Genomic DNA, 67,820 nt, shown 5'->3' on the forward strand with positions numbered 1-67,820 from the left:
TCATCTCGCGTGGACCACCCAGTGCGCGTCAGGAGTAGGTGTGTCCCAGCAGGAGCCCCTAGGAACAGCCCTGCCCTACCAGCTCTTAGCACAGGGAGTCCTGGTCTGCACATGCATGAGCCAGGGAGCCAGACAGCCAGAGGAGGACGCTGCCGTGGGCTCTAACTGTCCTCAGAGAATGTTGGTATGACCCGGGGATCCAAGGGAGGTGGGGGGAACCTCGGAGGCGCCCAGGAACGCAGGAGGGCCCAGACTGCGGCCCTGCCGGCCCTCGGAGAGGGCCCACGCGTGTCTGCTCGGGCTCAGGAGGCCACGGTGGGACAGCCAGTACCCCAGCACCGAGCTCATCTCGCGTGGACCACCCAGTGCGCGTCAGGAGTAGGTGTGTCCCAGCAGGAGCCCCTAGGAACAGCCCTGCCCTACCAGCTCTTAGCACAGGGAGTCCTGGTCTGCACATGCATGAGCCAGGGAGCCAGACAGCCAGAGGAGGACGCTGCCGTGGCCTCTAACTGTCCTCAGAGAATGTTTGTATGACCCGGGGATCCAAGGGAGGTGGGGGGAACCTCGGAGGCGCCCAGGAACGCAGGAGGGCCCAGACTCCGGCCCTGCCGGCCCTCGGAGAGGGCCCACGCGTGTCTGCTCGGGCTCAGGAGGCCACGGTGGGACAGCCCGTACCCCAGCACCGAGCTCATCTCGCGTGGACCACCCAGTGGGCGTCAGGAGTAGGTGTGTCCCAGCAGCAGCCGCCCCCCACCCCGGGAACGGCCCCTCCCTAGACAAGCCTTTCCTGTGAGGAGTCCTGGACTTTTCACGCGGGAGCCGGCGAGCCCGCCAGCCAGAGGGAGATGATGCCTGGGGCTCCTCTTACCTCAGAGAATGCTTGTGCGGCCTGGGGGCGCCCGCAGGTGTGCTCCGAGGCCTGCCGCGGCCTCTAGCTAGCACCTGGGGCCAGTTGGCAGTGCCGGCTGGCCAGCCTCCTAGAGCCAGGGCTGGCTGCAGCAGGCTCCGCGGGCGGGCGGGCGGGCGGTCCGGCGGGCGAAGGGCAGACGGAAGCCGAAGGGGACCCGCCCGCCCGCTCCACTGCGAAGCGCGCCCGCCCTGGAGGCCAGGACCCCAGGGGGCAGAAGTGGGTCTGGCTTTGCATTGGCCGACCAGCGGGAGGGAGCCAGCCAGGGGCAGCCAGTTGCATCCTCCCGGGAACTGCCAGCGGAGGCTTTTGGGGAGCGCGCTGCCAACTCTTGGCTTGGCCGGGGGAGACCTGCCGTCTCTGTGGCTCCAGCCGGCCAGCAGGCTGCAGGGTCGGGCGCAGCGGCCGTGGGGCTCTGGAGCTTGCTGCCCTGCCCGTGGGCGGGGCCTCCACGGGCCAGCCAGGTGGCACAGGGTTCCTGGGGCTGCGCCTCGTCCCGGCCCGGCCCGGCCCGGCCCAAGGGAGGTGGGGGGAACCTCGGAGGCGCCCAGGAAAGCAAGAGGGCCCAGACTGTGGCCCTGCCGGCCCTCGGAGAGGGCCCACGCGTGTCTGCTCGGGCTCAGGAGGCCACGGTGGGACAGCCAGTACCCCAGCACCGAGCTCATCTCGCGTGGACCACCCAGTGCGCGTCAGGAGTAGGTGTGTCCCAGCAGGAGCCCCTAGGAACAGCCCTGCCCTACCAGCTCTTAGCACAGGGAGTCCTGGTCTGCACATGCATGAGCCAGGGAGCCAGGGAGCCAGAGGAGGACGCTGCCGTGGGCTCTAACTGTCCTCAGAGAATGTTGGTATGACCCGGGGATCCAAGGGAGGTGGGGGGAACCTCGGAGGCGCCCAGGAACGCAGGAGGGCCCAGACTCCGGCCCTGCCGGCCCTCGGAGAGGGCCCACGCGTGTCTGCTCGGGCTCAGGAGGCCACGGTGGGACAGCCAGTACCCCAGCACCGAGCTCATCTCGCGTGGACCACCCAGTGGGCGTCAGGAGTAGGTGTGTCCCAGCAGCAGCTGCCCCCCACCCCGGGAACGGCCCCTCCCTAGACAAGCCTTTCCTGTGAGGAGTCCTGGACTGCGCACGCGCGAGCCGGCGAGCCCGCCAGCCAGAGGGAGATGATGCCTGGGGCTCCTCTTGCCTCAGAGAATGCTTGTGCGGCCTGGGGGCGCCCGCAGGTGTGCTCCGAGGCCTGCCGCTGCCTCTAGCTAGCACCTGGGGCCAGTTGGCAGTGCCGGCTGGCCAGCCTCCTAGAGCCAGGGCTGGCTGCAGCAGGCTCCGCGAGCGGGCGGGCGGGCGGTCCGGCGGGCGAAGGGCAGACGGAAGCCGAAGGGGGCCCACCCGCCCGCTCCACTGCGAAGCGCGCCCGCCCTGGAGGCCAGGACCCCAGGGGGCAGAAGTGGGTCTGGCTTTGCATTGGCCGACCAGCGGGAGGGAGCCAGCCAGGGGCAGCCAGTTGCATCCTCCCGGGAACTGCCAGCGGAGGCTTTTGGGGAGCGCGCTGCCAACTCTTGGCTTGGCCGGGGGAGACCTGCCGTCTCTGTGGCTCCAGCCGGCCAGCAGGCTGCAGGGTCGGGCGCAGCGGCCGTGGGGCTCTGGAGCTTGCTGCCCTGCCCGTGGGCGGGGCCTCCACTGGCCAGCCAGGTGGCACAGGGTTCCTGGGGCTGCGCCTCGTCCCGGCCCAGCCCAAGGGAGGTGGGGGGAACCTCGGAGGCGCCCAGGAACGCAGGAGGGCCCAGACTCCGGCCCTGCCGGCCCTCAGAGAGGGCCCACGCGTGTCTGCTCGGGCTCAGGAGGCCACGGTGGGACAGCCAGTACCCCAGCACCGAGCTCATCTCGCGTGGACCACCCAGTGCGCGTCAGGAGTAGGTGTGTCCCAGCAGGAGCCCCTAGGAACAGCCCTGCCCTACCAGCTCTTAGCACAGGGAGTCCTGGTCTGCACATGCATGAGCCAGGGAGCCAGGGAGCCAGAGGAGGACGCTGCCGTGGGCTCTAACTGTCCTCAGAGAATGTTGGTATGACCCGGGGATCCAAGGGAGGTGGGGGGAACCTCGGAGGCGCCCAGGAACGCAGGAGGGCCCAGACTCCGGCCCTGCCGGCCCTCGGAGAGGGCCCACGCGTGTCCGCTCGGGCTCAGGAGGCCACGGTGGGACAGCCAGTACCCCAGCACCGAGCTCATCTCGCGTGGACCACCCAGTGCGCGTCAGGAGTAGGTGTGTCCCAGCAGGAGCCCCTAGGAACAGCCCTGCCCTACCAGCTCTTAGCACAGGGAGTCCTGGTCTGCACATGCATGAGCCAGGGAGCCAGACAGCCAGAGGAGGACGCTGCCGTGGGCTCTAACTGTCCTCAGAGAATGTTGGTATGACCCGGGGATCCAAGGGAGGTGGGGGGAACCTCGGAGGCGCCCAGGAACGCAGGAGGGCCCAGACTGCGGCCCTGCCGGCCCTCGGAGAGGGCCCACGCGTGTCTGCTCGGGCTCAGGAGGCCACGGTGGGACAGCCAGTACCCCAGCACCGAGCTCATCTCGCGTGGACCACCCAGTGCGCGTCAGGAGTAGGTGTGTCCCAGCAGCAGCCGCCCCCCACCCCGGGAACGGCCCCTCCCTAGACAAGCCTTTCCTGTGAGGAGTCCTGGACTGCGCACGCGCGAGCCGGCGAGCCCGCCAGCCAGAGGGAGATGATGCCTGGGGCTCCTCTTGCCTCAGAGAATGCTTGTGCGGCCTGGGGGCGCCCGCAGGTGTGCTCTGAGGCCTGCCGCTGCCTCTAGCTAGCACCTGGGGCCAGTTGGCAGTGCCGGCTGGCCAGCCTCCTAGAGCCAGGGCTGGCTGCAGCAGGCTCCGCGAGCGGGCGGGCGGGCGGTCCGGTGGGCGAAGGGCAGACGGAAGCCGAAGGGGGCCCGCCCGCCCGCTCCACTGCGAAGCGCGCCCGCCCTGGAGGCCAGGACCCCAGGGGGCAGAAGTGGGTCTGGCTTTGCATTGCCCGACCAGCGGGAGGGAGCCAGCCAGGGGCAGCCAGTTGCATCCTCCCGGGAACTGCCAGCGGAGGCTTTTGGGGAGCGCGCTGCCAACTCTTGGCTTGGCCGGGGGAGACCTGCCGTCTCTGTGGCTCCAGCCGGCCAGCAGGCTGCAGGGTCGGGCGCAGCGGCCGTGGGGCTCTGGAGCTTGCTGCCCTGCCCGTGGGCGGGGCCTCCACTGGCCAGCCAGGTGGCACAGGGTTCCTGGGGCTGCGCCTCGTCCCGGCCCGGCCCAAGGGAGGTGGGGGGAACCTCGGAGGCGCCCAGGAACGCAGGAGGGCCCAGACTGCGGCCCTGCCGGCCCTCGGAGAGGGCCCACGCGTGTCTGCTCGGGCTCAGGAGGCCACGGTGGGACAGCCAGTACCCCAGCACCGAGCTCATCTCGCGTGGACCACCCAGTGCGCGTCAGGAGTAGGTGTGTCCCAGCAGGAGCCCCTAGGAACAGCCCTGCCCTACCAGCTCTTAGCACAGGGAGTCCTGGTCTGCACATGCATGAGCCAGGGAGCCAGACAGCCAGAGGAGGACGCTGCCGTGGGCTCTAACTGTCCTCAGAGAATGTTGGTATGACCCGGGGATCCAAGGGAGGTGGGGGGAACCTCGGAGGCGCCCAGGAACGCAGGAGGGCCCAGACTGCGGCCCTGCCGGCCCTCGGAGAGGGCCCACGCGTGTCTGCTCGGGCTCAGGAGGCCACGGTGGGACAGCCAGTACCCCAGCACCGAGCTCATCTCGCGTGGACCACCCAGTGCGCGTCAGGAGTAGGTGTGTCCCAGCAGGAGCCCCTAGGAACAGCCCTGCCCTACCAGCTCTTAGCACAGGGAGTCCTGGTCTGCATATGCATGAGCCAGGGAGCCAGACAGCCAGAGGAGGACGCTGCCGTGGGCTCTAACTGTCCTCAGAGAATGTTGGTATGACCCGGGGATCCAAGGGAGGTGGGGGGAACCTCGGAGGCGCCCAGGAACGCAGGAGGGCCCAGACTCCGGCCCTGCCGGCCCTCGGAGAGGGCCCACGCGTGTCTGCTCGGGCTCAGGAGGCCACGGTGGGACAGCCAGTACCCCAGCACCGAGCTCATCTCGCGTGGACCACCCAGTGCGCGTCAGGAGTAGGTGTGTCCCAGCAGGAGCCCCTAGGAACAGCCCTGCCCTACCAGCTCTTAGCACAGGGAGTCCTGGTCTGCACATGCATGAGCCAGGGAGCCAGACAGCCAGAGGAGGACGCTGCCGTGGGCTCTAACTGTCCTCAGAGAATGTTGGTATGACCCGGGGATCCAAGGGAGGTGGGGGGAACCTCGGAGGCGCCCAGGAACGCAGGAGGGCCCAGACTCCGGCCCTGCCGGCCCTCGGAGAGGGCCCACGCGTGTCTGCTCGGGCTCAGGAGGCCACGGTGGGACAGCCAGTACCCCAGCACCGAGCTCATCTCGCGTGGACCACCCAGTGCGCGTCAGGAGTAGGTGTGTCCCAGCAGGAGCCCCTAGGAACAGCCCTGCCCTACCAGCTCTTAGCACAGGGAGTCCTGGTCTGCACATGCATGAGCCAGGGAGCCAGACAGCCAGAGGAGGACGCTGCCGTGGGCTCTAACTGTCCTCAGAGAATGTTGGTATGACCCGGGGATCCAAGGGAGGTGGGGGGAACCTCGGAGGCGCCCAGGAACGCAGGAGGGCCCAGACTCCGGCCCTGCCGGCCCTCGGAGAGGGCCCACGCGTGTCTGCTCGGGCTCAGGAGGCCACGGTGGGACAGCCAGTACCCCAGCACCGAGCTCATCTCGCGTGGACCACCCAGTGGGCGTCAGGAGTAGGTGTGTCCCAGCAGCAGCCGCCCCCCACCCCGGGAACGGCCGCTCCCTAGACAAGCCTTTCCTGTGAGGAGTCCTGGACTGCGCACGCGCGAGCCGGCGAGCCCGCCAGCCAGAGGGAGATGATGCCTGGGGCTCCTCTTGCCTCAGAGAATGCTTGTGCGGCCTGGGGGCGCCCGCAGGTGTGCTCCGAGGCCTGCCGCTGCCTCTAGCTAGCACCTGGGGCCAGTTGGCAGTGCCGGCTGGCCAGCCTCCTAGAGCCAGGGCTGGCTGCAGCAGGCTCCGCGAGCGGGCGGGCGGGCGGTCCGGCGGGCGAAGGGCAGACGGAAGCCGAAGGGGGCCCGCCCGCCCGCTCCACTGCGAAGCGCGCCCGCCCTGGAGGCCAGGACCCCAGGGGGCAGAAGTGGGTCTGGCTTTGCATTGGCCGACCAGCGGGAGGGAGCCAGCCAGGGGCAGCCAGTTGCATCCTCCCGGGAACTGCCAGCGGAGGCTTTTGGGGAGCGCGCTGCCAACTCTTGGCTTGGCCGGGGGAGACCTGCCGTCTCTGTGGCTCCAGCCGGCCAGCAGGCTGCAGGGTCGGGCGCAGCGGCCGTGGGGCTCTGGAGCTTGCTGCCCTGCCCGTGGGCGGGGCCTCCACTGGCCAGCCAGGTGGCACAGGGTTCCTGGGGCTGCGCCTCGTCCCGGCCCGGCCCAAGGGAGGTGGGGGGAACCTCGGAGGCGCCCAGGAACGCAGGAGGGCCCAGACTGCGGCCCTGCCGGCCCTCGGAGAGGGCCCACGCGTGTCTGCTCGGGCTCAGGAGGCCACGGTGGGACAGCCAGTACCCCAGCACCGAGCTCATCTCGCGTGGACCACCCAGTGCGCGTCAGGAGTAGGTGTGTCCCAGCAGGAGCCCCTAGGAACAGCCCTGCCCTACCAGCTCTTAGCACAGGGAGTCCTGGTCTGCACATGCATGAGCCAGGGAGCCAGACAGCCAGAGGAGGACGCTGCCGTGGGCTCTAACTGTCCTCAGAGAATGTTGGTATGACCCGGGGATCCAAGGGAGGTGGGGGGAACCTCGGAGGCGCCCAGGAACGCAGGAGGGCCCAGACTGCAGCCCTGCCGGCCCTCGGAGAGGGCCCACGCGTGTCTGCTCGGGCTCAGGAGGCCACGGTGGGACAGCCAGTACCCCAGCACCGAGCTCATCTCGCGTGGACCACCCAGTGCGCGTCAGGAGTAGGTGTGTCCCAGCAGGAGCCCCTAGGAACAGCCCTGCCCTACCAGCTCTTAGCACAGGGAGTCCTGGTCTGCACATGCATGAGCCAGGGAGCCAGACAGCCAGAGGAGGACGCTGCCGTGGGCTCTAACTGTCCTCAGAGAATGTTGGTATGACCCGGGGATCCAAGGGAGGTGGGGGGAACCTCGGAGGCGCCCAGGAACGCAGGAGGGCCCAGACTGCGGCCCTGCCGGCCCTCGGAGAGGGCCCACGCGTGTCTGCTCGGGCTCAGGAGGCCACGGTGGGACAGCCAGTACCCCAGCACCGAGCTCATCTCGCGTGGACCACCCAGTGCGCGTCAGGAGTAGGTGTGTCCCAGCAGGAGCCCCTAGGAACAGCCCTGCCCTACCAGCTCTTAGCACAGGGAGTCCTGGTCTGCACATGCATGAGCCAGGGAGCCAGGGAGCCAGAGGAGGACGCTGCCGTGGGCTCTAACTGTCCTCAGAGAATGTTGGTATGACCCGGGGATCCAAGGGAGGTGGGGGGAACCTCGGAGGCGCCCAGGAACGCAGGAGGGCCCAGACTCCGGCCCTGCCGGCCCTCGGAGAGGGCCCACGCGTGTCTGCTCGGGCTCAGGAGGCCACGGTGGGACAGCCAGTACCCCAGCACCGAGCTCATCTCGCGTGGACCACCCAGTGGGCGTCAGGAGTAGGTGTGTCCCAGCAGCAGCCGCCCCCCACCCCGGGAACGGCCGCTCCCTAGACAAGCCTTTCCTGTGAGGAGTCCTGGACTGCGCACGCGCGAGCCGGCGAGCCCGCCAGCCAGAGGGAGATGATGCCTGGGGCTCCTCTTACCTCAGAGAATGCTTGTGCGGCCTGGGGGCGCCCGCAGGTGTGCTCCGAGGCCTGCCGCGGCCTCTAGCTAGCACCTGGGGCCAGTTGGCAGTGCCGGCTGGCCAGCCTCCTAGAGCCAGGGCTGGCTGCAGCAGGCTCCGCGGGCGGGCGGTCGGGCGGTCCGGCGGGCGAAGGGCAGACGGAAGCCGAAGGGGGCCCGCCCGCCCGCTCCACTGCGAAGCGCGCCCGCCCTGGAGGCCAGGACCCCAGGGGGCAGAAGTGGGTCTGGCTTTGCATTGGCCGACCAGCGGGAGGGAGCCAGCCAGGGGCAGCCAGTTGCATCCTCCCGGGAACTGCCAGCGGAGGCTTTTGGGGAGCGCGCTGCCAACTCTTGGCTTGCCCGGGGGAGACCTGCCGTCTCTGTGGCTCCAGCCGGCCAGCAGGCTGCAGGGTCGGGCGCAGCGGCCGTGGGGCTCTGGAGCTTGCTGCCCTGCCCGTGGGCGGGGCCTCCACTGGCCAGCCAGGTGGCACAGGGTTCCTGGGGCTGCGCCTCGTCCCGGCCCGGCCCAAGGGAGGTGGGGGGAACCTCGGAGGCGCCCAGGAACGCAGGAGGGCCCAGACTGCGGCCCTGCCGGCCCTCGGAGAGGGCCCACGCGTGTCTGCTCGGGCTCAGGAGGCCACGGTGGGACAGCCAGTACCCCAGCACCGAGCTCATCTCGCGTGGACCACCCAGTGCGCGTCAGGAGTAGGTGTGTCCCAGCAGGAGCCCCTAGGAACAGCCCTGCCCTACCAGCTCTTAGCACAGGGAGTCCTGGTCTGCACATGCATGAGCCAGGGAGCCAGACAGCCAGAGGAGGACGCTGCCGTGGGCTCTAACTGTCCTCAGAGAATGTTGGTATGACCCGGGGATCCAAGGGAGGTGGGGGGAACCTCGGAGGCGCCCAGGAACGCAGGAGGGCCCAGACTGCGGCCCTGCCGGCCCTCGGAGAGGGCCCACGCGTGTCTGCTCGGGCTCAGGAGGCCACGGTGGGACAGCCAGTACCCCAGCACCGAGCTCATCTCGCGTGGACCACCCAGTGCGCGTCAGGAGTAGGTGTGTCCCAGCAGGAGCCCCTAGGAACAGCCCTGCCCTACCAGCTCTTAGCACAGGGAGTCCTGGTCTGCACATGCATGAGCCAGGGAGCCAGACAGCCAGAGGAGGACGCTGCCGTGGGCTCTAACTGTCCTCAGAGAATGTTGGTATGACCCGGGGATCCAAGGGAGGTGGGGGGAACCTCGGAGGCGCCCAGGAACGCAGGAGGGCCCAGACTCCGGCCCTGCCGGCCCTCGGAGAGGGCCCACGCGTGTCTGCTCGGGCTCAGGAGGCCACGGTGGGACAGCCAGTACCCCAGCACCGAGCTCATCTCGCGTGGACCACCCAGTGCACGTCAGGAGTAGGTGTGTCCCAGCAGGAGCCCCTAGGAACAGCCCTGCCCTACCAGCTCTTAGCACAGGGAGTCCTGGTCTGCACATGCATGAGCCAGGGAGCCAGGGAGCCAGAGGAGGACGCTGCCGTGGGCTCTAACTGTCCTCAGAGAATGTTGGTATGACCCGGGGATCCAAGGGAGGTGGGGGGAACCTCGGAGGTGCCCAGGAACGCAGGAGGGCCCAGACTCCGGCCCTGCCGGCCCTCGGAGAGGGCCCACGCGTGTCCTCTCGGGCTCAGGAGGCCACGGTGGGACAGCCAGTACCCCAGCACCGAGCTCATCTCGCGTGGACCACCCAGTGCGCGTCAGGAGTAGGTGTGTCCCAGCAGGAGCCCCTAGGAACAGCCCTGCCCTACCAGCTCTTAGCACAGGGAGTCCTGGTCTGCACATGCATGAGCCAGGGAGCCAGACAGCCAGAGGAGGACGCTGCCGTGGGCTCTAACTGTCCTCAGAGAATGTTGGTATGACCCGGGGATCCAAGGGAGGTGGGGGGAACCTCGGAGGCGCCCAGGAACGCAGGAGGGCCCAGACTCCGGCCCTGCCGGCCCTCGGAGAGGGCCCACGCGTGTCTGCTCGGGCTCAGGAGGCCACGGTGGGACAGCCAGTACCCCAGCACCGAGCTCATCTCGCGTGGACCACCCAGTGGGCGTCAGGAGTAGGTGTGTCCCAGCAGCAGCCGCCCCCCACCCCGGGAACGGCCCCTCCCTAGACAAGCCTTTCCTGTGAGGAGTCCTGGACTGCGCACGCGCGAGCCGGCGAGCCCGCCAGCCAGAGGGAGATGATGCCTGGGGCTCCTCTTGCCTCAGAGAATGCTTGTGCGGCCTGGGGGCGCCCGCAGGTGTGCTCCGAGGCCTGCCGCTGCCTCTAGCTAGCACCTGGGGCCAGTTGGCAGTGCCGGCTGGCCAGCCTCCTAGAGCCAGGGCTGGCTGCAGCAGGCTCCGCGAGCGGGCGGGCGGGCGGTCCGGTGGGCGAAGGGCAGACGGAAGCCGAAGGGGGCCCGCCCGCCCGCTCCACTGCGAAGCGCGCCCGCCCTGGAGGCCAGGACCCCAGGGGGCAGAAGTGGGTCTGGCTTTGCATTGGCCGACCAGCGGGAGGGAGCCAGCCAGGGGCAGCCAGTTGCATCCTCCCGGGAACTGCCAGCGGAGGCTTTTGGGGAGCGCGCTGCCAACTCTTGGCTTGGCCGGGGGAGACCTGCCGTCTCTGTGGCTCCAGCCGGCCAGCAGGCTGCAGGGTCGGGCGCAGCGGCCGTGGGGCTCTGGAGCTTGCTGCCCTGCCCGTGGGCGGGGCCTCCACGGGCCAGCCAGGTGGCACAGGGTTCCTGGGGCTGCGCCTCGTCCCGGCCCGGCCCAAGGGAGGTGCGGGGAACCTCGGAGGCGCCCAGGAACGCAGGAGGGCCCAGACTGCGGCCCTGCCGGCCCTCGGAGAGGGCCCACGCGTGTCTGCTCGGGCTCAGGAGGCCACGGTGGGACAGCCAGTACCCCAGCACCGAGCTCATCTCGCGTGGACCACCCAGTGCGCGTCAGGAGTAGGTGTGTCCCAGCAGGAGCCCCTAGGAACAGCCCTGCCCTACCAGCTCTTAGCACAGGGAGTCCTGGTCTGCACATGCATGAGCCAGGGAGCCAGACAGCCAGAGGAGGACGCTGCCGTGGGCTCTAACTGTCCTCAGAGAATGTTGGTATGACCCGGGGATCCAAGGGAGGTGGGGGGAACCTCGGAGGCGCCCAGGAACGCAGGAGGGCCCAGACTCCGGCCCTGCCGGCCCTCGGAGAGGGCCCACGCGTGTCCGCTCGGGCTCAGGAGGCCACGGTGGGACAGCCAGTACCCCAGCACCGAGCTCATCTCGCGTGGACCACCCAGTGCGCGTCAGGAGTAGGTGTGTCCCAGCAGGAGCCCCTAGGAACAGCCCTGCCCTACCAGCTCTTAGCACAGGGAGTCCTGGTCTGCACATGCATGAGCCAGGGAGCCAGACAGCCAGAGGAGGACGCTGCCGTGGGCTCTAACTGTCCTCAGAGAATGTTGGTATGACCCGGGGATCCAAGGGAGGTGGGGGGAACCTCGGAGGCGCCCAGGAACGCAGGAGGGCCCAGACTCCGGCCCTGCCGGCCCTCGGAGAGGGCCCACGCGTGTCTGCTCGGGCTCAGGAGGCCACGGTGGGACAGCCAGTACCCCAGCACCGAGCTCATCTCGCGTGGACCACCCAGTGGGCGTCAGGAGTAGGTGTGTCCGAGCAGCAGCCGCCCCCCACCCCGGGAACGGCCCCTCCCTAGACAAGCCTTTCCTGTGAGGAGTCCTGGACTGCGCACGCGCGAGCCGGCGAGCCCGCCAGCCAGAGGGAGATGATGCCTGGGGCTCCTCTTGCCTCAGAGAATGCTTGTGCGGCCTGGGGGCGCCCGCAGGTGTGCTCCGAGGCCTGCCGCTGCCTCTAGCTAGCACCTGGGGCCAGTTGGCAGTGCCGGCTGGCCAGCCTCCTAGAGCCAGGGCTGGCTGCAGCAGGCTCCGCGAGCGGGCGGGCGGGCGGTCCGGCGGGCGAAGGGCAGACGGAAGCCGAAGGGGGCCCGCCCGCCCGCTCCACTGCGAAGCGCGCCCGCCCTGGAGGCCAGGACCCCAGGGGGCAGAAGTGGGTCTGGCTTTGCATTGGCCGACCAGCGGGAGGGAGCCAGCCAGGGGCAGCCAGTTGCATCCTCCCGGGAACTGCCAGCGGAGGCTTTTGGGGAGCGCGCTGCCAACTCTTGGCTTGGCCGGGGGAGACCTGCCGTCTCTGTGGCTCCAGCCGGCCAGCAGGCTGCAGGGTCGGGCGCAGCGGCCGTGGGGCTCTGGAGCTTGCTGCCCTGCCCGTGGGCGGGGCCTCCACTGGCCAGCCAGGTGGCACAGGGTTCCTGGGGCTGCGCCTCGTCCCAGCCCGGCCCAAGGGAGGTGGGGGGAACCTCGGAGGCGCCCAGGAACGCAGGAGGGCCCAGACTGCGGCCCTGCCGGCCCTCGGAGAGGGCCCACGCGTGTCTGCTCGGGCTCAGGAGGCCACGGTGGGACAGCCAGTACCCCAGCACCGAGCTCATCTCGCGTGGACCACCCAGTGCGCGTCAGGAGTAGGTGTGTCCCAGCAGGAGCCCCTAGGAACAGCCCTGCCCTACCAGCTCTTAGCACAGGGAGTCCTGGTCTGCACATGCATGAGCCAGGGAGCCAGACAGCCAGAGGAGGACGCTGCCGTGGGCTCTAACTGTCCTCAGAGAATGTTGGTATGACCCGGGGATCCAAGGGAGGTGGGGGGAACCTCGGAGGCGCCCAGGAACGCAGGAGGGCCCAGACTGCGGCCCTGCCGGCCCTCGGAGAGGGCCCACGCGTGTCTGCTCGGGCTCAGGAGGCCACGGTGGGACAGCCAGTACCCCAGCACCGAGCTCATCTCGCGTGGACCACCCAGTGCGCGTCAGGAGTAGGTGTGTCCCAGCAGGAGCCCCTAGGAACAGCCCTGCCCTACCAGCTCTTAGCACAGGGAGTCCTGGTCTGCACATGCATGAGCCAGGGAGCCAGACAGCCAGAGGAGGACGCTGCCGTGGGCTCTAACTGTCCTCAGAGAATGTTGGTATGACCCGGGGATCCAAGGGAGGTGGGGGGAACCTCGGAGGCGCCCAGGAACGCAGGAGGGCCCAGACTCCGGCCCTGCCGGCCCTCGGAGAGGGCCCACGCGTGTCTGCTCGGGCTCAGGAGGCCACGGTGGGACAGCCAGTACCCCAGCACCGAGCTCATCTCGCGTGGACCACCCAGTGCGCGTCAGGAGTAGGTGTGTCCCAGCAGGAGCCCCTAGGAACAGCCCTGCCCTACCAGCTCTTAGCACAGGGAGTCCTGGTCTGCACATGCATGAGCCAGGGAGCCAGGGAGCCAGAGGAGGACGCTGCCGTGGGCTCTAACTGTCCTCAGAGAATGTTGGTATGACCCGGGGATCCAAGGGAGGTGGGGGGAACCTCGGAGGCGCCCAGGAACGCAGGAGGGCCCAGACTCCGGCCCTGCCGGCCCTCGGAGAGGGCCCACGCATGTCTGCTCGGGCTCAGGAGGCCACGGTGGGACAGCCAGTACCCCAGCACCGAGCTCATCTCGCGTGGACCACCCAGTGGGCGTCAGGAGTAGGTGTGTCCCAGCAGCAGCCGCCCCCCACCCCGGGAACGGCCCCTCCCTAGACAAGCCTTTCCTGTGAGGAGTCCTGGACTGCGCACGCGCGAGCCGGCGAGCCCGCCAGCCAGAGGGAGATGATGCCTGGGGCTCCTCTTACCTCAGAGAATGCTTGTGCGGCCTGGGGGCGCCCGCAGGTGTGCTCCGAGGCCTGCCGCTGCCTCTAGCTAGCACCTGGGGCCAGTTGGCAGTGCCGGCTGGCCAGCCTCCTAGAGCCAGGGCTGGCTGCAGCAGGCTCCGCGAGCGGGCGGGCGGGCGGTCCGGTGGGCGAAGGGCAGACGGAAGCCGAAGGGGGCCCGCCCGCCCGCTCCACTGCGAAGCGCGCCCGCCCTGGAGGCCAGGACCCCAGGGGGCAGAAGTGGGTCTGGCTTTGCATTGGCCGACCAGCGGGAGGGAGCCAGCCAGGGGCAGCCAGTTGCATCCTCCCGGGAACTGCCAGCGGAGGCTTTTGGGGAGCGCGCTGCCAACTCTTGGCTTGGCCGGGGGAGACCTGCCGTCTCTGTGGCTCCAGCCGGCCAGCAGGCTGCAGGGTCGGGCGCAGCGGCCGTGGGGCTCTGGAGCTTGCTGCCCTGCCCGTGGGCGGGGCCTCCACTGGCCAGCCAGGTGGCACAGGGTTCCTGGGGCTGCGCCTCGTCCCGGCCCGGCCCAAGGGAGGTGGGGGGAACCTCGGAGGCGCCCAGGAACGCAGGAGGGCCCAGACTGCGGCCCTGCCGGCCCTCGGAGAGGGCCCACGCGTGTCTGCTCGGGCTCAGGAGGCCACGGTGGGACAGCCAGTACCCCAGCACCGAGCTCATCTCGCGTGGACCACCCAGTGCGCATCAGGAGTAGGTGTGTCCCAGCAGGAGCCCCTAGGAACAGCCCTGCCCTACCAGCTCTTAGCACAGGGAGTCCTGGTCTGCACATGCATGAGCCAGGGAGCCAGACAGCCAGAGGAGGACGCTGCCGTGGGCTCTAACTGTCCTCAGAGAATGTTGGTATGACCCGGGGATCCAAGGGAGGTGGGGGGAACCTCGGAGGCGCCCAGGAACGCAGGAGGGCCCAGACTGCGGCCCTGCCGGCCCTCGGAGAGGGCCCACGCGTGTCTGCTCGGGCTCAGGAGGCCACGGTGGGACAGCCAGTACCCCAGCACCGAGCTCATCTCGCGTGGACCACCCAGTGCGCGTCAGGAGTAGGTGTGTCCCAGCAGGAGCCCCTAGGAACAGCCCTGCCCTACCAGCTCTTAGCACAGGGAGTCCTGGTCTGCACATGCATGAGCCAGGGAGCCAGACAGCCAGAGGAGGACGCTGCCGTGGGCTCTAACTGTCCTCAGAGAATGTTGGTATGACCCGGGGATCCAAGGGAGGTGGGGGGAACCTCGGAGGCGCCCAGGAACGCAGGAGGGCCCAGACTCCGGCCCTGCCGGCCCTCGGAGAGGGCCCACGCGTGTCTGCTCGGGCTCAGGAGGCCACGGTGGGACAGCCAGTACCCCAGCACCGAGCTCATCTCGCGTGGACCACCCAGTGCGCGTCAGGAGTAGGTGTGTCCCAGCAGGAGCCCCTAGGAACAGCCCTGCCCTACCAGCTCTTAGCACAGGGAGTCCTGGTCTGCACATGCATGAGCCAGGGAGCCAGACAGCCAGAGGAGGACGCTGCCGTGGGCTCTAACTGTCCTCAGAGAATGTTGGTATGACCCGGGGATCCAAGGGAGGTGGGGGGAACCTCGGAGGCGCCCAGGAACGCAGGAGGGCCCAGACTCCGGCCCTGCCGGCCCTCGGAGAGGGCCCACGCGTGTCTGCTCGGGCTCAGGAGGCCACGGTGGGACAGCCAGTACCCCAGCACCGAGCTCATCTCGCGTGGACCACCCAGTGCGCGTCAGGAGTAGGTGTGTCCCAGCAGCAGCCGCCCCCCACCCCGGGAACGGCCGCTCCCTAGACAAGCCTTTCCTGTGAGGAGTCCTGGACTGCGCACGCGCGAGCCGGCGAGCCCGCCAGCCAGAGGGAGATGATGCCTGGGGCTCCTCTTACCTCAGAGAATGCTTGTGCGGCCTGGGGGCGCCCGCAGGTGTGCTCCGAGGCCTGCCGCGGCCTCTAGCTAGCACCTGGGGCCAGTTGGCAGTGCCGGCTGGCCAGCCTCCTAGAGCCAGGGCTGGCTGCAGCAGGCTCCGCGAGCGGGCGGTCGGGCGGTCCGGCGGGCGAAGGGCAGACGGAAGCCGAAGGGGACCCGCCCGCCCGCTCCACTGCGAAGCGCGCCCGCCCTGGAGGCCAGGACCCCAGGGGGCAGAAGTGGGTCTGGCTTTGCATTGCCCGACCAGCGGGAGGGAGCCAGCCAGGGGCAGCCAGTTGCATCCTCCCGGGAACTGCCAGCGGAGGCTTTTGGGGAGCGCGCTGCCAACTCTTGGCTTGGCCGGGGGAGACCTGCCGTGTCTGTGGCTCCAGCCGGCCAGCAGGCTGCAGGGTCGGGCGCAGCGGCCGTGGGGCTCTGGAGCTTGCTGCCCTGCCCGTGGGCGGGGCCTCCACGGGCCAGCCAGGTGGCACAGGGTTCCTGGGGCTGCGCCTCGTCCCGGCCCGGCCCAAGGGAGGTGCGGGGAACCTCGGAGGCGCCCAGGAACGCAGGAGGGCCCAGACTGCGGCCCTGCCGGCCCTCGGAGAGGGCCCACGCGTGTCTGCTCGGGCTCAGGAGGCCACGGTGGGACAGCCAGTACCCCAGCACCGAGCTCATCTCGCGTGGACCACCCAGTGCGCGTCAGGAGTAGGAGTGTCCCAGCAGGAGCCCCTAGGAACAGCCCTGCCCTACCAGCTCTTAGCACAGGGAGTCCTGGTCTGCACATGCATGAGCCAGGGAGCCAGGGAGCCAGAGGAGGACGCTGCCGTGGGCTCTAACTGTCCTCAGAGAATGTTGGTATGACCCGGGGATCCAAGGGAGGTGGGGGGAACCTCGGAGGCGCCCAGGAACGCAGGAGGGCCCAGACTCCGGCCCTGCCGGCCCTCGGAGAGGGCCCACGCGTGTCCGCTCGGGCTCAGGAGGCCACGGTGGGACAGCCAGTACCCCAGCACCGAGCTCATCTCGCGTGGACCACCCAGTGCGCGTCAGGAGTAGGTGTGTCCCAGCAGGAGCCCCTAGGAACAGCCCTGCCCTACCAGCTCTTAGCACAGGGAGTCCTGGTCTGCACATGCATGAGCCAGGGAGCCAGACAGCCAGAGGAGGACGCTGCCGTGGGCTCTAACTGTCCTCAGAGAATGTTGGTATGACCCGGGGATCCAAGGGAGGTGGGGGGAACCTCGGAGGCGCCCAGGAACGCAGGAGGGCCCAGACTCCGGCCCTGCCGGCCCTCGGAGAGGGCCCACGCGTGTCTGCTCGGGCTCAGGAGGCCACGGTGGGACAGCCAGTACCCCAGCACCGAGCTCATCTCGCGTGGACCACCCAGTGGGCGTCAGGAGTAGGTGTGTCCCAGCAGCAGCCGCCCCCCACCCCGGGAACGGCCCCTCCCTAGACAAGCCTTTCCTGTGAGGAGTCCTGGACTGCGCACGCGCGAGCCGGCGAGCCCGCCAGCCAGAGGGAGATGATGCCTGGGGCTCCTCTTGCCTCAGAGAATGCTTGTGCGGCCTGGGGGCGCCCGCAGGTGTGCTCCGAGGCCTGCCGCTGCCTCTAGCTAGCACCTGGGGCCAGTTGGCAGTGCCGGCTGGCCAGCCTCCTAGAGCCAGGGCTGGCTGCAGCAGGCTCCGCGAGCGGGCGGGCGGGCGGTCCGGCGGGCGAAGGGCAGACGGAAGCCGAAGGGGGCCCGCCCGCCCGCTCCACTGCGAAGCGCGCCCGCCCTGGAGGCCAGGACCCCAGGGGGCAGAAGTGGGTCTGGCTTTGCATTGGCCGACCAGCGGGAGGGAGCCAGCCAGGGGCAGCCAGTTGCATCCTCCCGGGAACTGCCAGCGGAGGCTTTTGGGGAGCGCGCTGCCAACTCTTGGCTTGGCCGGGGGAGACCTGCCGTCTCTGTGGCTCCAGCCGGCCAGCAGGCTGCAGGGTCGGGCGCAGCGGCCGTGGGGCTCTGGAGCTTGCTGCCCTGCCCGTGGGCGGGGCCTCCACTGGCCAGCCAGGTGGCACAGGGTTCCTGGGGCTGCGCCTCGTCCCGGCCCGGCCCAAGGGAGGTGGGGGGAACCTCGGAGGCGCCCAGGAACGCAGGAGGGCCCAGACTGCGGCCCTGCCGGCCCTCGGAGAGGGCCCACGCGTGTCTGCTCGGGCTCAGGAGGCCACGGTGGGACAGCCAGTACCCCAGCACCGAGCTCATCTCGCGTGGACCACCCAGTGCGCGTCAGGAGTAGGTGTGTCCCAGCAGGAGCCCCTAGGAACAGCCCTGCCCTACCAGCTCTTAGCACAGGGAGTCCTGGTCTGCACATGCATGAGCCAGGGAGCCAGACAGCCAGAGGAGGACGCTGCCGTGGGCTCTAACTGTCCTCAGAGAATGTTGGTATGACCCGGGGATCCAAGGGAGGTGGGGGGAACCTCGGAGGCGCCCAGGAACGCAGGAGGGCCCAGACTGCGGCCCTGCCGGCCCTCGGAGAGGGCCCACGCGTGTCTGCTCGGGCTCAGGAGGCCACGGTGGGACAGCCAGTACCCCAGCACCGAGCTCATCTCGCGTGGACCACCCAGTGCGCGTCAGGAGTAGGTGTGTCCCAGCAGGAGCCCCTAGGAACAGCCCTGCCCTACCAGCTCTTAGCACAGGGAGTCCTGGTCTGCACATGCATGAGCCAGGGAGCCAGACAGCCAGAGGAGGACGCTGCCGTGGGCTCTAACTGTCCTCAGAGAATGTTGGTATGACCCGGGGATCCAAGGGAGGTGGGGGGAACCTCGGAGGCGCCCAGGAACGCAGGAGGGTCCAGACTCCGGCCCTGCCGGCCCTCGGAGAGGGCCCACGCGTGTCTGCTCGGGCTCAGGAGGCCACGGTGGGACAGCCAGTACCCCAGCACCGAGCTCATCTCGCGTGGACCACCCAGTGCGCGTCAGGAGTAGGTGTGTCCCAGCAGGAGCCCCTAGGAACAGCCCTGCCCTACCAGCTCTTAGCACAGGGAGTCCTGGTCTGCACATGCATGAGCCAGGGAGCCAGGGAGCCAGAGGAGGACGCTGCCGTGGGCTCTAACTGTCCTCAGAGAATGTTGGTATGACCCGGGGATCCAAGGGAGGTGGGGGGAACCTCGGAGGCGCCCAGGAACGCAGGAGGGCCCAGACTCCGGCCCTGCCGGCCCTCGGAGAGGGCCCACGCGTGTCTGCTCGGGCTCAGGAGGCCACGGTGGGACAGCCAGTACCCCAGCACCGAGCTCATCTCGCGTGGACCACCCAGTGGGCGTCAGGAGTAGGTGTGTCCCAGCAGCAGCCACCCCCCACCCCGGGAACGGCCGCTCCCTAGACAAGCCTTTCCTGTGAGGAGTCCTGGACTGCGCACGCGCGAGCCGGCGAGCCCGCCAGCCAGAGGGAGATGATGCCTGGGGCTCCTCTTACCTCAGAGAATGCTTGTGCGGCCTGGGGGCGCCCGCAGGTGTGCTCCGAGGCCTGCCGCGGCCTCTAGCTAGCACCTGGGGCCAGTTGGCAGTGCCGGCTGGCCAGCTCCTAGAGCCAGGGCTGGCTGCAGCAGGCTCCGCGGGCGGGCGGTCGGGCGGTCCGGCGGGCGAAGGGCAGACGGAAGCCGAAGGGGACCCGCCCGCCCGCTCCACTGCGAAGCGCGCCCGCCCTGGAGGCCAGGACCCCAGGGGGCAGAAGTGGGTCTGGCTTTGCATTGGCCGACCAGCGGGAGGGAGCCAGCCAGGGGCAGCCAGTTGCATCCTCCCGGGAACTGCCAGCGGAGGCTTTTGGGGAGCGCGCTGCCAACTCTTGGCTTGGCCGGGGGAGACCTGCCGTCTCTGTGGCTCCAGCCGGCCAGCAGGCTGCAGGGTCGGGCGCAGCGGCCGTGGGGCTCTGGAGCTTGCTGCCCTGCCCGTGGGCGGGGCCTCCACTGGCCAGCCAGGTGGCACAGGGTTCCTGGGGCTGCGCCTCGTCCCGGCCCGGCCCAAGGGAGGTGGGGGGAACCTCGGAGGCGCCCAGGAACGCAGGAGGGCCCAGACTGCGGCCCTGCCGGCCCTCGGAGAGGGCCCACGCGTGTCTGCTCGGGCTCAGGAGGCCACGGTGGGACAGCCAGTACCCCAGCACCGAGCTCATCTCGCGTGGACCACCCAGTGCGCGTCAGGAGTAGGTGTGTCCCAGCAGGAGCCCCTAGGAACAGCCCTGCCCTACCAGCTCTTAGCACAGGGAGTCCTGGTCTGCACATGCATGAGCCAGGGAGCCAGGGAGCCAGAGGAGGACGCTGCCGTGGGCTCTAACTGTCCTCAGAGAATGTTGGTATGACCCGGGGATCCAAGGGAGGTGGGGGGAACCTCGGAGGCGCCCAGGAACGCAGGAGGGCCCAGACTCCGGCCCTGCCGGCCCTCGGAGAGGGCCCACGCGTGTCCGCTCGGGCTCAGGAGGCCACGGTGGGACAGCCAGTACCCCAGCACCGAGCTCATCTCGCGTGGACCACCCAGTGCGCGTCAGGAGTAGGTGTGTCCCAGCAGGAGCCCCTAGGAACAGCCCTGCCCTACCAGCTCTTAGCACAGGGAGTCCTGGTCTGCACATGCATGAGCCAGGGAGCCAGACAGCCAGAGGAGGACGCTGCCGTGGGCTCTAACTGTCCTCAGAGAATGTTGGTATGACCCGGGGATCCAAGGGAGGTGGGGGGAACCTCGGAGGCGCCCAGGAACGCAGGAGGGCCCAGACTCCGGCCCTGCCGGCCCTCGGAGAGGGCCCACGCGTGTCTGCTCGGGCTCAGGAGGCCACGGTGGGACAGCCAGTACCCCAGCACCGAGCTCATCTCGCGTGGACCACCCAGTGGGCGTCAGGAGTAGGTGTGTCCCAGCAGCAGCCGCCCCCCACCCCGGGAACGGCCCCTCCCTAGACAAGCCTTTCCTGTGAGGAGTCCTGGACTGCGCACGCGCGAGCCGGCGAGCCCGCCAGCCAGAGGGAGATGATGCCTGGGGCTCCTCTTGCCTCAGAGAATGCTTGTGCGGCCTGGGGGCGCCCGCAGGTGTGCTCCGAGGCCTGCCGCTGCCTCTAGCTAGCACCTGGGGCCAGTTGGCAGTGCCGGCTGGCCAGCCTCCTAGAGCCAGGGCTGGCTGCAGCAGGCTCCGCGAGCGGGCGGGCGGGCGGTCCGGCGGGCGAAGGGCAGACGGAAGCCGAAGGGGGCCCGCCCGCCCGCTCCACTGCGAAGCGCGCCCGCCCTGGAGGCCAGGACCCCAGGGGGCAGAAGTGGGTCTGGCTTTGCATTGGCCGACCAGCGGGAGGGAGCCAGCCAGGGGCAGCCAGTTGCATCCTCCCGGGAACTGCCAGCGGAGGCTTTTGGGGAGCGCGCTGCCAACTCTTGGCTTGGCCGGGGGAGACCTGCCGTCTCTGTGGCTCCAGCCGGCCAGCAGGCTGCAGGGTCGGGCGCAGCGGCCGTGGGGCTCTGGAGCTTGCTGCCCTGCCCGTGGGCGGGGCCTCCACTGGCCAGCCAGGTGGCACAGGGTTCCTGGGGCTGCGCCTCGTCCCGGCCCGGCCCAAGGGAGGTGGGGGGAACCTCGGAGGCGCCCAGGAACGCAGGAGGGCCCAGACTGCGGCCCTGCCGGCCCTCGGAGAGGGCCCACGCGTGTCTGCTCGGGCTCAGGAGGCCACGGTGGGACAGCCAGTACCCCAGCACCGAGCTCATCTCGCGTGGACCACCCAGTGCGCGTCAGGAGTAGGTGTGTCCCAGCAGGAGCCCCTAGGAACAGCCCTGCCCTACCAGCTCTTAGCACAGGGAGTCCTGGTCTGCACATGCATGAGCCAGGGAGCCAGGGAGCCAGAGGAGGACGCTGCCGTGGGCTCTAACTGTCCTCAGAGAATGTTGGTATGACCCGGGGATCCAAGGGAGGTGGGGGGAACCTCGGAGGCGCCCAGGAACGCAGGAGGGCCCAGACTCCGGCCCTGCCGGCCCTCGGAGAGGGCCCACGCGTGTCCGCTCGGGCTCAGGAGGCCACGGTGGGACAGCCAGTACCCCAGCACCGAGCTCATCTCGCGTGGACCACCCAGTGCGCGTCAGGAGTAGGTGTGTCCCAGCAGGAGCCCCTAGGAACAGCCCTGCCCTACCAGCTCTTAGCACAGGGAGTCCTGGTCTGCACATGCATGAGCCAGGGAGCCAGACAGCCAGAGGAGGACGCTGCCGTGGGCTCTAACTGTCCTCAGAGAATGTTGGTATGACCCGGGGATCCAAGGGAGGTGGGGGGAACCTCGGAGGCGCCCAGGAACGCAGGAGGGCCCAGACTCCGGCCCTGCCGGCCCTCGGAGAGGGCCCACGCGTGTCTGCTCGGGCTCAGGAGGCCACGGTGGGACAGCCAGTACCCCAGCACCGAGCTCATCTCGCGTGGACCACCCAGTGGGCGTCAGGAGTAGGTGTGTCCCAGCAGCAGCCGCCCCCCACCCCGGGAACGGCCCCTCCCTAGACAAGCCTTTCCTGTGAGGAGTCCTGGACTGCGCACGCGCGAGCCGGCGAGCCCGCCAGCCAGAGGGAGATGATGCCTGGGGCTCCTCTTGCCTCAGAGAATGCTTGTGCGGCCTGGGGGCGCCCGCAGGTGTGCTCCGAGGCCTGCCGCTGCCTCTAGCTAGCACCTGGGGCCAGTTGGCAGTGCCGGCTGGCCAGCCTCCTAGAGCCAGGGCTGGCTGCAGCAGGCTCCGCGAGCGGGCGGGCGGGCGGTCCGGCGGGCGAAGGGCAGACGGAAGCCGAAGGGGGCCCGCCCGCCCGCTCCACTGCGAAGCGCGCCCGCCCTGGAGGCCAGGACCCCAGGGGGCAGAAGTGGGTCTGGCTTTGCATTGGCCGACCAGCGGGAGGGAGCCAGCCAGGGGCAGCCAGTTGCATCCTCCCGGGAACTGCCAGCGGAGGCTTTTGGGGAGCGCGCTGCCAACTCTTGGCTTGCCCGGGGGAGACCTGCCGTCTCTGTGGCTCCAGCCGGCCAGCAGGCTGCAGGGTCGGGCGCAGCGGCCGTGGGGCTCTGGAGCTTGCTGCCCTGCCCGTGGGCGGGGCCTCCACTGGCCAGCCAGGTGGCACAGGGTTCCTGGGGCTGCGCCTCGTCCCGGCCCGGCCCAAGGGAGGTGGGGGGAACCTCGGAGGCGCCCAGGAACGCAGGAGGGCCCAGACTGCGGCCCTGCCGGCCCTCGGAGAGGGCCCACGCGTGTCTGCTCGGGCTCAGGAGGCCACGGTGGGACAGCCAGTACCCCAGCACCGAGCTCATCTCGCGTGGACCACCCAGTGCGCGTCAGGAGTAGGTGTGTCCCAGCAGGAGCCCCTAGGAACAGCCCTGCCCTACCAGCTCTTAGCACAGGGAGTCCTGGTCTGCACATGCATGAGCCAGGGAGCCAGACAGCCAGAGGAGGACGCTGCCGTGGGCTCTAACTGTCCTCAGAGAATGTTGGTATGACCCGGGGATCCAAGGGAGGTGGGGGGAACCTCGGAGGCGCCCAGGAACGCAGGAGGGCCCAGACTGCGGCCCTGCCGGCCCTCGGAGAGGGCCCACGCGTGTCTGCTCGGGCTCAGGAGGCCACGGTGGGACAGCCAGTACCCCAGCACCGAGCTCATCTCGCGTGGACCACCCAGTGCGCGTCAGGAGTAGGTGTGTCCCAGCAGGAGCCCCTAGGAACAGCCCTGCCCTACCAGCTCTTAGCACAGGGAGTCCTGGTCTGCACATGCATGAGCCAGGGAGCCAGACAGCCAGAGGAGGACGCTGCCGTGGGCTCTAACTGTCCTCAGAGAATGTTGGTATGACCCGGGGATCCAAGGGAGGTGGGGGGAACCTCGGAGGCGCCCAGGAACGCAGGAGGGCCCAGACTCCGGCCCTGCCGGCCCTCGGAGAGGGCCCACGCGTGTCTGCTCGGGCTCAGGAGGCCACGGTGGGACAGCCAGTACCCCAGCACCGAGCTCATCTCGCGTGGACCACCCAGTGCACGTCAGGAGTAGGTGTGTCCCAGCAGGAGCCCCTAGGAACAGCCCTGCCCTACCAGCTCTTAGCACAGGGAGTCCTGGTCTGCACATGCATGAGCCAGGGAGCCAGGGAGCCAGAGGAGGACGCTGCCGTGGGCTCTAACTGTCCTCAGAGAATGTTGGTATGACCCGGGGATCCAAGGGAGGTGGGGGGAACCTCGGAGGTGCCCAGGAACGCAGGAGGGCCCAGACTCCGGCCCTGCCGGCCCTCGGAGAGGGCCCACGCGTGTCCTCTCGGGCTCAGGAGGCCACGGTGGGACAGCCAGTACCCCAGCACCGAGCTCATCTCGCGTGGACCACCCAGTGCGCGTCAGGAGTAGGTGTGTCCCAGCAGGAGCCCCTAGGAACAGCCCTGCCCTACCAGCTCTTAGCACAGGGAGTCCTGGTCTGCACATGCATGAGCCAGGGAGCCAGACAGCCAGAGGAGGACGCTGCCGTGGGCTCTAACTGTCCTCAGAGAATGTTGGTATGACCCGGGGATCCAAGGGAGGTGGGGGGAACCTCGGAGGCGCCCAGGAACGCAGGAGGGCCCAGACTCCGGCCCTGCCGGCCCTCGGAGAGGGCCCACGCGTGTCTGCTCGGGCTCAGGAGGCCACGGTGGGACAGCCAGTACCCCAGCACCGAGCTCATCTCGCGTGGACCACCCAGTGGGCGTCAGGAGTAGGTGTGTCCCAGCAGCAGCCGCCCCCCACCCCGGGCACGGCCCCTCCCTAGACAAGCCTTTCCTGTGAGGAGTCCTGGACTGCGCACGCGCGAGCCGGCGAGCCCGCCAGCCAGAGGGAGATGATGCCTGGGGCTCCTCTTGCCTCAGAGAATGCTTGTGCGGCCTGGGGGCGCCCGCAGGTGTGCTCCGAGGCCTGCCGCTGCCTCTAGCTAGCACCTGGGGCCAGTTGGCAGTGCCGGCTGGCCAGCCTCCTAGAGCCAGGGCTGGCTGCAGCAGGCTCCGCGAGCGGGCGGGCGGGCGGTCCGGTGGGCGAAGGGCAGACGGAAGCCGAAGGGGGCCCGCCCGCCCGCTCCACTGCGAAGCGCGCCCGCCCTGGAGGCCAGGACCCCAGGGGGCAGAAGTGGGTCTGGCTTTGCATTGGCCGACCAGCGGGAGGGAGCCAGCCAGGGGCAGCCAGTTGCATCCTCCCGGGAACTGCCAGCGGAGGCTTTTGGGGAGCGCGCTGCCAACTCTTGGCTTGGCCGGGGGAGACCTGCCGTGTCTGTGGCTCCAGCCAGCCAGCAGGCTGCAGGGTCGGGCGCAGCGGCCGTGGGGCTCTGGAGCTTGCTGCCCTGCCCGTGGGCGGGGCCTCCACGGGCCAGCCAGGTGGCACAGGGTTCCTGGGGCTGCGCCTCGTCCCGGCCCGGCCCAAGGGAGGTGCGGGGAACCTCGGAGGCGCCCAGGAACGCAGGAGGGCCCAGACTGCGGCCCTGCCGGCCCTCGGAGAGGGCCCACGCGTGTCTGCTCGGGCTCAGGAGGCCACGGTGGGACAGCCAGTACCCCAGCACCGAGCTCATCTCGCGTGGACCACCCAGTGCGCGTCAGGAGTAGGTGTGTCCCAGCAGGAGCCCCTAGGAACAGCCCTGCCCTACCAGCTCTTAGCACAGGGAGTCCTGGTCTGCACATGCATGAGCCAGGGAGCCAGACAGCCAGAGGAGGACGCTGCCGTGGGCTCTAACTGTCCTCAGAGAATGTTGGTATGACCCGGGGATCCAAGGGAGGTGGGGGGAACCTGGGAGGCGCCCAGGAACGCAGGAGGGCCCAGACTGCGGCCCTGCCGGCCCTCGGAGAGGGCCCACGCGTGTCCGCTCGGGCTCAGGAGGCCACGGTGGGACAGCCAGTACCCCAGCACCGAGCTCATCTCGCGTGGACCACCCAGTGCGCGTCAGGAGTAGGTGTGTCCCAGCAGGAGCCCCTAGGAACAGCCCTGCCCTACCAGCTCTTAGCACAGGGAGTCCTGGTCTGCACATGCATGAGCCAGGGAGCCAGACAGCCAGAGGAGGACGCTGCCGTGGGCTCTAACTGTCCTCAGAGAATGTTGGTATGACCCGGGGATCCAAGGGAGGTGGGGGGAACCTCGGAGGCGCCCAGGAACGCAGGAGGGCCCAGACTGCGGCCCTGCCGGCCCTCGGAGAGGGCCCACGCGTGTCTGCTCGGGCTCAGGAGGCCACGGTGGGACAGCCAGTACCCCAGCACCGAGCTCATCTCGCGTGGACCACCCAGTGCGCGTCAGGAGTAGGTGTGTCCCAGCAGGAGCCCCTAGGAACAGCCCTGCCCTACCAGCTCTTAGCACAGGGAGTCCTGGTCTGCACATGCATGAGCCAGGGAGCCAGACAGCCAGAGGAGGACGCTGCCGTGGGCTCTAACTGTCCTCAGAGAATGTTGGTATGACCCGGGGATCCAAGGGAGGTGGGGGGAACCTCGGAGGCGCCCAGGAACGCAGGAGGGCCCAGACTCCGGCCCTGCCGGCCCTCGGAGAGGGCCCACGCGTGTCTGCTCGGGCTCAGGAGGCCACGGTGGGACAGCCAGTACCCCAGCACCGAGCTCATCTCGCGTGGACCACCCAGTGCGCGTCAGGAGTAGGTGTGTCCCAGCAGGAGCCCCTAGGAACAGCCCTGCCCTACCAGCTCTTAGCACAGGGAGTCCTGGTCTGCACATGCATGAGCCAGGGAGCCAGGGAGCCAGAGGAGGACGCTGCCGTGGGCTCTAACTGTCCTCAGAGAATGTTGGTATGACCCGGGGATCCAAGGGAGGTGGGGGGAACCTCGGAGGCGCCCAGGAACGCAGGAGGGCCCAGACTCCGGCCCTGCCGGCCCTCGGAGAGGGCCCACGCGTGTCTGCTCGGGCTCAGGAGGCCACGGTGGGACAGCCAGTACCCCAGCACCGAGCTCATCTCGCGTGGACCACCCAGTGGGCGTCAGGAGTAGGTGTGTCCCAGCAGCAGCCGCCCCCCACCCCGGGAACGGCCGCTCCCTAGACAAGCCTTTCCTGTGAGGAGTCCTGGACTGCGCACGCGCGAGCCGGCGAGCCCGCCAGCCAGAGGGAGATGATGCCTGGGGCTCCTCTTACCTCAGAGAATGCTTGTGCGGCCTGGGGGCGCCCGCAGGTGTGCTCCGAGGCCTGCCGCGGCCTCTAGCTAGCACCTGGGGCCAGTTGGCAGTGCCGGCTGGCCAGCCTCCTAGAGCCAGGGCTGGCTGCAGCAGGCTCCGCGGGCGGGCGGTCGGGCGGTCCGGCGGGCGAAGGGCAGACGGAAGCCGAAGGGGACCCGCCCGCCCGCTCCACTGCGAAGCGCGCCCGCCCTGGAGGCCAGGACCCCAGGGGGCAGAAGTGGGTCTGGCTTTGCATTGGCCGACCAGCGGGAGGGAGCCAGCCAGGGGCAGCCAGTTGCATCCTCCCGGGAACTGCCAGCGGAGGCTTTTGGGGAGCGCGCTGCCAACTCTTGGCTTGGCCGGGGGAGACCTGCCGTCTCTGTGGCTCCAGCCGGCCAGCAGGCTGCAGGGTCGGGCGCAGCGGCCGTGGGGCTCTGGAGCTTGCTGCCCTGCCCGTGGGCGGGGCCTCCACTGGCCAGCCAGGTGGCACAGGGTTCCTGGGGCTGCGCCTCGTCCCGGCCCGGCCCAAGGGAGGTGGGGGGAACCTCGGAGGCGCCCAGGAACGCAGGAGGGCCCAGACTGCGGCCCTGCCGGCCCTCGGAGAGGGCCCACGCGTGTCTGCTCGGGCTCAGGAGGCCACGGTGGGACAGCCAGTACCCCAGCACCGAGCTCATCTCGCGTGGACCACCCAGTGCGCGTCAGGAGTAGGTGTGTCCCAGCAGGAGCCCCTAGGAACAGCCCTGCCCTACCAGCTCTTAGCACAGGGAGTCCTGGTCTGCACATGCATGAGCCAGGGAGCCAGGGAGCCAGAGGAGGACGCTGCCGTGGGCTCTAACTGTCCTCAGAGAATGTTGGTATGACCCGGGGATCCAAGGGAGGTGGGGGGAACCTCGGAGGCGCCCAGGAACGCAGGAGGGCCCAGACTCCGGCCCTGCCGGCCCTCGGAGAGGGCCCACGCGTGTCCGCTCGGGCTCAGGAGGCCACGGTGGGACAGCCAGTACCCCAGCACCGAGCTCATCTCGCGTGGACCACCCAGTGCGCGTCAGGAGTAGGTGTGTCCCAGCAGGAGCCCCTAGGAACAGCCCTGCCCTACCAGCTCTTAGCACAGGGAGTCCTGGTCTGCACATGCATGAGCCAGGGAGCCAGACAGCCAGAGGAGGACGCTGCCGTGGGCTCTAACTGTCCTCAGAGAATGTTGGTATGACCCGGGGATCCAAGGGAGGTGGGGGGAACCTCGGAGGCGCCCAGGAACGCAGGAGGGCCCAGACTCCGGCCCTGCCGGCCCTCGGAGAGGGCCCACGCGTGTCTGCTCGGGCTCAGGAGGCCACGGTGGGACAGCCAGTACCCCAGCACCGAGCTCATCTCGCGTGGACCACCCAGTGGGCGTCAGGAGTAGGTGTGTCCCAGCAGCAGCCGCCCCCCACCCCGGGAACGGCCCCTCCCTAGACAAGCCTTTCCTGTGAGGAGTCCTGGACTGCGCACGCGGGAGCCGGCGAGCCCGCCAGCCAGAGGGAGATGATGCCTGGGGCTCCTCTTGCCTCAGAGAATGCTTGTGCGGCCTGGGGGCGCCCGCAGGTGTGCTCCGAGGCCTGCCGCGGCCTCTAGCTAGCACCTGGGGCCAGTTGGCAGTGCCGGCTGGCCAGCCTCCTAGAGCCAGGGCTGGCTGCAGCAGGCTCCGCGAGCGGGCGGGCGTGCGGTCCGGTGGGCGAAGGGCAGACGGAAGCCGAAGGGGGCCCGCCCGCCCGCTCCACTGCGAAGCGCGCCCGCCCTGGAGGCCAGGACCCCAGGGGGCAGAAGTGGGTCTGGCTTTGCATTGGCCGACCAGCGGGAGGGAGCCAGCCAGGGGCAGCCAGTTGCATCCTCCCGGGAACTGCCAGCGGAGGCTTTTGGGGAGCGCGCTGCCAACTCTTGGCTTGGCCGGGGGAGACCTGCCGTCTCTGTGGCTCCAGCCGGCCAGCAGGCTGCAGGGTCGGGCGCAGCGGCCGTGGGGCTCTGGAGCTTGCTGCCCTGCCCGTGGGCGGGGCCTCCACTGGCCAGCCAGGTGGCACAGGGTTCCTGGGGCTGCGCCTCGTCCCGGCCCGGCCCAAGGGAGGTGGGGGGAACCTCGGAGGCGCCCAGGAACGCAGGAGGGCCCAGACTGCGGCCCTGCCGGCCCTCGGAGAGGGCCCACGCGTGTCTGCTCGGGCTCAGGAGGCCACGGTGGGACAGCCAGTACCCCAGCACCGAGCTCATCTCGCGTGGACCACCCAGTGCGCGTCAGGAGTAGGTGTGTCCCAGCAGGAGCCCCTAGGAACAGCCCTGCCCTACCAGCTCTTAGCACAGGGAGTCCTGGTCTGCACATGCATGAGCCAGGGAGCCAGACAGCCAGAGGAGGACGCTGCCGTGGGCTCTAACTGTCCTCAGAGAATGTTGGTATGACCCGGGGATCCAAGGGAGGTGGGGGGAACCTCGGAGGCGCCCAGGAACGCAGGAGGGCCCAGACTGCGGCCCTGCCGGCCCTCGGAGAGGGCCCACGCGTGTCTGCTCGGGCTCAGGAGGCCACGGTGGGACAGCCAGTACCCCAGCACCGAGCTCATCTCGCGTGGACCACCCAGTGCGCGTCAGGAGTAGGTGTGTCCCAGCAGGAGCCCCTAGGAACAGCCCTGCCCTACCAGCTCTTAGCACAGGGAGTCCTGGTCTGCACATGCATGAGCCAGGGAGCCAGACAGCCAGAGGAGGACGCTGCCGTGGGCTCTAACTGTCCTCAGAGAATGTTGGTATGACCCGGGGATCCAAGGGAGGTGGGGGGAACCTCGGAGGCGCCCAGGAACGCAGGAGGGCCCAGACTCCGGCCCTGCCGGCCCTCGGAGAGGGCCCACGCGTGTCTGCTCGGGCTCAGGAGGCCACGGTGGGACAGCCAGTACCCCAGCACCGAGCTCATCTCGCGTGGACCACCCAGTGCGCGTCAGGAGTAGGTGTGTCCCAGCAGGAGCCCCTAGGAACAGCCCTGCCCTACCAGCTCTTAGCACAGGGAGTCCTGGTCTGCACATGCATGAGCCAGGGAGCCAGGGAGCCAGAGGAGGACGCTGCCGTGGGCTCTAACTGTCCTCAGAGAATGTTGGTATGACCCGGGGATCCAAGGGAGGTGGGGGGAACCTCGGAGGCGCCCAGGAACGCAGGAGGGCCCAGACTCCGGCCCTGCCGGCCCTCGGAGAGGGCCCACGCGTGTCTGCTCGGGCTCAGGAGGCCACGGTGGGACAGCCAGTACCCCAGCACCGAGCTCATCTCGCGTGGACCACCCAGTGGGCGTCAGGAGTAGGTGTGTCCCAGCAGCAGCCGCCCCCCACCCCGGGAACGGCCCCTCCCTAGACAAGCCTTTCCTGTGAGGAGTCCTGGACTGCGCACGCGCGAGCCGGCGAGCCCGCCAGCCAGAGGGAGATGATGCCTGGGGCTCCTCTTACCTCAGAGAATGCTTGTGCGGCCTGGGGGCGCCCGCAGGTGTGCTCCGAGGCCTGCCGCGGCCTCTAGCTAGCACCTGGGGCCAGTTGGCAGTGCCGGCTGGCCAGCCTCCTAGAGCCAGGGCTGGCTGCAGCAGGCTCCGCGGGCGGGCGGTCGGGCGGTCCGGCGGGCGAAGGGCAGACGGAAGCCGAAGGGGACCCGCCCGCCCGCTCCACTGCGAAGCGCGCCCGCCCTGGAGGCCAGGACCCCAGGGGGCAGAAGTGGGTCTGGCTTTGCATTGGCCGACCAGCGGGAGGGAGCCAGCCAGGGGCAGCCAGTTGCATCCTCCCGGGAACTGCCAGCGGAGGCTTTTGGGGAGCGCGCTGCCAACTCTTGGCTTGGCCGGGGGAGACCTGCCGTGTCTGTGGCTCCAGCCGGCTAGCAGGCTGCAGGGTCGGGCGCAGCGGCCGTGGGGCTCTGGAGCTTGCTGCCCTGCCCGTGGGCGGGGCCTCCACGGGCCAGCCAGGTGGCACAGGGTTCCTGGGGCTGCGCCTCGTCCCGGCCCGGCCCAAGGGAGGTGCGGGGAACCTCGGAGGCGCCCAGGAACGCAGGAGGGCCCAGACTGCGGCCCTGCCGGCCCTCGGAGAGGGCCCACGCGTGTCTGCTCGGGCTCAGGAGGCCACGGTGGGACAGCCAGTACCCCAGCACCGAGCTCATCTCGCGTGGACCACCCAGTGCGCGTCAGGAGTAGGTGTGTCCCAGCAGGAGCCCCTAGGAACAGCCCTGCCCTACCAGCTCTTAGCACAGGGAGTCCTGGTCTGCACATGCATGAGCCAGGGAGCCAGGGAGCCAGAGGAGGACGCTGCCGTGGGCTCTAACTGTCCTCAGAGAATGTTGGTATGACCCGGGGATCCAAGGGAGGTGGGGGGAACCTCGGAGGCGCCCAGGAACGCAGGAGGGCCCAGACTCCGGCCCTGCCGGCCCTCGGAGAGGGCCCACGCGTGTCTGCTCGGGCTCAGGAGGCCACGGTGGGACAGCCAGTACCCCAGCACCGAGCTCATCTCGCGTGGACCACCCAGTGCGCGTCAGGAGTAGGTGTGTCCCAGCAGGAGCCCCTAGGAACAGCCCTGCCCTACCAGCTCTTAGCACAGGGAGTCCTGGTCTGCACATGCATGAGCCAGGGAGCCAGAGAGCCAGAGGAGGACGCTGCCGTGGGCTCTAACTGTCCTCAGAGAATGTTGGTATGACCCGGGGATCCAAGGGAGGTGGGGGGAACCTCGGAGGCGCCCAGGAACGCAGGAGGGCCCAGACTGCGGCCCTGCCGGCCCTCGGAGAGGGCCCACCCGTGTCTGCTCGGGCTCAGGAGGCCACGGTGGGACAGCCAGTACCCCAGCACCGAGCTCATCTCGCGTGGACCACCCAGTGGGCGTCAGGAGTAGGTGTGTCCCAGCAGCAGCCGCCCCCCACCCCGGGAACGGCCCCTCCCTAGACAAGCCTTCCCTGTGAGGAGTCCTGGACTGCGCACGCGCGAGCCGGCGAGCCCGCCAGCCAGAGGGAGATGAGGCCTGGGGCTCCTCTTGCCTCAGAGAATGCTTGTGCGGCCTGGGGGCGCCCGCAGGTGTGCTCCGAGGCCTGCCGCGGCCTCTAGCTAGCACCTGGGGCCAGTTGGCAGTGCCGGCTGGCCAGCCTCCTAGAGCCAGGGCTGGCTGCAGCAGGCTCCGAGGGCGGGCGGTCGGGCGGTCCGGCGGGCGAAGGGCAGACGGAAGCCGAAGGGGACCCGCCCGCCCGCTCCACTGCGAAGCGCGCCCGCCCTGGAGGCCAGGACCCCAGGGGGCAGAAGTGGGTCTGGCTTTGCATTGGCCGACCAGCGGGAGGGAGCCAGCCAGGGGCAGCCAGTTGCATCCTCCCGGGAACTGCCAGCGGAGGCTTTTGGGGAGCGCGCTGCCAACTCTTGGCTTGGCCGGGGGAGACCTGCCGTCTCTGTGGCTCCAGCCGGCCAGCAGGCTGCAGGGTCGGGCGCAGCGGCCGTGGGGCTCTGGAGCTTGCTGCCCTGCCCGTGGGCGGGGCCTCCACGGGCCAGCCAGGTGGCACAGGGTTCCTGGGGCTGCGCCTCGTCCCGGCCCGGCCCAAGGGAGGTGGGGGGAACCTCGGAGGCGCCCAGGAACGCAGGAGGGCCCAGACTGCGGCCCTGCCGGCCCTCGGAGAGGGCCCACGCGTGTCTGCTCGGGCTCAGGAGGCCACGGTGGGACAGCCAGTACCCCAGCACCGAGCTCATCTCGCGTGGACCACCCAGTGCGCGTCAGGAGTAGGTGTGTCCCAGCAGGAGCCCCTAGGAACAGCCCTGCCCTACCAGCTCTTAGCACAGGGAGTCCTGGTCTGCACATGCATGAGCCAGGGAGCCAGGGAGCCAGAGGAGGACGCTGCCGTGGGCTCTAACTGTCCTCAGAGAATGTTGGTATGACCCGGGGATCCAAGGGAGGTGGGGGGAACCTCGGAGGCGCCCAGGAACACAGGAGGGCCCAGACTCCGGCCCTGCCGGCCCTCGGAGAGGGCCCACGCGTGTCCGCTCGGGCTCAGGAGGCCACGGTGGGACAGCCAGTACCCCAGCACCGAGCTCATCTCGCGTGGACCACCCAGTGCGCGTCAGGAGTAGGTGTGTCCCAGCAGGAGCCCCTAGGAACAGCCCTGCCCTACCAGCTCTTAGCACAGGGAGTCCTGGTCTGCACATGCATGAGCCAGGGAGCCAGACAGCCAGAGGAGGACGCTGCCGTGGGCTCTAACTGTCCTCAGAGAATGTTGGTATGACCCGGGGATCCAAGGGAGGTGGGGGGAACCTCGGAGGCGCCCAGGAACGCAGGAGGGCCCAGACTCCGGCCCTGCCGGCCCTCGGAGAGGGCCCACGCGTGTCTGCTCGGGCTCAGGAGGCCACGGTGGGACAGCCAGTACCCCAGCACCGAGCTCATCTCGCGTGGACCACCCAGTGGGCGTCAGGAGTAGGTGTGTCCCAGCAGCAGCCGCCCCCCACCCCGGGAACGGCCCCTCCCTAGACAAGCCTTTCCTGTGAGGAGTCCTGGACTGCGCACGCGCGAGCCGGCGAGCCCGCCAGCCAGAGGGAGATGATGCCTGGGGCTCCTCTTGCCTCAGAGAATGCTTGTGCGGCCTGGGGGCGCCCGCAGGTGTGCTCCGAGGCCTGCCGCTGCCTCTAGCTAGCACCTGGGGCCAGTTGGCAGTGCCGGCTGGCCAGCCTCCTAGAGCCAGGGCTGGCTGCAGCAGGCTCCGCGAGCGGGCGGGCGGGCGGTCCGGCGGGCGAAGGGCAGACGGAAGCCGAAGGGGGCCCGCCCGCCCGCTCCACTGCGAAGCGCGCCCGCCCTGGAGGCCAGGACCCCAGGGGGCAGAAGTGGGTCTGGCTTTGCATTGGCCGACCAGCGGGAGGGAGCCAGCCAGGGGCAGCCAGTTGCATCCTCCCGGGAACTGCCAGCGGAGGCTTTTGGGGAGCGCGCTGCCAACTCTTGGCTTGGCCGGGGGAGACCTGCCGTCTCTGTGGCTCCAGCCGGCCAGCAGGCTGCAGGGTCGGGCGCAGCGGCCGTGGGGCTCTGGAGCTTGCTGCCCTGCCCGTGGGCGGGGCCTCCACTGGCCAGCCAGGTGGCACAGGGTTCCTGGGGCTGCGCCTCGTCCCGGCCCGGCCCAAGGGAGGTGGGGGGAACCTCGGAGGCGCCCAGGAACGCAGGAGGGCCCAGACTCCGGCCCTGCCGGCCCTCGGAGAGGGCCCACGCGTGTCTGCTCGGGCTCAGGAGGCCACGGTGGGACAGCCAGTACCCCAGCACCGAGCTCATCTCGCGTGGACCACCCAGTGCGCGTCAGGAGTAGGTGTGTCCCAGCAGGAGCCCCTAGGAACAGCCCTGCCCTACCAGCTCTTAGCACAGGGAGTCCTGGTCTGCACATGCATGAGCCAGGGAGCCAGACAGCCAGAGGAGGACGCTGCCGTGGGCTCTAACTGTCCTCAGAGAATGTTGGTATGACCCGGGGATCCAAGGGAGGTGGGGGGAACCTCGGAGGCGCCCAGGAACGCAGGAGGGCCCAGACTCCGGCCCTGCCGGCCCTCGGAGAGGGCCCACGCGTGTCCGCTCGGGCTCAGGAGGCCACGGTGGGACAGCCAGTACCCCAGCACCGAGCTCATCTCGCGTGGACCACCCAGTGCGCGTCAGGAGTAGGTGTGTCCCAGCAGGAGCCCCTAGGAACAGCCCTGCCCTACCAGCTCTTAGCACAGGGAGTCCTGGTCTGCACATGCATGAGCCAGGGAGCCAGACAGCCAGAGGAGGACGCTGCCGTGGGCTCTAACTGTCCTCAGAGAATGTTGGTATGACCCGGGGATCCAAGGGAGGTGGGGGGAACCTCGGAGGCGCCCAGGAACGCAGGAGGGCCCAGACTCCGGCCCTGCCGGCCCTCGGAGAGGGCCCACGCGTGTCTGCTCGGGCTCAGGAGGCCACGGTGGGACAGCCAGTACCCCAGCACCGAGCTCATCTCGCGTGGACCACCCAGTGGGCGTCAGGAGTAGGTGTGTCCCAGCAGCAGCCGCCCCCCACCCCGGGAACGGCCCCTCCCTAGACAAGCCTTTCCTGTGAGGAGTCCTGGACTTTTCACGCGGGAGCCGGCGAGCCCGCCAGCCAGAGGGAGATGATGCCTGGGGCTCCTCTTACCTCAGAGAATGCTTGTGCGGCCTGGGGGCGCCCGCAGGTGTGCTCCGAGGCCTGCCGCGGCCTCTAGCTAGCACCTGGGGCCAGTTGGCAGTGCCGGCTGGCCAGCCTCCTAGAGCCAGGGCTGGCTGCAGCAGGCTCCGCGGGCGGGCGGTCGGGCGGTCCGGCGGGCGAAGGGCAGACGGAAGCCGAAGGGGACCCGCCCGCCCGCTCCACTGCGAAGCGCGCCCGCCCTGGAGGCCAGGACCCCAGGGGGCAGAAGTGGGTCTGGCTTTGCATTGGCCGACCAGCGGGAGGGAGCCAGCCAGGGGCAGCCAGTTGCATCCTCCCGGGAACTGCCAGCGGAGGCTTTTGGGGAGCGCGCTGCCAACTCTTGGCTTGGCCGGGGGAGACCTGCCGTGTCTGTGGCTCCAGCCGGCCAGCAGGCTGCAGGGTCGGGCGCAGCGGCCGTGGGGCTCTGGAGCTTGCTGCCCTGCCCGTGGGCGGGGCCTCCACGGGCCAGCCAGGTGGCACAGGGTTCCTGGGGCTGCGCCTCGTCCCGGCCCGGCCCGGCCCAAGGGAGGTGGGGGGAACCTCGGAGGCGCCCAGGAAAGCAAGAGGGCCCAGACTGCGGCCCTGCCGGCCCTCGGAGAGGGCCCACGCGTGTCTGCTCGGGCTCAGGAGGCCACGGTGGGACAGCCAGTACCCCAGCACCGAGCTCATCTCGCGTGGACCACCCAGTGCGCGTCAGGAGTAGGTGTGTCCCAGCAGGAGCCCCTAGGAACAGCCCTGCCCTACCAGCTCTTAGCACAGGGAGTCCTGGTCTGCACATGCATGAGCCAGGGAGCCAGACAGCCAGAGGAGGACGCTGCCGTGGGCTCTAACTGTCCTCAGAGAATGTTGGTATGACCCGGGGATCCAAGGGAGGTGGGGGGAACCTCGGAGGCGCCCAGGAACGCAGGAGGGCCCAGACTCCGGCCCTGCCGGCCCTCGGAGAGGGCCCACGCGTGTCTGCTCGGGCTCAGGAGGCCACGGTGGGACAGCCAGTACCCCAGCACCGAGCTCATCTCGCGTGGACCACCCAGTGCGCGTCAGGAGTAGGTGTGTCCCAGCAGGAGCCCCTAGGAACAGCCCTGCCCTACCAGCTCTTAGCACAGGGAGTCCTGGTCTGCACATGCATGAGCCAGGGAGCCAGAGAGCCAGAGGAGGACGCTGCCGTGGGCTCTAACTGTCCTCAGAGAATGTTGGTATGACCCGGGGATCCAAGGGAGGTGGGGGGAACCTCGGAGGCGCCCAGGAACGCAGGAGGGCCCAGACTGCGGCCCTGCCGGCCCTCGGAGAGGGCCCACCCGTGTCTGCTCGGGCTCAGGAGGCCACGGTGGGACAGCCAGTACCCCAGCACCGAGCTCATCTCGCGTGGACCACCCAGTGGGCGTCAGGAGTAGGTGTGTCCCAGCAGCAGCCGCCCCCCACCCCGGGAACGGCCCCTCCCTAGACAAGCCTTCCCTGTGAGGAGTCCTGGACTGCGCACGCGCGAGCCGGCGAGCCCGCCAGCCAGAGGGAGATGAGGCCTGGGGCTCCTCTTGCCTCAGAGAATGCTTGTGCGGCCTGGGGGCGCCCGCAGGTGTGCTCCGAGGCCTGCCGCGGCCTCTAGCTAGCACCTGGGGCCAGTTGGCAGTGCCGGCTGGCCAGCCTCCTAGAGCCAGGGCTGGCTGCAGCAGGCTCCGAGGGCGGGCGGTCGGGCGGTCCGGCGGGCGAAGGGCAGACGGAAGCCGAAGGGGACCCGCCCGCCCGCTCCACTGCGAAGCGCGCCCGCCCTGGAGGCCAGGACCCCAGGGGGCAGAAGTGGGTCTGGCTTTGCATTGGCCGACCAGCGGGAGGGAGCCAGCCAGGGGCAGCCAGTTGCATCCTCCCGGGAACTGCCAGCGGAGGCTTTTGGGGAGCGCGCTGCCAACTCTTGGCTTGGCCGGGGGAGACCTGCCGTCTCTGTGGCTCCAGCCGGCCAGCAGGCTGCAGGGTCGGGCGCAGCGGCCGTGGGGCTCTGGAGCTTGCTGCCCTGCCCGTGGGCGGGGCCTCCACGGGCCAGCCAGGTGGCACAGGGTTCCTGGGGCTGCGCCTCGTCCCGGCCCGGCCCAAGGGAGGTGGGGGGAACCTCGGAGGCGCCCAGGAACGCAGGAGGGCCCAGACTGCGGCCCTGCCGGCCCTCGGAGAGGGCCCACGCGTGTCTGCTCGGGCTCAGGAGGCCACGGTGGGACAGCCAGTACCCCAGCACCGAGCTCATCTCGCGTGGACCACCCAGTGCGCGTCAGGAGTAGGTGTGTCCCAGCAGGAGCCCCTAGGAACAGCCCTGCCCTACCAGCTCTTAGCACAGGGAGTCCTGGTCTGCACATGCATGAGCCAGGGAGCCAGACAGCCAGAGGAGGACGCTGCCGTGGGCTCTAACTGTCCTCAGAGAATGTTGGTATGACCCGGGGATCCAAGGGAGGTGGGGGGAACCTCGGAGGCGCCCAGGAACGCAGGAGGGCCCAGACTCCGGCCCTGCCGGCCCTCGGAGAGGGCCCACGCGTGTCTGCTCGGGCTCAGGAGGCCACGGTGGGACAGCCAGTACCCCAGCACCGAGCTCATCTCGCGTGGACCACCCAGTGCGCGTCAGGAGTAGGTGTGTCCCAGCAGGAGCCCCTAGGAACAGCCCTGCCCTACCAGCTCTTAGCACAGGGAGTCCTGGTCTGCACATGCATGAGCCAGGGAGCCAGACAGCCAGAGGAGGACGCTGCCGTGGGCTCTAACTGTCCTCAGAGAATGTTGGTATGACCCGGGGATCCAAGGGAGGTGGGGGGAACCTCGGAGGCGCCCAGGAACGCAGGAGGGCCCAGACTCCGGCCCTGCCGGCCCTCGGAGAGGGCCCACGCGTGTCTGCTCGGGCTCAGGAGGCCACGGTGGGACAGCCAGTACCCCAGCACCGAGCTCATCTCGCGTGGACCACCCAGTGCGCGTCAGGAGTAGGTGTGTCCCAGCAGGAGCCCCTAGGAACAGCCCTGCCCTACCAGCTCTTAGCACAGGGAGTCCTGGTCTGCACATGCATGAGCCAGGGAGCCAGAGAGCCAGAGGAGGACGCTGCCGTGGGCTCTAACTGTCCTCAGAGAATGTTGGTATGACCCGGGGATCCAAGGGAGGTGGGGGGAACCTCGGAGGCGCCCAGGAACGCAGGAGGGCCCAGACTGCGGCCCTGCCGGCCCTCGGAGAGGGCCCACCCGTGTCTGCTCGGGCTCAGGAGGCCACGGTGGGACAGCCAGTACCCCAGCACCGAGCTCATCTCGCGTGGACCACCCAGTGGGCGTCAGGAGTAGGTGTGTCCCAGCAGCAGCCGCCCCCCACCCCGGGAACGGCCCCTCCCTAGACAAGCCTTCCCTGTGAGGAGTCCTGGACTGCGCACGCGCGAGCCGGCGAGCCCGCCAGCCAGAGGGAGATGAGGCCTGGGGCTCCTCTTGCCTCAGAGAATGCTTGTGCGGCCTGGGGGCGCCCGCAGGTGTGCTCCGAGGCCTGCCGCGGCCTCTAGCTAGCACCTGGGGCCAGTTGGCAGTGCCGGCTGGCCAGCCTCCTAGAGCCAGGGCTGGCTGCAGCAGGCTCCGAGGGCGGGCGGTCGGGCGGTCCGGCGGGCGAAGGGCAGACGGAAGCCGAAGGGGACCCGCCCGCCCGCTCCACTGCGAAGCGCGCCCGCCCTGGAGGCCAGGACCCCAGGGGGCAGAAGTGGGTCTGGCTTTGCATTGGCCGACCAGCGGGAGGGAGCCAGCCAGGGGCAGCCAGTTGCATCCTCCCGGGAACTGCCAGCGGAGGCTTTTGGGGAGCGCGCTGCCAACTCTTGGCTTGGCCGGGGGAGACCTGCCGTCTCTGTGGCTCCAGCCGGCCAGCAGGCTGCAGGGTCGGGCGCAGCGGCCGTGGGGCTCTGGAGCTTGCTGCCCTGCCCGTGGGCGGGGCCTCCACGGGCCAGCCAGGTGGCACAGGGTTCCTGGGGCTGCGCCTCGTCCCGGCCCGGCCCAAGGGAGGTGGGGGGAACCTCGGAGGCGCCCAGGAACGCAGGAGGGCCCAGACTGCGGCCCTGCCGGCCCTCGGAGAGGGCCCACGCGTGTCTGCTCGGGCTCAGGAGGCCACGGTGGGACAGCCAGTACCCCAGCACCGAGCTCATCTCGCGTGGACCACCCAGTGCGCGTCAGGAGTAGGTGTGTCCCAGCAGGAGCCCCTAGGAACAGCCCTGCCCTACCAGCTCTTAGCACAGGGAGTCCTGGTCTGCACATGCATGAGCCAGGGAGCCAGGGAGCCAGAGGAGGACGCTGCCGTGGGCTCTAACTGTCCTCAGAGAATGTTGGTATGACCCGGGGATCCAAGGGAGGTGGGGGGAACCTCGGAGGCGCCCAGGAACACAGGAGGGCCCAGACTCCGGCCCTGCCGGCCCTCGGAGAGGGCCCACGCGTGTCCGCTCGGGCTCAGGAGGCCACGGTGGGACAGCCAGTACCCCAGCACCGAGCTCATCTCGCGTGGACCACCCAGTGCGCGTCAGGAGTAGGTGTGTCCCAGCAGGAGCCCCTAGGAACAGCCCTGCCCTACCAGCTCTTAGCACAGGGAGTCCTGGTCTGCACATGCATGAGCCAGGGAGCCAGACAGCCAGAGGAGGACGCTGCCGTGGGCTCTAACTGTCCTCAGAGAATGTTGGTATGACCCGGGGATCCAAGGGAGGTGGGGGGAACCTCGGAGGCGCCCAGGAACGCAGGAGGGCCCAGACTCCGGCCCTGCCGGCCCTCGGAGAGGGCCCACGCGTGTCTGCTCGGGCTCAGGAGGCCACGGTGGGACAGCCAGTACCCCAGCACCGAGCTCATCTCGCGTGGACCACCCAGTGGGCGTCAGGAGTAGGTGTGTCCCAGCAGCAGCCGCCCCCCACCCCGGGAACGGCCCCTCCCTAGACAAGCCTTTCCTGTGAGGAGTCCTGGACTGCGCACGCGCGAGCCGGCGAGCCCGCCAGCCAGAGGGAGATGATGCCTGGGGCTCCTCTTGCCTCAGAGAATGCTTGTGCGGCCTGGGGGCGCCCGCAGGTGTGCTCCGAGGCCTGCCGCTGCCTCTAGCTAGCACCTGGGGCCAGTTGGCAGTGCCGGCTGGCCAGCCTCCTAGAGCCAGGGCTGGCTGCAGCAGGCTCCGCGAGCGGGCGGGCGGGCGGTCCGGCGGGCGAAGGGCAGACGGAAGCCGAAGGGGGCCCGCCCGCCCGCTCCACTGCGAAGCGCGCCCGCCCTGGAGGCCAGGACCCCAGGGGGCAGAAGTGGGTCTGGCTTTGCATTGGCCGACCAGCGGGAGGGAGCCAGCCAGGGGCAGCCAGTTGCATCCTCCCGGGAACTGCCAGCGGAGGCTTTTGGGGAGCGCGCTGCCAACTCTTGGCTTGGCCGGGGGAGACCTGCCGTCTCTGTGGCTCCAGCCGGCCAGCAGGCTGCAGGGTCGGGCGCAGCGGCCGTGGGGCTCTGGAGCTTGCTGCCCTGCCCGTGGGCGGGGCCTCCACTGGCCAGCCAGGTGGCACAGGGTTCCTGGGGCTGCGCCTCGTCCCGGCCCGGCCCAAGGGAGGTGGGGGGAACCTCGGAGGCGCCCAGGAACGCAGGAGGGCCCAGACTCCGGCCCTGCCGGCCCTCGGAGAGGGCCCACGCGTGTCTGCTCGGGCTCAGGAGGCCACGGTGGGACAGCCAGTACCCCAGCACCGAGCTCATCTCGCGTGGACCACCCAGTGCGCGTCAGGAGTAGGTGTGTCCCAGCAGGAGCCCCTAGGAACAGCCCTGCCCTACCAGCTCTTAGCACAGGGAGTCCTGGTCTGCACATGCATGAGCCAGGGAGCCAGACAGCCAGAGGAGGACGCTGCCGTGGGCTCTAACTGTCCTCAGAGAATGTTGGTATGACCCGGGGATCCAAGGGAGGTGGGGGGAACCTCGGAGGCGCCCAGGAACGCAGGAGGGCCCAGACTCCGGCCCTGCCGGCCCTCGGAGAGGGCCCACGCGTGTCCGCTCGGGCTCAGGAGGCCACGGTGGGACAGCCAGTACCCCAGCACCGAGCTCATCTCGCGTGGACCACCCAGTGCGCGTCAGGAGTAGGTGTGTCCCAGCAGGAGCCCCTAGGAACAGCCCTGCCCTACCAGCTCTTAGCACAGGGAGTCCTGGTCTGCACATGCATGAGCCAGGGAGCCAGACAGCCAGAGGAGGACGCTGCCGTGGGCTCTAACTGTCCTCAGAGAATGTTGGTATGACCCGGGGATCCAAGGGAGGTGGGGGGAACCTCGGAGGCGCCCAGGAACGCAGGAGGGCCCAGACTCCGGCCCTGCCGGCCCTCGGAGAGGGCCCACGCGTGTCTGCTCGGGCTCAGGAGGCCACGGTGGGACAGCCAGTACCCCAGCACCGAGCTCATCTCGCGTGGACCACCCAGTGGGCGTCAGGAGTAGGTGTGTCCCAGCAGCAGCCGCCCCCCACCCCGGGAACGGCCCCTCCCTAGACAAGCCTTTCCTGTGAGGAGTCCTGGACTTTTCACGCGGGAGCCGGCGAGCCCGCCAGCCAGAGGGAGATGATGCCTGGGGCTCCTCTTACCTCAGAGAATGCTTGTGCGGCCTGGGGGCGCCCGCAGGTGTGCTCCGAGGCCTGCCGCGGCCTCTAGCTAGCACCTGGGGCCAGTTGGCAGTGCCGGCTGGCCAGCCTCCTAGAGCCAGGGCTGGCTGCAGCAGGCTCCGCGGGCGGGCGGTCGGGCGGTCCGGCGGGCGAAGGGCAGACGGAAGCCGAAGGGGACCCGCCCGCCCGCTCCACTGCGAAGCGCGCCCGCCCTGGAGGCCAGGACCCCAGGGGGCAGAAGTGGGTCTGGCTTTGCATTGGCCGACCAGCGGGAGGGAGCCAGCCAGGGGCAGCCAGTTGCATCCTCCCGGGAACTGCCAGCGGAGGCTTTTGGGGAGCGCGCTGCCAACTCTTGGCTTGGCCGGGGGAGACCTGCCGTGTCTGTGGCTCCAGCCGGCCAGCAGGCTGCAGGGTCGGGCGCAGCGGCCGTGGGGCTCTGGAGCTTGCTGCCCTGCCCGTGGGCGGGGCCTCCACGGGCCAGCCAGGTGGCACAGGGTTCCTGGGGCTGCGCCTCGTCCCGGCCCGGCCCGGCCCAAGGGAGGTGGGGGGAACCTCGGAGGCGCCCAGGAAAGCAAGAGGGCCCAGACTGCGGCCCTGCCGGCCCTCGGAGAGGGCCCACGCGTGTCTGCTCGGGCTCAGGAGGCCACGGTGGGACAGCCAGTACCCCAGCACCGAGCTCATCTCGCGTGGACCACCCAGTGCGCGTCAGGAGTAGGTGTGTCCCAGCAGGAGCCCCTAGGAACAGCCCTGCCCTACCAGCTCTTAGCACAGGGAGTCCTGGTCTGCACATGCATGAGCCAGGGAGCCAGACAGCCAGAGGAGGACGCTGCCGTGGGCTCTAACTGTCCTCAGAGAATGTTGGTATGACCCGGGGATCCAAGGGAGGTGGGGGGAACCTCGGAGGCGCCCAGGAACGCAGGAGGGCCCAGACTCCGGCCCTGCCGGCCCTCGGAGAGGGCCCACGCGTGTCTGCTCGGGCTCAGGAGGCCACGGTGGGACAGCCAGTACCCCAGCACCGAGCTCATCTCGCGTGGACCACCCAGTGCGCGTCAGGAGTAGGTGTGTCCCAGCAGGAGCCCCTAGGAACAGCCCTGCCCTACCAGCTCTTAGCACAGGGAGTCCTGGTCTGCACATGCATGAGCCAGGGAGCCAGAGAGCCAGAGGAGGACGCTGCCGTGGGCTCTAACTGTCCTCAGAGAATGTTGGTATGACCCGGGGATCCAAGGGAGGTGGGGGGAACCTCGGAGGCGCCCAGGAACGCAGGAGGGCCCAGACTGCGGCCCTGCCGGCCCTCGGAGAGGGCCCACCCGTGTCTGCTCGGGCTCAGGAGGCCACGGTGGGACAGCCAGTACCCCAGCACCGAGCTCATCTCGCGTGGACCACCCAGTGGGCGTCAGGAGTAGGTGTGTCCCAGCAGCAGCCGCCCCCCACCCCGGGAACGGCCCCTCCCTAGACAAGCCTTCCCTGTGAGGAGTCCTGGACTGCGCACGCGCGAGCCGGCGAGCCCGCCAGCCAGAGGGAGATGAGGCCTGGGGCTCCTCTTGCCTCAGAGAATGCTTGTGCGGCCTGGGGGCGCCCGCAGGTGTGCTCCGAGGCCTGCCGCGGCCTCTAGCTAGCACCTGGGGCCAGTTGGCAGTGCCGGCTGGCCAGCCTCCTAGAGCCAGGGCTGGCTGCAGCAGGCTCCGAGGGCGGGCGGTCGGGCGGTCCGGCGGGCGAAGGGCAGACGGAAGCCGAAGGGGACCCGCCCGCCCGCTCCACTGCGAAGCGCGCCCGCCCTGGAGGCCAGGACCCCAGGGGGCAGAAGTGGGTCTGGCTTTGCATTGGCCGACCAGCGGGAGGGAGCCAGCCAGGGGCAGCCAGTTGCATCCTCCCGGGAACTGCCAGCGGAGGCTTTTGGGGAGCGCGCTGCCAACTCTTGGCTTGGCCGGGGGAGACCTGCCGTCTCTGTGGCTCCAGCCGGCCAGCAGGCTGCAGGGTCGGGCGCAGCGGCCGTGGGGCTCTGGAGCTTGCTGCCCTGCCCGTGGGCGGGGCCTCCACGGGCCAGCCAGGTGGCACAGGGTTCCTGGGGCTGCGCCTCGTCCCGGCCCGGCCCAAGGGAGGTGGGGGGAACCTCGGAGGCGCCCAGGAACGCAGGAGGGCCCAGACTGCGGCCCTGCCGGCCCTCGGAGAGGGCCCACGCGTGTCTGCTCGGGCTCAGGAGGCCACGGTGGGACAGCCAGTACCCCAGCACCGAGCTCATCTCGCGTGGACCACCCAGTGCGCGTCAGGAGTAGGTGTGTCCCAGCAGGAGCCCCTAGGAACAGCCCTGCCCTACCAGCTCTTAGCACAGGGAGTCCTGGTCTGCACATGCATGAGCCAGGGAGCCAGGGAGCCAGAGGAGGACGCTGCCGTGGGCTCTAACTGTCCTCAGAGAATGTTGGTATGACCCGGGGATCCAAGGGAGGTGGGGGGAACCTCGGAGGCGCCCAGGAACACAGGAGGGCCCAGACTCCGGCCCTGCCGGCCCTCGGAGAGGGCCCACGCGTGTCCGCTCGGGCTCAGGAGGCCACGGTGGGACAGCCAGTACCCCAGCACCGAGCTCATCTCGCGTGGACCACCCAGTGCGCGTCAGGAGTAGGTGTGTCCCAGCAGGAGCCCCTAGGAACAGCCCTGCCCTACCAGCTCTTAGCACAGGGAGTCCTGGTCTGCACATGCATGAGCCAGGGAGCCAGACAGCCAGAGGAGGACGCTGCCGTGGGCTCTAACTGTCCTCAGAGAATGTTGGTATGACCCGGGGATCCAAGGGAGGTGGGGGGAACCTCGGAGGCGCCCAGGAACGCAGGAGGGCCCAGACTCCGGCCCTGCCGGCCCTCGGAGAGGGCCCACGCGTGTCTGCTCGGGCTCAGGAGGCCACGGTGGGACAGCCAGTACCCCAGCACCGAGCTCATCTCGCGTGGACCACCCAGTGGGCGTCAGGAGTAGGTGTGTCCCAGCAGCAGCCGCCCCCCACCCCGGGAACGGCCCCTCCCTAGACAAGCCTTTCCTGTGAGGAGTCCTGGACTGCGCACGCGCGAGCCGGCGAGCCCGCCAGCCAGAGGGAGATGATGCCTGGGGCTCCTCTTGCCTCAGAGAATGCTTGTGCGGCCTGGGGGCGCCCGCAGGTGTGCTCCGAGGCCTGCCGCTGCCTCTAGCTAGCACCTGGGGCCAGTTGGCAGTGCCGGCTGGCCAGCCTCCTAGAGCCAGGGCTGGCTGCAGCAGGCTCCGCGAGCGGGCGGGCGGGCGGTCCGGCGGGCGAAGGGCAGACGGAAGCCGAAGGGGGCCCGCCCGCCCGCTCCACTGCGAAGCGCGCCCGCCCTGGAGGCCAGGACCCCAGGGGGCAGAAGTGGGTCTGGCTTTGCATTGGCCGACCAGCGGGAGGGAGCCAGCCAGGGGCAGCCAGTTGCATCCTCCCGGGAACTGCCAGCGGAGGCTTTTGGGGAGCGCGCTGCCAACTCTTGGCTTGGCCGGGGGAGACCTGCCGTCTCTGTGGCTCCAGCCGGCCAGCAGGCTGCAGGGTCGGGCGCAGCGGCCGTGGGGCTCTGGAGCTTGCTGCCCTGCCCGTGGGCGGGGCCTCCACTGGCCAGCCAGGTGGCACAGGGTTCCTGGGGCTGCGCCTCGTCCCGGCCCGGCCCAAGGGAGGTGGGGGGAACCTCGGAGGCGCCCAGGAACGCAGGAGGGCCCAGACTGCGGCCCTGCCGGCCCTCGGAGAGGGCCCACGCGTGTCTGCTCGGGCTCAGGAGGCCACGGTGGGACAGCCAGTACCCCAGCACCGAGCTCATCTCGCGTGGACCACCCAGTGCGCGTCAGGAGTAGGTGTGTCCCAGCAGGAGCCCCTAGGAACAGCCCTGCCCTACCAGCTCTTAGCACAGGGAGTCCTGGTCTGCACATGCATGAGCCAGGGAGCCAGACAGCCAGAGGAGGACGCTGCCGTGGGCTCTAACTGTCCTCAGAGAATGTTGGTATGACCCGGGGATCCAAGGGAGGTGGGGGGAACCTCGGAGGCGCCCAGGAACGCAGGAGGGCCCAGACTCCGGCCCTGCCGGCCCTCGGAGAGGGCCCACGCGTGTCTGCTCGGGCTCAGGAGGCCACGGTGGGACAGCCAGTACCCCAGCACCGAGCTCATCTCGCGTGGACCACCCAGTGCGCGTCAGGAGTAGGTGTGTCCCAGCAGCAGCCGCCCCCCACCCCGGGAACGGCCCCTCCCTAGACAAGCCTTTCCTGTGAGGAGTCCTGGACTTTTCACGCGGGAGCCGGCGAGCCCGCCAGCCAGAGGGAGATGATGCCTGGGGCTCCTCTTACCTCAGAGAATGCTTGTGCGGCCTGGGGGCGCCCGCAGGTGTGCTCCGAGGCCTGCCGCGGCCTCTAGCTAGCACCTGGGGCCAGTTGGCAGTGCCGGCTGGCCAGCCTCCTAGAGCCAGGGCTGGCTGCAGCAGGCTCCGCGAGCGGGCGGGCGGGCGGTCCGGCGGGCGAAGGGCAGAGGGAAGCCGAAGGGGGCCCGCCCGCCCGCTCCACTGCGAAGCGCGCCCGCCCTGGAGGCCAGGACCCCAGGGGGCAGAAGTGGGTCTGGCTTTGCATTGCCCGACCAGCGGGAGGGAGCCAGCCAGGGGCAGCCAGTTGCATCCTCCCGGGAACTGCCAGCGGAGGCTTTTGGGGAGCGCGCTGCCAACTCTTGGCTTGGCCGGGGGAGACCTGCCGTCTCTGTGGCTCCAGCCGGCCAGCAGGCTGCAGGGTCGGGCGCAGCGGCCGTGGGGCTCTGGAGCTTGCTGCCCTGCCCGTGGGCGGGGCCTCCACTGGCCAGCCAGGTGGCACAGGGTTCCTGGGGCTGCGCCTCGTCCCGGCCCGGCCCAAGGGAGGTGGGGGGAACCTCGGAGGCGCCCAGGAACGCAGGAGGGCCCAGACTGCGGCCCTGCCGGCCCTCGGAGAGGGCCCACGCGTGTCTGCTCGGGCTCAGGAGGCCACGGTGGGACAGCCAGTACCCCAGCACCGAGCTCATCTCGCGTGGACCACCCAGTGCGCGTCAGGAGTAGGTGTGTCCCAGCAGGAGCCCCTAGGAACAGCCCTGCCCTACCAGCTCTTAGCACAGGGAGTCCTGGTCTGCACATGCATGAGCCAGGGAGCCAGACAGCCAGAGGAGGACGCTGCCGTGGGCTCTAACTGTCCTCAGAGAATGTTGGTATGACCCGGGGATCCAAGGGAGGTGGGAGGAACCTCGGAGGCGCCCAGGAACGCAGGAGGGCCCAGACTCCGGCCCTGCCGGCCCTCGGAGAGGGCCCACGCGTGTCTGCTCGGGCTCAGGAGGCCACGGTGGGACAGCCAGTACCCCAGCACCGAGCTCATCTCGCGTGGACCACCCAGTGGGCGTCAGGAGTAGGTGTGTCCCAGCAGCAGCCGCCCCCCACCCCGGGAACGGCCCCTCCCTAGACAAGCCTTTCCTGTGAGGAGTCCTGGACTTTTCACGCGGGAGCCGGCGAGCCCGCCAGCCAGAGGGAGATGATGCCTGGGGCTCCTCTTACCTCAGAGAATGCTTGTGCGGCCTGGGGGCGCCCGCAGGTGTGCTCCGAGGCCTGCCGCGGCCTCTAGCTAGCACCTGGGGCCAGTTGGCAGTGCCGGCTGGCCAGCCTCCTAGAGCCAGGGCTGGCTGCAGCAGGCTCCGCGGGCGGGCGGTCGGGCGGTCCGGCGGGCGAAGGGCAGACGGAAGCCGAAGGGGACCCGCCCGCCCGCTCCACTGCGAAGCGCGCCCGCCCTGGAGGCCAGGACCCCAGGGGGCAGAAGTGGGTCTGGCTTTGCATTGGCCGACCAGCGGGAGGGAGCCAGCCAGGGGCAGCCAGTTGCATCCTCCCGGGAACTGCCAGCGGAGGCTTTTGGGGAGCGCGCTGCCAACTCTTGGCTTGGCCGGGGGAGACCTGCCGTCTCTGTGGCTCCAGCCGGCCAGCAGGCTACAGGGTCGGGCGCAGCGGCCGTGGGGCTCTGGAGCTTGCTGCCCTGCCCGTGGGCGGGGCCTCCACGGGCCAGCCAGGTGGCACAGGGTTCCTGGGGCTGCGCCTCGTCCCGGCCCGGCCCGGCCCGGCCCAAGGGAGGTGGGGGGAACCTCGGAGGCGCCCAGGAACGCAAGAGGGCCCAGACTGCGGCCCTGCCGGCCCTCGGAGAGGGCCCACGCGTGTCTGCTCGGGCTCAGGAGGCCACGGTGGGACAGCCAGTACCCCAGCACCGAGCTCATCTCGCGTGGACCACCCAGTGCGCGTCAGGAGTAGGTGTGTCCCAGCAGGAGCCCCTAGGAACAGCCCTGCCCTACCAGCTCTTAGCACAGGGAGTCCTGGTCTGCACATGCATGAGCCAGGGAGCCAGACAGCCAGAGGAGGACGCTGCCGTGGGCTCTAACTGTCCTCAGAGAATGTTGGTATGACCCGGGGATCCAAGGGAGGTGGGGGGAACCTCGGAGGCGCCCAGGAACGCAGGAGGGCCCAGACTGCGGCCCTGCCGGCCCTCGGAGAGGGCCCACGCGTGTCTGCTCGGGCTCAGGAGGCCACGGTGGGACAGCCCGTACCCCAGCACCGAGCTCATCTCGCGTGGACCACCCAGTGCGCGTCAGGAGTAGGTGTGTCCCAGCAGGAGCCCCTAGGAACAGCCCTGCCCTACCAGCTCTTAGCACAGGGAGTCCTGGTCTGCACATGCATGAGCCAGGGAGCCAGACAGCCAGAGGAGGACGCTGCCGTGGGCTCTAACTGTCCTCAGAGAATGTTGGTATGACCCGGGGATCCAAGGGAGGTGGGGGGAACCTCGGAGGCGCCCAGGAACGCAGGAGGGCCCAGACTCCGGCCCTGCCGGCCCTCGGAGAGGGCCCACGCGTGTCTGCTCGGGCTCAGGAGGCCACGGTGGGACAGCCAGTACCCCAGCACCGAGCTCATCTCGCGTGGACCACCCAGTGGGCGTCAGGAGTAGGTGTGTCCCAGCAGCAGCCGCCCCCCACCCCGGGAACGGCCCCTCCCTAGACAAGCCTTCCCTGTGAGGAGTCCTGGACTGCGCACGCGCGAGCCGGCGAGCCCGCCAGCCAGAGGGAGATGATGCCTGGGGCTCCTCTTGCCTCAGAGAATGCTTGTGCGGCCTGGGGGCGCCCGCAGGTGTGCTCCGAGGCCTGCCGCTGCCTCTAGCTAGCACCTGGGGCCAGTTGGCAGTGCCGGCTGGCCAGCCTCCTAGAGCCAGGGCTGGCTGCAGCAGGCTCCGCGAGCGGGCGGGCGGGCGGTCCGGCGGGCGAAGGGCAGACGGAAGCCGAAGGGGGCCCGCCCGCCCGCTCCACTGCGAAGCGCGCCCGCCCTGGAGGCCAGGACCCCAGGGGGCAGAAGTGGGTCTGGCTTTGCATTGGCCGACCAGCGGGAGGGAGCCAGCCAGGGGCAGCCAGTTGCATCCTCCCGGGAACTGCCAGCGGAGGCTTTTGGGGAGCGCGCTGCCAACTCTTGGCTTGGCCGGGGGAGACCTGCCGTCTCTGTGGCTCCAGCCGGCCAGCAGGCTGCAGGGTCGGGCGCAGCGGCCGTGGGGCTCTGGAGCTTGCTGCCCTGCCCGTGGGCGGGGCCTCCACTGGCCAGCCAGGTGGCACAGGGTTCCTGGGGCTGCGCCTCGTCCCGGCCCGGCCCAAGGGAGGTGGGGGGAACCTCGGAGGCGCCCAGGAACGCAGGAGGGCCCAGACTGCGGCCCTGCCGGCCCTCGGAGAGGGCCCACGCGTGTCTGCTCGGGCTCAGGAGGCCACGGTGGGACAGCCAGTACCCCAGCACCGAGCTCATCTCGCGTGGACCACCCAGTGCGCGTCAGGAGTAGGTGTGTCCCAGCAGGAGCCCCTAGGAACAGCCCTGCCCTACCAGCTCTTAGCACAGGGAGTCCTGGTCTGCACATGCATGAGCCAGGGAGCCAGACAGCCAGAGGAGGACGCTGCCGTGGGCTCTAACTGTCCTCAGAGAATGTTGGTATGACCCGGGGATCCAAGGGAGGTGGGGGGAACCTCGGAGGCGCCCAGGAACGCAGGAGGGCCCAGACTGCGGCCCTGCCGGCCCTCGGAGAGGGCCCACGCGTGTCTGCTCGGGCTCAGGAGGCCACGGTGGGACAGCCAGTACCCCAGCACCGAGCTCATCTCGCGTGGACCACCCAGTGCGCGTCAGGAGTAGGTGTGTCCCAGCAGGAGCCCCTAGGAACAGCCCTGCCCTACCAGCTCTTAGCACAGGGAGTCCTGGTCTGCACATGCATGAGCCAGGGAGCCAGACAGCCAGAGGAGGACGCTGCCGTGGGCTCTAACTGTCCTCAGAGAATGTTGGTATGACCCGGGGATCCAAGGGAGGTGGGGGGAACCTCGGAGGCGCCCAGGAACGCAGGAGGGCCCAGACTCCGGCCCTGCCGGCCCTCGGAGAGGGCCCACGCGTGTCTGCTCGGGCTCAGGAGGCCACGGTGGGACAGCCAGTACCCCAGCACCGAGCTCATCTCGCGTGGACCACCCAGTGGGCGTCAGGAGTAGGTGTGTCCCAGCAGCAGCCGCCCCCCACCCCGGGAACGGCCCCTCCCTAGACAAGCCTTTCCTGTGAGGAGTCCTGGACTGCGCACGCGGGAGCCGGCGAGCCCGCCAGCCAGAGGGAGATGAGGCCTGGGGCTCCTCTTGCCTCAGAGAATGCTTGTGCGGCCTGGGGGCGCCCGCAGGTGTGCTCCGAGGCCTGCCGCGGCCTCTAGCTAGCACCTGGGGCCAGTTGGCAGTGCCGGCTGGCCAGCCTCCTAGAGCCAGGGCTGGCTGCAGCAGGCTCCGCGGGCGGGCGGTCGGGCGGTCCGGCGGGCGAAGGGCAGACGGAAGCCGAAGGGGACCCGCCCGCCCGCTCCACTGCGAAGCGCGCCCGCCCTGGAGGCCAGGACCCCAGGGGGCAGAAGTGGGTCTGGCTTTGCATTGGCCGACCAGCGGGAGGGAGCCAGCCAGGGGCAGCCAGTTGCATCCTCCCGGGAACTGCCAGCGGAGGCTTTTGGGGAGCGCGCTGCCAACTCTTGGCTTGGCCGGGGGAGACCTGCCGTCTCTGTGGCTCCAGCCGGCCAGCAGGCTGCAGGGTCGGGCGCAGCGGCCGTGGGGCTCTGGAGCTTGCTGCCCTGCCCGTGGGCGGGGCCTCCACTGGCCAGCCAGGTGGCACAGGGTTCCTGGGGCTGCGCCTCGTCCCGGCCCGGCCCAAGGGAGGTGGGGGGAACCTCGGAGGCGCCCAGGAACGCAGGAGGGCCCAGACTGCGGCCCTGCCGGCCCTCGGAGAGGGCCCACGCGTGTCCGCTCGGGCTCAGGAGGCCACGGCGGGACAGCCCGTACCCCAGCACCGAGCTCATCTCGCGTGGACCACCCAGTGCGCGTCAGGAGTAGGTGTGTCCCAGCAGGAGCCCCTAGGAACAGCCCTGCCCTACCAGCTCTTAGCACAGGGAGTCCTGGTCTGCACATGCATGAGCCAGGGAGCCAGACAGCCAGAGGAGGACGCTGCCGTGGGCTCTAACTGTCCTCAGAGAATGTTGGTATGACCCGGGGATCCAAGGGAGGTGGGGGGAACCTCGGAGGCGCCCAGGAACGCAGGAGGGCCCAGACTCCGGCCCTGCCGGCCCTCGGAGAGGGCCCACGCGTGTCTGCTCGGGCTCAGGAGGCCACGGTGGGACAGCCAGTACCCCAGCACCGAGCTCATCTCGCGTGGACCACCCAGTGGGCGTCAGGAGTAGGTGTGTCCCAGCAGCAGCCGCCCCCCACCCCGGGCACGGCCCCTCCCTAGACAAGCCTTTCCTGTGAGGAGTCCTGGACTGCGCACGCGCGAGCCGGCGAGCCCGCCAGCCAGAGGGAGATGATGCCTGGGGCTCCTCTTGCCTCAGAGAATGCTTGTGCGGCCTGGGGGCGCCCGCAGGTGTGCTCCGAGGCCTGCCGCTGCCTCTAGCTAGCACCTGGGGCCAGTTGGCAGTGCCGGCTGGCCAGCCTCCTAGAGCCAGGGCTGGCTGCAGCAGGCTCCGCGAGCGGGCGGGCGGGCGGTCCGGCGGGCGAAGGGCAGACGGAAGCCGAAGGGGGCCCGCCCGCCCGCTCCACTGCGAAGCGCGCCCGCCCTGGAGGCCAGGACCCCAGGGGGCAGAAGTGGGTCTGGCTTTGCATTGGCCGACCAGCGGGAGGGAGCCAGCCAGGGGCAGCCAGTTGCATCCTCCCGGGAACTGCCAGCGGAGGCTTTTGGGGAGCGCGCTGCCAACTCTTGGCTTGGCCGGGGGAGACCTGCCGTCTCTGTGGCTCCAGCCGGCCAGCAGGCTGCAGGGTCGGGCGCAGCGGCCGTGGGGCTCTGGAGCTTGCTGCCCTGCCCGTGGGCGGGGCCTCCACTGGCCAGCCAGGTGGCACAGGGTTCCTGGGGCTGCGCCTCGTCCCGGCCCGGCCCAAGGGAGGTGGGGGGAACCTCGGAGGCGCCCAGGAACGCAGGAGGGCCCAGACTGCGGCCCTGCCGGCCCTCGGAGAGGGCCCACGCGTGTCTGCTCGGGCTCAGGAGGCCACGGTGGGACAGCCAGTACCCCAGCACCGAGCTCATCTCGCGTGGACCACCCAGTGCGCGTCAGGAGTAGGTGTGTCCCAGCAGGAGCCCCTAGGAACAGCCCTGCCCTACCAGCTCTTAGCACAGGGAGTCCTGGTCTGCACATGCATGAGCCAGGGAGCCAGACAGCCAGAGGAGGACGCTGCCGTGGGCTCTAACTGTCCTCAGAGAATGTTGGTATGACCCGGGGATCCAAGGGAGGTGGGGGGAACCTCGGAGGCGCCCAGGAACGCAGGAGGGCCCAGACTGCGGCCCTGCCGGCCCTCGGAGAGGGCCCACGCGTGTCTGCTCGGGCTCAGGAGGCCACGGTGGGACAGCCAGTACCCCAGCACCGAGCTCATCTCGCGTGGACCACCCAGTGCGCGTCAGGAGTAGGTGTGTCCCAGCAGGAGCCCCTAGGAACAGCCCTGCCCTACCAGCTCTTAGCACAGGGAGTCCTGGTCTGCACATGCATGAGCCAGGGAGCCAGACAGCCAGAGGAGGACGCTGCCGTGGGCTCTAACTGTCCTCAGAGAATGTTGGTATGACCCGGGGATCCAAGGGAGGTGGGGGGAACCTCGGAGGCGCCCAGGAACGCAGGAGGGCCCAGACTCCGGCCCTGCCGGCCCTCGGAGAGGGCCCACGCGTGTCTGCTCGGGCTCAGGAGGCCACGGTGGGACAGCCAGTACCCCAGCACCGAGCTCATCTCGCGTGGACCACCCAGTGGGCGTCAGGAGTAGGTGTGTCCCAGCAGCAGCCGCCCCCCACCCCGGGAACGGCCCCTCCCTAGACAAGCCTTTCCTGTGAGGAGTCCTGGACTGCGCACGCGGGAGCCGGCGAGCCCGCCAGCCAGAGGGAGATGATGCCTGGGGCTCCTCTTGCCTCAGAGAATGCTTGTGCGGCCTGGGGGCGCCCGCAGGTGTGCTCCGAGGCCTGCCGCTGCCTCTAGCTAGCACCTGGGGCCAGTTGGCAGTGCCGGCTGGCCAGCCTCCTAGAGCCAGGGCTGGCTGCAGCAGGCTCCGCGAGCGGGCGGGCGGGCGGTCCGGCGGGCGAAGGGCAGACGGAAGCTGAAGGGGGCCCGCCCGCCCGCTCCACTGCGAAGCGCGCCCGCCCTGGAGGCCAGGACCCCAGGGGGCAGAAGTGGGTCTGGCTTTGCATTGGCCGACCAGCGGGAGGGAGCCAGCCAGGGGCAGCCAGTTGCATCCTCCCGGGAACTGCCAGCGGAGGCTTTTGGGGAGCGCGCTGCCAACTCTTGGCTTGGCCGGGGGAGACCTGCCGTCTCTGTGGCTCCAGCCGGCCAGCAGGCTGCAGGGTCGGGCGCAGCGGCCGTGGGGCTCTGGAGCTTGCTGCCCTGCCCGTGGGCGGGGCCTCCACTGGCCAGCCAGGTGGCACAGGGTTCCTGGGGCTGCGCCTCGTCCCGGCCCGGCCCAAGGGAGGTGGGGGGAACCTCGGAGGCGCCCAGGAACGCAGGAGGGCCCAGACTGCGGCCCTGCCGGCCCTCGGAGAGGGCCCACGCGTGTCTGCTCGGGCTCAGGAGGCCACGGTGGGACAGCCAGTACCCCAGCACCGAGCTCATCTCGCGTGGACCACCCAGTGCGCGTCAGGAGTAGGTGTGTCCCAGCAGGAGCCCCTAGGAACAGCCCTGCCCTACCAGCTCTTAGCACAGGGAGTCCTGGTCTGCACATGCATGAGCCAGGGAGCCAGACAGCCAGAGGAGGACGCTGCCGTGGGCTCTAACTGTCCTCAGAGAATGTTGGTATGACCCGGGGATCCAAGGGAGGTGGGGGGAACCTCGGAGGCGCCCAGGAACGCAGGAGGGCCCAGACTGCGGCCCTGCCGGCCCTCGGAGAGGGCCCACGCGTGTCTGCTCGGGCTCAGGAGGCCACGGTGGGACAGCCAGTACCCCAGCACCGAGCTCATCTCGCGTGGACCACCCAGTGCGCGTCAGGAGTAGGTGTGTCCCAGCAGGAGCCCCTAGGAACAGCCCTGCCCTACCAGCTCTTAGCACAGGGAGTCCTGGTCTGCACATGCATGAGCCAGGGAGCCAGACAGCCAGAGGAGGACGCTGCCGTGGGCTCTAACTGTCCTCAGAGAATGTTGGTATGACCCGGGGATCCAAGGGAGGTGGGGGGAACCTCGGAGGCGCCCAGGAACGCAGGAGGGCCCAGACTCCGGCCCTGCCGGCCCTCGGAGAGGGCCCACGCGTGTCTGCTCGGGCTCAGGAGGCCACGGTGGGACAGCCAGTACCCCAGCACCGAGCTCATCTCGCGTGGACCACCCAGTGGGCGTCAGGAGTAGGTGTGTCCCAGCAGCAGCTGCCCCCCACCCCGGGAACGGCCCCTCCCTAAACAAGCCTTTCCTGTGAGGAGTCCTGGACTGCGCACGCGCGAGCCGGCGAGCCCGCCAGCCAGAGGGAGATGAGGCCTGGGGCTCCTCTTGCCTCAGAGAATGCTTGTGCGGCCTGGGGGCGCCCGCAGGTGTGCTCCGAGGCCTGCCGCGGCCTCTAGCTAGCACCTGGGGCCAGTTGGCAGTGCCGGCTGGCCAGCCTCCTAGAGCCAGGGCTGGCTGCAGCAGGCTCCGCGGGCGGGCGGGCGGGCGAAGGGCAGACGGAAGCCGAAGCGCGCCCGCCCTGGAGGCCAGGACCCCAGGGGGCAGAAGTGGGTCTGGCTTTGCATTGCCCGACCAGCGGGAGGGAGCCAGCCAGGGGCAGCCAGTTGCATCCTCCCGGGAACTGCCAGCGGAGGCTTTTGGGGAGCGCGCTGCCAACTCTTGGCTTGGCCGGGGGAGACCTGCCGTCTCTGTGGCTCCAGCCGGCCAGCAGGCTACAGGGTCGGGCGCAGCGGCCGTGGGGCTCTGGAGCTTGCTGCCCTGCCCGTGGGCGGGGCCTCCACTGGCCAGCCAGGTGGCACAGGGTTCCTGGGGCTGCGCCTCGTCCCGGCCCGGCCCAAGGGAGGTGGGGGGAACCTCGGAGGCGCCCAGGAACGCAGGAGGGCCCAGACTGCGGCCCTGCCGGCCCTCGGAGAGGGCCCACGCGTGTCTGCTCGGGCTCAGGAGGCCACGGTGGGACAGCCAGTACCCCAGCACCGAGCTCATCTCGCGTGGACCACCCAGTGCGCGTCAGGAGTAGGTGTGTCCCAGCAGGAGCCCCTAGGAACAGCCCTGCCCTACCAGCTCTTAGCACAGGGAGTCCTGGTCTGCACATGCATGAGCCAGGGAGCCAGACAGCCAGAGGAGGACGCTGCCGTGGGCTCTAACTGTCCTCAGAGAATGTTGGTATGACCCGGGGATCCAAGGGAGGTGGGGGGAACCTCGGAGGCGCCCAGGAACGCAGGAGGGCCCAGACTCCGGCCCTGCCGGCCCTCGGAGAGGGCCCACGCGTGTCTGCTCGGGCTCAGGAGGCCACGGTGGGACAGCCAGTACCCCAGCACCGAGCTCATCTCGCGTGGACCACCCAGTGGGCGTCAGGAGTAGGTGTGTCCCAGCAGCAGCCGCCCCCCACCCCGGGAACGGCCCCTCCCTAGACAAGCCTTTCCTGTGAGGAGTCCTGGACTGCGCACGCGGGAGCCGGCGAGCCCGCCAGCCAGAGGGAGATGAGGCCTGGGGCTCCTCTTACCTCAGAGAATGCTTGTGCGGCCTGGGGGCGCCCGCAGGTGTGCTCCGAGGCCTGCCGCGGCCTCTAGCTAGCACCTGGGGCCAGTTGGCAGTGCCGGCTGGCCAGCCTCCTAGAGCCAGGGCTGGCTGCAGCAGGCTCCGCGGGCGGGCGGGCGGGCGGGCGGTCCGGCGGGCGAAGGGCAGACGGAAGCCGAAGGGGACCCGCCCGCCCGCTCCACTGCGAAGCGCGCCCGCCCTGGAGGCCAGGACCCCAGGGGGCAGAAGTGGGTCTGGCTTTGCATTGGCCGACCAGCGGGAGGGAGCCAGCCAGGGGCAGCCAGTTGCATCCTCCCGGGAACTGCCAGCGGAGGCTTTTGGGGAGCGCGCTGCCAACTCTTGGCTTGGCCGGGGGAGACCTGCCGTCTCTGTGGCTCCAGCCGGCCAGCAGGCTGCAGGGTCGGGCGCAGCGGCCGTGGGGCTCTGGAGCTTGCTGCCCTGCCCGTGGGCGGGGCCTCCACGGGCCAGCCAGGTGGCACAGGGTTCCTGGGGCTGCGCCTCGTCCCGGCCCGGCCCGGCCCAAGGGAGGTGGGGGGAACCTCGGAGGCGCCCAGGAAAGCAAGAGGGCTCAGACTGCGGCCCTGCCGGCCCTCGGAGAGGGCCCACGCGTGTCTGCTCGGGCTCAGGAGGCCACGGTGGGACAGCCAGTACCCCAGCACCGAGCTCATCTCGCGTGGACCACCCAGTGCGCGTCAGGAGTAGGTGTGTCCCAGCAGGAGCCCCTAGGAACAGCCCTGCCCTACCAGCTCTTAGCACAGGGAGTCCTGGTCTGCACATGCATGAGCCAGGGAGCCAGACAGCCAGAGGAGGACGCTGCCGTGGGCTCTAACTGTCCTCAGAGAATGTTGGTATGACCCGGGGATCCAAGGGAGGTGGGGGGAACCTCGGAGGCGCCCAGGAACGCAGGAGGGCCCAGACTGCGGCCCTGCCGGCCCTCGGAGAGGGCCCACGCGTGTCTGCTCGGGCTCAGGAGGCCACGGTGGGACAGCCAGTACCCCAGCACCGAGCTCATCTCGCGTGGACCACCCAGTGCGCGTCAGGAGTAGGTGTGTCCCAGCAGGAGCCCCTAGGAACAGCCCTGCCCTACCAGCTCTTAGCACAGGGAGTCCTGGTCTGCACATGCATGAGCCAGGGAGCCAGACAGCCAGAGGAGGACGCTGCCGTGGGCTCTAACTGTCCTCAGAGAATGTTGGTATGACCCGGGGATCCAAGGGAGGTGGGGGGAACCTCGGAGGCGCCCAGGAACGCAGGAGGGCCCAGACTCCGGCCCTGCCGGCCCTCGGAGAGGGCCCACGCGTGTCTGCTCGGGCTCAGGAGGCCACGGTGGGACAGCCAGTACCCCAGCACCGAGCTCATCTCGCGTGGACCACCCAGTGGGCGTCAGGAGTAGGTGTGTCCCAGCAGCAGCCGCCCCCCACCCCGGGAACGGCCCCTCCCTAGACAAGCCTTTCCTGTGAGGAGTCCTGGACTGCGCACGCGGGAGCCGGCGAGCCCGCCAGCCAGAGGGAGATGAGGCCTGGGGCTCCTCTTGCCTCAGAGAATGCTTGTGCGGCCTGGGGGCGCCCGCAGGTGTGCTCCGAGGCCTGCCGCGGCCTCTAGCTAGCACCTGGGGCCAGTTGGCAGTGCCGGCTGGCCAGCCTCCTAGAGCCAGGGCTGGCTGCAGCAGGCTCCGCGGGCGGGCGGTCGGGCGGTCCGGCGGGCGAAGGGCAGACGGAAGCCGAAGGGGACCCGCCCGCCCGCTCCACTGCGAAGCGCGCCCGCCCTGGAGGCCAGGACCCCAGGGGGCAGAAGTGGGTCTGGCTTTGCATTGGCCGACCAGCGGGAGGGAGCCAGCCAGGGGCAGCCAGTTGCATCCTCCCGGGAACTGCCAGCGGAGGCTTTTGGGGAGCGCGCTGCCAACTCTTGGCTTGGCCGGGGGAGACCTGCCGTCTCTGTGGCTCCAGCCGGCCAGCAGGCTGCAGGGTCGGGCGCAGCGGCCGTGGGGCTCTGGAGCTTGCTGCCCTGCCCGTGGGCGGGGCCTCCACTGGCCAGCCAGGTGGCACAGGGTTCCTGGGGCTGCGCCTCGTCCCGGCCCGGCCCAAGGGAGGTGGGGGGAACCTCGGAGGCGCCCAGGAACGCAGGAGGGCCCAGACTGCGGCCCTGCCGGCCCTCGGAGAGGGCCCACGCGTGTCCGCTCGGGCTCAGGAGGCCACGGCGGGACAGCCCGTACCCCAGCACCGAGCTCATCTCGCGTGGACCACCCAGTGCGCGTCAGGAGTAGGTGTGTCCCAGCAGGAGCCCCTAGGAACAGCCCTGCCCTACCAGCTCTTAGCACAGGGAGTCCTGGTCTGCACATGCATGAGCCAGGGAGCCAGACAGCCAGAGGAGGACGCTGCCGTGGGCTCTAACTGTCCTCAGAGAATGTTGGTATGACCCGGGGATCCAAGGGAGGTGGGGGGAACCTCGGAGGCGCCCAGGAACGCAGGAGGGCCCAGACTCCGGCCCTGCCGGCCCTCGGAGAGGGCCCACGCGTGTCTGCTCGGGCTCAGGAGGCCACGGTGGGACAGCCAGTACCCCAGCACCGAGCTCATCTCGCGTGGACCACCCAGTGGGCGTCAGGAGTAGGTGTGTCCCAGCAGCAGCCGCCCCCCACCCCGGGCACGGCCCCTCCCTAGACAAGCCTTTCCTGTGAGGAGTCCTGGACTGCGCACGCGCGAGCCGGCGAGCCCGCCAGCCAGAGGGAGATGATGCCTGGGGCTCCTCTTGCCTCAGAGAATGCTTGTGCGGCCTGGGGGCGCCCGCAGGTGTGCTCCGAGGCCTGCCGCTGCCTCTAGCTAGCACCTGGGGCCAGTTGGCAGTGCCGGCTGGCCAGCCTCCTAGAGCCAGGGCTGGCTGCAGCAGGCTCCGCGAGCGGGCGGGCGGGCGGTCCGGCGGGCGAAGGGCAGACGGAAGCCGAAGGGGGCCCGCCCGCCCGCTCCACTGCGAAGCGCGCCCGCCCTGGAGGCCAGGACCCCAGGGGGCAGAAGTGGGTCTGGCTTTGCATTGGCCGACCAGCGGGAGGGAGCCAGCCAGGGGCAGCCAGTTGCATCCTCCCGGGAACTGCCAGCGGAGGCTTTTGGGGAGCGCGCTGCCAACTCTTGGCTTGGCCGGGGGAGACCTGCCGTCTCTGTGGCTCCAGCCGGCCAGCAGGCTGCAGGGTCGGGCGCAGCGGCCGTGGGGCTCTGGAGCTTGCTGCCCTGCCCGTGGGCGGGGCCTCCACTGGCCAGCCAGGTGGCACAGGGTTCCTGGGGCTGCGCCTCGTCCCGGCCCGGCCCAAGGGAGGTGGGGGGAACCTCGGAGGCGCCCAGGAACGCAGGAGGGCCCAGACTGCGGCCCTGCCGGCCCTCGGAGAGGGCCCACGCGTGTCTGCTCGGGCTCAGGAGGCCACGGTGGGACAGCCAGTACCCCAGCACCGAGCTCATCTCGCGTGGACCACCCAGTGCGCGTCAGGAGTAGGTGTGTCCCAGCAGGAGCCCCTAGGAACAGCCCTGCCCTACCAGCTCTTAGCACAGGGAGTCCTGGTCTGCACATGCATGAGCCAGGGAGCCAGACAGCCAGAGGAGGACGCTGCCGTGGGCTCTAACTGTCCTCAGAGAATGTTGGTATGACCCGGGGATCCAAGGGAGGTGGGGGGAACCTCGGAGGCGCCCAGGAACGCAGGAGGGCCCAGACTGCGGCCCTGCCGGCCCTCGGAGAGGGCCCACGCGTGTCTGCTCGGGCTCAGGAGGCCACGGTGGGACAGCCAGTACCCCAGCACCGAGCTCATCTCGCGTGGACCACCCAGTGCGCGTCAGGAGTAGGTGTGTCCCAGCAGGAGCCCCTAGGAACAGCCCTGCCCTACCAGCTCTTAGCACAGGGAGTCCTGGTCTGCACATGCATGAGCCAGGGAGCCAGACAGCCAGAGGAGGACGCTGCCGTGGGCTCTAACTGTCCTCAGAGAATGTTGGTATGACCCGGGGATCCAAGGGAGGTGGGGGGAACCTCGGAGGCGCCCAGGAACGCAGGAGGGCCCAGACTCCGGCCCTGCCGGCCCTCGGAGAGGGCCCACGCGTGTCTGCTCGGGCTCAGGAGGCCACGGTGGGACAGCCAGTACCCCAGCACCGAGCTCATCTCGCGTGGACCACCCAGTGGGCGTCAGGAGTAGGTGTGTCCCAGCAGCAGCCGCCCCCCACCCCGGGAACGGCCCCTCCCTAGACAAGCCTTTCCTGTGAGGAGTCCTGGACTGCGCACGCGGGAGCCGGCGAGCCCGCCAGCCAGAGGGAGATGATGCCTGGGGCTCCTCTTGCCTCAGAGAATGCTTGTGCGGCCTGGGGGCGCCCGCAGGTGTGCTCCGAGGCCTGCCGCTGCCTCTAGCTAGCACCTGGGGCCAGTTGGCAGTGCCGGCTGGCCAGCCTCCTAGAGCCAGGGCTGGCTGCAGCAGGCTCCGCGAGCGGGCGGGCGGGCGGTCCGGCGGGCGAAGGGCAGACGGAAGCTGAAGGGGGCCCGCCCGCCCGCTCCACTGCGAAGCGCGCCCGCCCTGGAGGCCAGGACCCCAGGGGGCAGAAGTGGGTCTGGCTTTGCATTGGCCGACCAGCGGGAGGGAGCCAGCCAGGGGCAGCCAGTTGCATCCTCCCGGGAACTGCCAGCGGAGGCTTTTGGGGAGCGCGCTGCCAACTCTTGGCTTGGCCGGGGGAGACCTGCCGTCTCTGTGGCTCCAGCCGGCCAGCAGGCTGCAGGGTCGGGCGCAGCGGCCGTGGGGCTCTGGAGCTTGCTGCCCTGCCCGTGGGCGGGGCCTCCACTGGCCAGCCAGGTGGCACAGGGTTCCTGGGGCTGCGCCTCGTCCCGGCCCGGCCCAAGGGAGGTGGGGGGAACCTCGGAGGCGCCCAGGAACGCAGGAGGGCCCAGACTGCGGCCCTGCCGGCCCTCGGAGAGGGCCCACGCGTGTCTGCTCGGGCTCAGGAGGCCACGGTGGGACAGCCAGTACCCCAGCACCGAGCTCATCTCGCGTGGACCACCCAGTGCGCGTCAGGAGTAGGTGTGTCCCAGCAGGAGCCCCTAGGAACAGCCCTGCCCTACCAGCTCTTAGCACAGGGAGTCCTGGTCTGCACATGCATGAGCCAGGGAGCCAGACAGCCAGAGGAGGACGCTGCCGTGGGCTCTAACTGTCCTCAGAGAATGTTGGTATGACCCGGGGATCCAAGGGAGGTGGGGGGAACCTCGGAGGCGCCCAGGAACGCAGGAGGGCCCAGACTGCGGCCCTGCCGGCCCTCGGAGAGGGCCCACGCGTGTCTGCTCGGGCTCAGGAGGCCACGGTGGGACAGCCAGTACCCCAGCACCGAGCTCATCTCGCGTGGACCACCCAGTGCGCGTCAGGAGTAGGTGTGTCCCAGCAGGAGCCCCTAGGAACAGCCCTGCCCTACCAGCTCTTAGCACAGGGAGTCCTGGTCTGCACATGCATGAGCCAGGGAGCCAGACAGCCAGAGGAGGACGCTGCCGTGGGCTCTAACTGTCCTCAGAGAATGTTGGTATGACCCGGGGATCCAAGGGAGGTGGGGGGAACCTCGGAGGCGCCCAGGAACGCAGGAGGGCCCAGACTCCGGCCCTGCCGGCCCTCGGAGAGGGCCCACGCGTGTCTGCTCGGGCTCAGGAGGCCACGGTGGGACAGCCAGTACCCCAGCACCGAGCTCATCTCGCGTGGACCACCCAGTGGGCGTCAGGAGTAGGTGTGTCCCAGCAGCAGCTGCCCCCCACCCCGGGAACGGCCCCTCCCTAAACAAGCCTTTCCTGTGAGGAGTCCTGGACTGCGCACGCGCGAGCCGGCGAGCCCGCCAGCCAGAGGGAGATGAGGCCTGGGGCTCCTCTTGCCTCAGAGAATGCTTGTGCGGCCTGGGGGCGCCCGCAGGTGTGCTCCGAGGCCTGCCGCGGCCTCTAGCTAGCACCTGGGGCCAGTTGGCAGTGCCGGCTGGCCAGCCTCCTAGAGCCAGGGCTGGCTGCAGCAGGCTCCGCGGGCGGGCGGGCGGGCGAAGGGCAGACGGAAGCCGAAGCGCGCCCGCCCTGGAGGCCAGGACCCCAGGGGGCAGAAGTGGGTCTGGCTTTGCATTGCCCGACCAGCGGGAGGGAGCCAGCCAGGGGCAGCCAGTTGCATCCTCCCGGGAACTGCCAGCGGAGGCTTTTGGGGAGCGCGCTGCCAACTCTTGGCTTGGCCGGGGGAGACCTGCCGTCTCTGTGGCTCCAGCCGGCCAGCAGGCTACAGGGTCGGGCGCAGCGGCCGTGGGGCTCTGGAGCTTGCTGCCCTGCCCGTGGGCGGGGCCTCCACTGGCCAGCCAGGTGGCACAGGGTTCCTGGGGCTGCGCCTCGTCCCGGCCCGGCCCAAGGGAGGTGGGGGGAACCTCGGAGGCGCCCAGGAACGCAGGAGGGCCCAGACTGCGGCCCTGCCGGCCCTCGGAGAGGGCCCACGCGTGTCTGCTCGGGCTCAGGAGGCCACGGTGGGACAGCCAGTACCCCAGCACCGAGCTCATCTCGCGTGGACCACCCAGTGCGCGTCAGGAGTAGGTGTGTCCCAGCAGGAGCCCCTAGGAACAGCCCTGCCCTACCAGCTCTTAGCACAGGGAGTCCTGGTCTGCACATGCATGAGCCAGGGAGCCAGACAGCCAGAGGAGGACGCTGCCGTGGGCTCTAACTGTCCTCAGAGAATGTTGGTATGACCCGGGGATCCAAGGGAGGTGGGGGGAACCTCGGAGGCGCCCAGGAACGCAGGAGGGCCCAGACTCCGGCCCTGCCGGCCCTCGGAGAGGGCCCACGCGTGTCTGCTCGGGCTCAGGAGGCCACGGTGGGACAGCCAGTACCCCAGCACCGAGCTCATCTCGCGTGGACCACCCAGTGGGCGTCAGGAGTAGGTGTGTCCCAGCAGCAGCTGCCCCCCACCCCGGGAACGGCCCCTCCCTAAACAAGCCTTTCCTGTGAGGAGTCCTGGACTGCGCACGCGCGAGCCGGCGAGCCCGCCAGCCAGAGGGAGATGAGGCCTGGGGCTCCTCTTGCCTCAGAGAATGCTTGTGCGGCCTGGGGGCGCCCGCAGGTGTGCTCCGAGGCCTGCCGCGGCCTCTAGCTAGCACCTGGGGCCAGTTGGCAGTGCCGGCTGGCCAGCCTCCTAGAGCCAGGGCTGGCTGCAGCAGGCTCCGCGGGCGGGCGGGCGGGCGAAGGGCAGACGGAAGCCGAAGCGCGCCCGCCCTGGAGGCCAGGACCCCAGGGGGCAGAAGTGGGTCTGGCTTTGCATTGCCCGACCAGCGGGAGGGAGCCAGCCAGGGGCAGCCAGTTGCATCCTCCCGGGAACTGCCAGCGGAGGCTTTTGGGGAGCGCGCTGCCAACTCTTGGCTTGGCCGGGGGAGACCTGCCGTCTCTGTGGCTCCAGCCGGCCAGCAGGCTACAGGGTCGGGCGCAGCGGCCGTGGGGCTCTGGAGCTTGCTGCCCTGCCCGTGGGCGGGGCCTCCACGGGCCAGCCAGGTGGCACAGGGTTCCTGGGGCTGCGCCTCCTCCCGGCCCGGCCCGGCCCGGCCCAAGGGAGGTGGGGGGAACCTCGGAGGCGCCCAGGAACGCAAGAGGGCCCAGACTGCGGCCCTGCCGGCCCTCGGAGAGGGCCCACGCGTGTCTGCTCGGGCTCAGGAGGCCACGGTGGGACAGCCAGTACCCCAGCACCGAGCTCATCTCGCGTGGACCACCCAGTGCGCGTCAGGAGTAGGTGTGTCCCAGCAGGAGCCCCTAGGAACAGCCCTGCCCTACCAGCTCTTAGCACAGGGAGTCCTGGTCTGCACATGCATGAGCCAGGGAGCCAGACAGCCAGAGGAGGACGCTGCCGTGGGCTCTAACTGTCCTCAGAGAATGTTGGTATGACCCGGGGATCCAAGGGAGGTGGGGGGAACCTCGGAGGCGCCCAGGAACGCAGGAGGGCCCAGACTGCGGCCCTGCCGGCCCTCGGAGAGGGCCCACGCGTGTCTGCTCGGGCTCAGGAGGCCACGGTGGGACAGCCAGTACCCCAGCACCGAGCTCATCTCGCGTGGACCACCCAGTGCGCGTCAGGAGTAGGTGTGTCCCAGCAGGAGCCCCTAGGAACAGCCCTGCCCTACCAGCTCTTAGCACAGGGAGTCCTGGTCTGCACATGCATGAGCCAGGGAGCCAGACAGCCAGAGGAGGACGCTGCCGTGGGCTCTAACTGTCCTCAGAGAATGTTGGTATGACCCGGGGATCCAAGGGAGGTGGGGGGAACCTCGGAGGCGCCCAGGAACGCAGGAGGGCCCAGACTCCGGCCCTGCCGGCCCTCGGAGAGGGCCCACGCGTGTCTGCTCGGGCTCAGGAGGCCACGGTGGGACAGCCAGTACCCCAGCACCGAGCTCATCTCGCGTGGACCACCCAGTGGGCGTCAGGAGTAGGTGTGTCCCAGCAGCAGCCGCCCCCCACCCCGGGAACGGCCCCTCCCTAGACAAGCCTTTCCTGTGAGGAGTCCTGGACTGCGCACGCGCGAGCCGGCGAGCCCGCCAGCCAGAGGGAGATGATGCCTGGGGCTCCTCTTGCCTCAGAGAATGCTTGTGCGGCCTGGGGGCGCCCGCAGGTGTGCTCCGAGGCCTGCCGCTGCCTCTAGCTAGCACCTGGGGCCAGTTGGCAGTGCCGGCTGGCCAGCCTCCTAGAGCCAGGGCTGGCTGCAGCAGGCTCCGCGAGCGGGCGGGCGGGCGGTCCGGCGGGCGAAGGGCAGACGGAAGCCGAAGGGGGCCCGCCCGCCCGCTCCACTGCGAAGCGCGCCCGCCCTGGAGGCCAGGACCCCAGGGGGCAGAAGTGGGTCTGGCTTTGCATTGGCCGACCAGCGGGAGGGAGCCAGCCAGGGGCAGCCAGTTGCATCCTCCCGGGAACTGCCAGCGGAGGCTTTTGGGGAGCGCGCTGCCAACTCTTGGCTTGGCCGGGGGAGACCTGCCGTCTCTGTGGCTCCAGCCGGCCAGCAGGCTGCAGGGTCGGGCGCAGCGGCCGTGGGGCTCTGGAGCTTGCTGCCCTGCCCGTGGGCGGGGCCTCCACTGGCCAGCCAGGTGGCACAGGGTTCCTGGGGCTGCGCCTCGTCCCGGCCCGGCCCAAGGGAGGTGGGGGGAACCTCGGAGGCGCCCAGGAACGCAGGAGGGCCCAGACTGCGGCCCTGCCGGCCCTCGGAGAGGGCCCACGCGTGTCTGCTCGGGCTCAGGAGGCCACGGTGGGACAGCCAGTACCCCAGCACCGAGCTCATCTCGCGTGGACCACCCAGTGCGCGTCAGGAGTAGGTGTGTCCCAGCAGGAGCCCCTAGGAACAGCCCTGCCCTACCAGCTCTTAGCACAGGGAGTCCTGGTCTGCACATGCATGAGCCAGGGAGCCAGGGAGCCAGAGGAGGACGCTGCCGTGGGCTCTAACTGTCCTCAGAGAATGTTGGTATGACCCGGGGATCCAAGGGAGGTGGGGGGAACCTCGGAGGCGCCCAGGAACGCAGGAGGGCCCAGACTCCGGCCCTGCCGGCCCTCGGAGAGGGCCCACGCGTGTCTGCTCGGGCTCAGGAGGCCACGGTGGGACAGCCAGTACCCCAGCACCGAGCTCATCTCGCGTGGACCACCCAGTGGGCGTCAGGAGTAGGTGTGTCCCAGCAGCAGCCGCCCCCCACCCCGGGAACGGCCCCTCCCTAGACAAGCCTTTCCTGTGAGGAGTCCTGGACTTTTCACACGGGAGCCGGCGAGCCCGCCAGCCAGAGGGAGATGATGCCTGGGGCTCCTCTTACCTCAGAGAATGCTTGTGCGGCCTGGGGGCGCCCGCAGGTGTGCTCCGAGGCCTGCCGCGGCCTCTAGCTAGCACCTGGGGCCAGTTGGCAGTGCCGGCTGGCCAGCCTCCTAGAGCCAGGGCTGGCTGCAGCAGGCTCCGCGGGCGGGCGGGCGGGCGGTCCGGCGGGCGAAGGGCAGACGGAAGCCGAAGGGGACCCGCCCGCCCGCTCCACTGCGAAGCGCGCCCGCCCTGGAGGCCAGGACCCCAGGGGGCAGAAGTGGGTCTGGCTTTGCATTGGCCGACCAGCGGGAGGGAGCCAGCCAGGGGCAGCCAGTTGCATCCTCCCGGGAACTGCCAGCGGAGGCTTTTGGGGAGCGCGCTGCCAACTCTTGGCTTGGCCGGGGGAGACCTGCCGTCTCTGTGGCTCCAGCCGGCCAGCAGGCTGCAGGGTCGGGCGCAGCGGCCGTGGGGCTCTGGAGCTTGCTGCCCTGCCCGTGGGCGGGGCCTCCACTGGCCAGCCAGGTGGCACAGGGTTCCTGGGGCTGCGCCTCGTCCCGGCCCGGCCCAAGGGAGGTGGGGGGAACCTCGGAGGCGCCCAGGAACGCAGGAGGGCCCAGACTGCGGCCCTGCCGGCCCTCGGAGAGGGCCCACGCGTGTCTGCTCGGGCTCAGGAGGCCACGGTGGGACAGCCAGTACCCCAGCACCGAGCTCATCTCGCGTGGACCACCCAGTGCGCGTCAGGAGTAGGTGTGTCCCAGCAGGAGCCCCTAGGAACAGCCCTGCCCTACCAGCTCTTAGCACAGGGAGTCCTGGTCTGCACATGCATGAGCCAGGGAGCCAGACAGCCAGAGGAGGACGCTGCCGTGGGCTCTAACTGTCCTCAGAGAATGTTGGTATGACCCGGGGATCCAAGGGAGGTGGGGGGAACCTCGGAGGCGCCCAGGAACGCAGGAGGGCCCAGACTGCGGCCCTGCCGGCCCTCGGAGAGGGCCCACGCGTGTCTGCTCGGGCTCAGGAGGCCACGGTGGGACAGCCAGTACCCCAGCACCGAGCTCATCTCGCGTGGACCACCCAGTGCGCGTCAGGAGTAGGTGTGTCCCAGCAGGAGCCCCTAGGAACAGCCCTGCCCTACCAGCTCTTAGCACAGGGAGTCCTGGTCTGCACATGCATGAGCCAGGGAGCCAGACAGCCAGAGGAGGACGCTGCCGTGGGCTCTAACTGTCCTCAGAGAATGTTGGTATGACCCGGGGATCCAAGGGAGGTGGGGGGAACCTCGGAGGCGCCCAGGAACGCAGGAGGGCCCAGACTCCGGCCCTGCCGGCCCTCGGAGAGGGCCCACGCGTGTCTGCTCGGGCTCAGGAGGCCACGGTGGGACAGCCAGTACCCCAGCACCGAGCTCATCTCGCGTGGACCACCCAGTGGGCGTCAGGAGTAGGTGTGTCCCAGCAGCAGCTGCCCCCCACCCCGGGAACGGCCCCTCCCTAAACAAGCCTTTCCTGTGAGGAGTCCTGGACTGCGCACGCGCGAGCCGGCGAGCCCGCCAGCCAGAGGGAGATGAGGCCTGGGGCTCCTCTTGCCTCAGAGAATGCTTGTGCGGCCTGGGGGCGCCCGCAGGTGTGCTCCGAGGCCTGCCGCGGCCTCTAGCTAGCACCTGGGGCCAGTTGGCAGTGCCGGCTGGCCAGCCTCCTAGAGCCAGGGCTGGCTGCAGCAGGCTCCGCGGGCGGGCGGGCGGGCGAAGGGCAGACGGAAGCCGAAGCGCGCCCGCCCTGGAGGCCAGGACCCCAGGGGGCAGAAGTGGGTCTGGCTTTGCATTGCCCGACCAGCGGGAGGGAGCCAGCCAGGGGCAGCCAGTTGCATCCTCCCGGGAACTGCCAGCGGAGGCTTTTGGGGAGCGCGCTGCCAACTCTTGGCTTGGCCGGGGGAGACCTGCCGTCTCTGTGGCTCCAGCCGGCCAGCAGGCTACAGGGTCGGGCGCAGCGGCCGTGGGGCTCTGGAGCTTGCTGCCCTGCCCGTGGGCGGGGCCTCCACTGGCCAGCCAGGTGGCACAGGGTTCCTGGGGCTGCGCCTCGTCCCGGCCCGGCCCAAGGGAGGTGGGGGGAACCTCGGAGGCGCCCAGGAACGCAGGAGGGCCCAGACTGCGGCCCTGCCGGCCCTCGGAGAGGGCCCACGCGTGTCTGCTCGGGCTCAGGAGGCCACGGTGGGACAGCCAGTACCCCAGCACCGAGCTCATCTCGCGTGGACCACCCAGTGCGCGTCAGGAGTAGGTGTGTCCCAGCAGGAGCCCCTAGGAACAGCCCTGCCCTACCAGCTCTTAGCACAGGGAGTCCTGGTCTGCACATGCATGAGCCAGGGAGCCAGACAGCCAGAGGAGGACGCTGCCGTGGGCTCTAACTGTCCTCAGAGAATGTTGGTATGACCCGGGGATCCAAGGGAGGTGGGGGGAACCTCGGAGGCGCCCAGGAACGCAGGAGGGCCCAGACTCCGGCCCTGCCGGCCCTCGGAGAGGGCCCACGCGTGTCTGCTCGGGCTCAGGAGGCCACGGTGGGACAGCCAGTACCCCAGCACCGAGCTCATCTCGCGTGGACCACCCAGTGGGCGTCAGGAGTAGGTGTGTCCCAGCAGCAGCTGCCCCCCACCCCGGGAACGGCCCCTCCCTAAACAA

This window comes from Oryctolagus cuniculus, unplaced genomic scaffold (assembly GCF_964237555.1).
Source record: "Oryctolagus cuniculus unplaced genomic scaffold, mOryCun1.1 SCAFFOLD_35, whole genome shotgun sequence".
Taxonomy (NCBI): domain Eukaryota; kingdom Metazoa; phylum Chordata; class Mammalia; order Lagomorpha; family Leporidae; genus Oryctolagus; species Oryctolagus cuniculus.